At 42.3% G+C, this 61,597-nt stretch overlaps 4 protein-coding genes and 1 pseudogene across 6 annotated transcripts; 3 read left to right on the top strand and 2 right to left on the bottom strand.

Moving 5' to 3' along the window:
• The first annotated feature begins 2,556 nt into the window (after nt 1-2,556).
• Nucleotides 2,557-7,865, top strand: LOC129821235 (chemerin-like receptor 2). Of its 2 annotated transcripts, XM_055878658.1 has the most exons (3): nt 2,557-2,765; nt 3,375-3,491; nt 3,724-7,865. In XM_055878658.1, exon 3 carries the CDS (start codon nt 3,758-3,760, stop codon nt 4,844-4,846), a length of 1,089 nt encoding a protein of 362 aa, XP_055734633.1. In that variant the 5' UTR covers nt 2,557-2,765; nt 3,375-3,491; nt 3,724-3,757; the 3' UTR covers nt 4,847-7,865. The 2 variants fall into 2 exon arrangements, with proteins under 2 accessions (XP_055734633.1, XP_055734634.1); XM_055878659.1 differs by lacking the exon at nt 3,375-3,491.
• A 1,918-nt stretch (nt 7,866-9,783) lies between these two features.
• LOC129821234 (NADH-ubiquinone oxidoreductase 75 kDa subunit, mitochondrial-like) lies at nt 9,784-17,378 on the top strand. The gene is made up of 19 exons (XM_055878657.1): nt 9,784-9,888; nt 10,443-10,519; nt 10,897-10,991; nt 11,115-11,222; nt 11,333-11,409; nt 11,510-11,591; nt 11,749-11,879; nt 11,987-12,172; nt 12,285-12,419; nt 12,510-12,624; nt 12,986-13,131; nt 13,230-13,358; nt 13,549-13,678; nt 13,776-13,936; nt 14,048-14,202; nt 14,336-14,511; nt 14,599-14,733; nt 16,581-16,653; nt 16,731-17,378. The coding sequence occupies exons 1-19, from the start codon at nt 9,875-9,877 to the stop codon at nt 16,820-16,822; spliced, it is 2,217 nt and encodes a 738-aa protein (XP_055734632.1). The 5' UTR covers nt 9,784-9,874; the 3' UTR covers nt 16,823-17,378.
• Nucleotides 17,379-17,529: 151 nt separating this feature from the next.
• On the top strand, nt 17,530-30,683 carry LOC129821233 (INO80 complex subunit D-like). Of its 2 annotated transcripts, none has more exons than XM_055878655.1 (10): nt 17,530-18,382; nt 19,900-20,146; nt 20,262-21,073; nt 21,556-21,661; nt 21,750-21,974; nt 22,285-22,388; nt 22,590-22,723; nt 22,829-23,049; nt 26,307-26,464; nt 26,772-30,683. In XM_055878655.1, the coding sequence occupies exons 2-10, from the start codon at nt 19,929-19,931 to the stop codon at nt 27,776-27,778; spliced, it is 2,985 nt and encodes a 994-aa protein (XP_055734630.1). In that variant the 5' UTR covers nt 17,530-18,382; nt 19,900-19,928; the 3' UTR covers nt 27,779-30,683. The 2 variants fall into 2 exon arrangements, with proteins under 2 accessions (XP_055734630.1, XP_055734631.1); XM_055878656.1 differs by lacking the exon at nt 17,530-18,382 and adding an exon at nt 18,391-18,486.
• A 229-nt stretch (nt 30,684-30,912) lies between these two features.
• LOC129821232 (serine/threonine-protein kinase 24-like) lies at nt 30,913-48,584 on the bottom strand. Its single transcript, XM_055878654.1, has 11 exons — nt 48,057-48,584; nt 40,406-40,636; nt 37,916-37,972; nt 37,393-37,501; nt 37,124-37,281; nt 36,273-36,458; nt 35,977-36,122; nt 35,637-35,769; nt 35,245-35,313; nt 33,991-34,130; nt 30,913-33,820 (listed from the first exon to the last, which is right to left on the bottom strand). The coding sequence occupies exons 1-11, from the start codon at nt 48,096-48,098 to the stop codon at nt 33,787-33,789; spliced, it is 1,305 nt and encodes a 434-aa protein (XP_055734629.1). The 5' UTR covers nt 48,099-48,584; the 3' UTR covers nt 30,913-33,786.
• Nucleotides 48,585-51,703: 3,119 nt separating this feature from the next.
• On the bottom strand, nt 51,704-57,507 carry LOC129821489 (solute carrier family 15 member 1-like; annotated as a pseudogene).
• Between the last annotated feature and the right edge of the window lie 4,090 nt (nt 57,508-61,597).

The following is a 61,597-nucleotide window of genomic DNA, read 5'->3' as shown; positions in this document are numbered from 1 at the left end:
TTTGTTTTTTGCCCTAACACTACACAGTTGGTTCAAATGATCAAAGCTTGATGATTAGTTGATTATTTGAATCAGCTGTGTAGTGATCGGGCAAAAACCAAAATGTCCATACCTTGGGGTCCATCGGGCCTAGTTTTGGAAACCCTGCTATAGACTAACCTAAATGGGGTACACTGTAATAAATGACTCTTTGGATCAACCTAAAAATAACTACATCAACTGGTCGCAAGTAAATGAGTTAGGCGTTCTCAATTTTTTTAAATGACATTAGTTGAAACTAGATATATGATTCAATGCCTGTTCAACTGTTATATTTGATTATTAACTAACCTATATTTCAAGTTGCAACCTATGTCAACTTACTTTGGTTAAACCTAATAAATAGCATACATACAATATACTGTACAATATATTGTATACAACCAGTTATACAGTAGTTAATTTTACACTTCAGAATTACCCATCCACATTTCTTAAATTAGGTTACAAGTAATTAAATACATTTCCTGTTAATCAAGATATTATGTTGGTTCCATAACATGAAATATTGACTCCAAACACTTTCTTTACATTATATTTCCACATTAACTTGTTACAATACTGTAACCAAATGGTGACCATCTCATCAATAGTAACCTTTCCATGATCTTTAGTATTACAATACACAAATGTAAACTGAACTTATAAACAAGAATAAAACCGAGCACATTTTCTGGAATGACATTCATTCTCACGGGTGGCCAAAAATAACAAACTTAAAGCCCGCCCCCAATAGACCACGCCTCCAACTCTTATGATAGGTTGCCATCGCTAAATTGCACCCACCATATGCACCCACCATATGCGAATGCAGATGAGGCGTTTCATTCAATTCAAAAAATAACATTGATCTTTCAAATTCTTTATTTGATTTCAGACAAATAGAATAAAATAGGTTGACCTGAGCAAAGCTTAATTTTGGATCATACCAATCAGACAAATTACTTCAGATGAAAAAGTGCCAACCCAACTAGGATCAGTCTTGGGCAATTCTGTGTGATACAGATAGGATCTATATCACATAAAGATCACACAAAATTGCCCAAGACAGATCCTAGTTACTATCGGAGCTAGTGGGAGAGTATGTCTGCTTCACTAAGGCTGCGTTGCTGTCTTTTAAATATTTGATAAAGCTTTGCGTATCCTTTGCATAACACATGGCACCTCCAGATTTCATGTCCATCACGCTCTTTTAAGCAGTAAATAAAATCCACACAGAGAGCTGCACTTCAATCATGATTTTAATGTAGTGCCCAGTATGTCCAGTTCAAATAATGTATCCAACCGTGTGTAATTACATAGGGTGAGAAATAATTAAATGGTCACATTCATTGCTTTACTTTATCCCTATGAGGGGTTGCTCTTACAACTAGTGTATGAAGGTAGGCCCTACCCTCTTTTTACAAATACCCTTAAATGCAGGCATTTTAGAGGGCACCATCTCTGCATTTTGCTGCCATAGGCTATTGCTGTCCATCCTTCCAGTAAGACCCTCCTTAGCACTTAGTATCCTCCAGGAGGATTGTTTGTCAGGACTACTCATGTGTGCCTGGCACGACCGGCAGGCCTCTTGATCAAATCTATGATTGTTGCGCAACCGTGCGCACACACACACAAACACAAACAGACACACTCTTAGTATTTTACACACACACACACACACACACACACACACACACACACACACACACACACACACACACACACACACACACACACACACACACACACACACACACACACACACACACACACACACACACACACACACACACACACACACACACACACACACTGTCCCCCTATCGGTCCTGCAGGATCTGACAGCTCCTCCCTCTGGGTTAAATGGGCCGCAGTAGGATGGCCAGCTAGGGTCGCTTGGCAGAGATAAAAAGAAAAGCCTGTTTTGTTATTTTAAGAGGCAAAGAGTGGTAAAAGTAAGCCGTTTTTCACATTAATTACTTCTTTGGGGGATTTCATTTGCAGGGTTTTTTTGGTATGCGGAGGATTTAAATTTCCTAACTTATACTTGACATCAAATCTAGTATCTGCACAAGATGATAATCATATATGCTCAGAGATTGTAAAAACAATAAATGAATGCAATATAATGGATTCCAGAAGACCAGGGTTACTCTAAACCTGACGTTTTTGTGTTATTGATTTCGACTTGCTCTGTATATTTTCCTGATGTTCTTTTTAAATACCATACACTGCAGTAAATCATGCGTACTATAGGCTTACTGGTGCTTGGAACTTCTGAGATTGAATTGCTAGTGGTCAGCCAGTCGGAAAATCTGTCCTCACCTATTCTATAAGTAATGGAATGTTTAATATAAGTAATTTAGCGATTATTCTCTTAAACAAGGCATTCCTTTCCTCCCCATGCCAGGACCCCGTTTTCCTCATTCCTATACAGTGCAAGTGATGCGTCAGTGGACGCGCCCACTTGGACAACGACCCAACTCTCCAGTATTTATACGGTGTAACGGGTTTACGCACAGACTCTAACGAGGATACTCGAAGATAAACGATACTCCAACCCCAGTAATAACATAGGGATGGAGTTTGGAATTTCAATTAAACTTATCACTCAGTGAGACAAATTGTAAAATAGTGAGAGTTAGTGAGAGCCTAACTATTTTGGCTGCTTTAACTCTGAAAGTTTTCGTTTGGGTGATTTCGACTCCGAGACGGTTCGCGGTACATAGAGAAGCAACTGAGAGGTATGCATACAGTATGTAGACTAGGAGGCTTTCATGGGTGTTGGATAACGCATAAGAAAATGAATAGCAAAATCGCAAAATATCAGATGCAGTTTTTTCTGATCATTCAGACTGACCTTAACATTACTTATTAAATAGTTATATGTATATAGAACATACATCACGAACGCATATGTTAATAATAGATTCATAACTCAAGTACTGTATCATGTGGCAAATTATTTTAAAACAAAACATATTTGAATTATGCCTACAGTTAAATTCTGTTGTCATTGTGTTTTAGCTTTTGAGTTTTACTACTGTTGCCTTCAGTTTATCTGACCATAGACCTTTAAGGCCAAAGTTAGACTGAAGAGACTGTGTTGTGTGCAATTTTGTGGGTTGGAGGTCCGTTTGTACTGAAGATTTATTGTGTTTACGGTCACATAAGTTCATGTTGAGGCCCGGAAGAAACAGATAAGCAGGATGTAGTCATGATTTAACAATGTGTGACACTGTGTGTGTGCGTGTTGTGGGTGTGTGTGTGCACGCGTGTGTGTGTGTGAAGGGTGTGGGCACTCCACCTACCCTCTTTTTCATGTCAGCTCACTAATGATGACACTCTTCCAGGATAAGGACCCAGCTGTAATTAAATTTCAGTTTTCAAACAACTGGAGGAACTGTGACCAGGACACTAACAAAAGCAAATTTAGTGTAAAAGAAGTGCAGGGACATTTGCAGTACCAGGTGAGAATCCATGATGTAAAAACATAATGGGCTATTAATGACAACAAAATCTCTTTTGCGGAACATCTGCATGTTGTATTGTACACGGCAATTAAAGATATTGTGTTAACACGTTATCAACATGAGTAATTACAGGGTGACTACAGAAGTACAAGAGCAACTTACATTTTAACTGACAAAACAAATGACACATATTGAAGGACTGCGTCTTATTGCTTTTTCTTTCTTACAGGACCTCTGCTTACAAAGGTAGTAGCGCTGCAGTAATGGAAGAATCCTCGCAAGACTATGACAATTACACCTACGATTATCTGGAGTATGGAGACTTGGAAGAAGAAAAGGTCAAAGGTGGATACTCTCAGAAGGAGGCTATGCACATCATATCAGTTATCATATATAGTATTTCCTTCGTGCTCGGTGTCACTGGAAATGGAATAGTCATATGGGTGACGGCATTTAAAAGCAAACGGACAGTGAACAGTATATGGTTGCTGAACATGGCTATAGCAGATTTTGTGTTTGTGCTCTTTTTGCCCTTCTCCATCGACTACGTTCTTCGAGACTTCCACTGGTCCTTTGGGCTGGTCATGTGTAAACTCAACTCGTTTGTGTCTGTGATGAACATGTACGCCAGTGTGCTCTTCCTCATGATTCTCAGTCTAGACAGGTATGTCTCATTGGTCCACCTTAGCTGGTCTCAGAGGAGTCGCACTATACGGCGAGCCTGGATCGTATGTGGCTGTGTGTGGGGGGTGTCTGCTCTACTGAGCCTCCCTACCCTGATATTCCGTGACACTATGCACATACATGGCAGGGTGGTGTGCTTCAACAACTTCAATGTCCAGGATGGACATACAGCTGCTATGATACATATCACGCTGGTGGCCGTTCGTACAGCAGTGGGCTTCTTACTGCCCTTCAGTGCCATCTGCGTGACTGGAATTCTCCTGGCAATCAAAGTCCACCAGTCTGAAGATTCTGTGCGCCTATCCAGCTTCTCTAAAACAGTTTCCGCTGTCATTCTGGCCTTCTTTTTTTGCTGGGCACCGTTCCATACCTTTAGTTTAATGGAGCTTTCGATGCACTCTTCAATGTTTCTACATACTATTCTGAAGACAGGCTTTCCTCTTGCTACTAGCTTAGCCTTTTTCAACAGCTGTGTTAACCCTCTCCTCTACATGTTGGTGGGCAAGAAGGTTCGCCAGCTCCTGAAGCGCTCGTGTCTGGACATCACAAAGAGTTATCTGCGGGAGCTCAGCCAGTCCATCTCTGCAACTGAATCGGTGACTGTAGCAGACATCAGTCCTTCAGACATCCCTCCACCAGAGGAGCCCACAGAATCATCAACTGTATGATTATAATGCAGTACTTCCTAAACCCACAGTTACCTGTAAAGCAGAAATCAACAAGAACTGCTATTTTACCTTTGAGAGCCAGCCTGACCATTATTTTACCAGATGTGACTTATTTTATATTCTACTTCAGTGTAACATTTCTGCTAGTTGTTTTAGTTGGATATTTCCAAGCAGCAATTACTCAGAGTGCCAACTTCTGTTGACTGTAAATTGCCCTCAGTGGAAAACCTGAGTAAAGTCGTGCACTAAAAGTATTACTTGCACAGGGAAAAAGAGGTAACTTTAATGATTTGAAAGAATAATCTGATCCTAATTACCCCAAAAACAAATAGGAAAGTGGGCCAACCATCCCCACAGCCTCTGGAACAGGAATTAGTAGAAGCAGATCTACCATTTTCATAAACACTTTGTATTTAGATTTCGATCTTTAAACAAATCCAAGTTTAACCCTGATGGAAATGTGCAAATCTCAGTAGGCCTTCTCTTTCCCTTAGGAATATATTACATTGAAAAGGTATGTTTTCCTTTCTAAGCTAATTTCCTGTTATAGTGTTCTCTGTTATTATACACTATAAAAAATGCTGGGTTAAAAACAAAACAAACATTTGGGTAAATATTGGACAGAACACATGTTGGGTTATTTTGACCCAGCAAGTTGGGTCACAAACAACCCATTGTTTTATTTAAAAGAGAAAGGTTGGGTTGTTGATGCTCGGTTATTGAGCTATGATCCTCCGGGTCAGACCAGAAGACTGGAGGCTTGACTTAGTAGGGGTGTGGTTTTTAGATAGTTATTTTTGGCCACATGTGAGGGCAAATGTCATTCCGGTTAATCTGTTCTGTTTTCTTGTCATCACCTGTTAAGGTTGAGCACTAACACTTTTCAAATCAAGTCAAATTTTATGAGTCACATGCACAGAATACAACAGGTTAACGTGAAAGGCTTACTTACAAGCCCTTAACTGACAGTGCAGTTCAAGAAATAGAGTTGAGAAAATATTTACTAAATTAAATTAAATAAAAAAATGAAAAGTAACACAATAAAATAACAATAACAAGGCTATATACAAGGGGTACCGGTACCGAGTCAATGTGCAGGGGTACAGGTTAGTCGAGGTAATTTGAACATGTAGGTAGGGGTAAAGTGGCTATGCATAGATAATAAACAGCGAGTAGCAGCAGTGTAAAACAAAGGGGGGTCAATGTAAATAGTCCGGGTGGCCATTTGATTAATTGTTCAGCAGTCTTATGGCTTGGAGGTAGAAGCTGTTAAGGATGGCAGGAAGCTTGGCCCCAGTCATGTACAGGGCCATACGCACTACCCTCTATAGCACCTTACGGTTGGATGTCGAACAGTTACCATACTAGCCGGTGATGCCACCGGTCAGGATGCTCTCGATGGTGCAGCTGTAGAAATTTTTGAGGATCTGGGGACCCATGCCAAATCTTTTCAGTCTCCTGCAGGGGAAAAAGTGTTGTCGTGCCCTCTTCACGACTGTCTTGGTGTGTTTGGACCATGATAGTTTGCTTGTGATGTGGACCCCAAGAAGCTTGAAACTCTCGACCTGCTCCACCACAGCCCCGTTGATGTGAATGGGGGCGTGTTCTGCCCTCATTTTCCTGTAGTCCACGATCAGCTCCTTTGTCTTGCACACGTTGAGGGAGAGGTTGTTGTCCTGGCACTACACTGCTAGGTCTCTGACATCCTCCCTATAGGCTGTTCCATTGTTGTCTATGATCAGGCCTACCACTGTTGTGTCGTCCGCAAACTTAATGATGGTGTTAGAGCCACCCAGCCGTGCTTGGCCACACAGTCGTTGGTGAACAGGGAGTACAGGAGGGGACTAAGCACGCACTCCAGAGGGGCCCCAGTGTTGAGGATCAGAGTGGCAGATGTGTTGTTGCCTACCCTTATCATCTGGGGGTGGCCCGTCAGGACATCCAGGATCCATCTACAGAGGGAGGTGTTTAGTCCCATGGTCCTTAGTTTAGTGATGAGATTTGTGGGCACTATGGTGTTGATTGCTGAGATGTAGTCAATGAACAGCATTCTCACATAGGTGTTATTTTTGTCCAGGTGGGAAAGGGCAGTGTGGAGTGCAATTGAGATTGCGCCATCTGTAGATCTGTTGGGGCAGTATGTGAATTGGAGTGGGTCTAGGGTTTCCGGGGTGATGTGGTTGATGTGAGCCATGACCAGCATTTCAAATCACTTCATGGCTACCGACGTGAGTGCTATGGGGCGGTAGTCAATTAGGCAGGTTACCTTCGCCTTCTTGGACACAGGGACTATTCACTTCCATGCTGGGTTGACTCAGCAGATGTCTTTTTAATGTAATCCATAGGTTATTTTCAAGAGGCATGGCTTTCATGAGAGTAAATGTCATTCCTGTTCATCATGTTATGTTTGGTACACTTATAATAAAGACATTCCTTTAATATTTTTGTACATTACATATTTGAATATGAAATTAATAACATTATTTAACTATCCAAACATTGGGATATGCATCAGCACTTGAACAACTTAATTTATTAAGCTACAAAAGTGTCACTACTCAACCTGAAGGTATACACACAATACAACAGAACAGATTAACCGGAATTATTATTATTTTTAAAAACTTTATTTAACCAGGTAGGCTAGTTGAGAACAAGTTCTCCTTTACAACATTTACCCTCGTGGGTGGCCAAAAATATCTATATAAAATCTACGCCGCTACTAGGCCACGCCTCCAGTTTTCTGATCTGACCCGGTGTTTTTAACCCAGCATTTTTTCGAGTGTATGGCTGGTGTACACAAGAGCCAAATTCTATTTGGCCTTTATTTCCTTCTCAAATTATAATACATCTATAAATGAATCACTTATGTTTACAGTACATTTTCAAATAGTTTTCACATTGCTTTCACTGTGTGGGAATTTGCAATCTATGAGGGAAATTTGAAATGCAATTTATTTGTTAATTCTAATATATTTGAGTCAAAGGAATACAAAATAAATCCAATCCCTTATCTTTATTGGTAGTGTGTTTAAATATTTATTGCATCTGTTATAGGGAAGCAGTGCCAGGAGTGCTGCTATATAAAGTGGTGCTCAATCTCCAGGGAACTAACAGGATATTGCCTGTAACCTCATTAAGGTTAGAGTACACTGAGGATGGAATATACATACCACATGCGTAGTTGATCAAAGAAGAATACACAAGAAGACGTGAACATCTAATACGCATTCAATTATAGCTAGAGAGTGTGTTGCCACTCTCCACTCTCAAATATGTGGATTTCCAATATATCACTTAATCCTAACTGCTGTCTTCCTGAAGTTCAGTCCCGTTGTTGTCAATGTAAATGTTATTGGTAAACAAACCCAGATGAGTTGAGATTGGTTGGGTAATGTGGTCCACATCTGGAACCATGGCCTGAGGAAACATCAACTGTATCATTGTTGTATTAATCACCCCATTTCTTCTGCCAATACCTTGACACAACACTTGGAATAGAGGGCTATAGACATTTGATTCAGATTAATTTATTAGGCAAATGAGGGGTGTTGTTGAAAAATAATCTGGAATGAATGAAACCAGATTGGGATTTTTGGACACCTAATTGGGGATTTAAACTGAATAGAGATAGGAATGAAAAGCCATTTTATAGTCAATTGCATCTCAGGGAAGCAAATCCAGTTGCATGTCGTGGATGGAAATGAATTGCTCAGCTAGGGAGAATGTCTGAAGTTCTCACATGCAAAGAAATCAGTAGACTAGTTTACTTCTAATTACAGATTTATAAAAGACTAGTAGTTCAGCTACTACTAATTTACAGATTGGAAAATACTCATATCATTTATTTGTATTTATTTATTTTTATTGAACCTTTATTTAACTCTGCAAGTCAGTTAAGAACAAATTCTTATTTACAATGATTTTTTTATTTTATTTTACCGTTATTTTACCAGGTAAGTTGACTGAGAACACGTTCTCATTTGCAGCAACGACCTGGGGAATAGTTACAGGGGAGAGGAGGAGGATGAATGAGCCAATTGTAAACTGGGGATTATTAGTTGACCATGATGGTTTGAGGGCCAAATTGGGAATTTAGCCAGGACACCGGGGTTAACACCACTACTCTTACGATAAGTGACATGGGATCTTTAATGACCTCAGAGAGTCAGGACACCCGTTTAACGTCCCATCTGAAAGATGGCACCCTACACAGGGAAGTGTCCCCAATCACTGCCCTGGGGCATTGTGATATTTTTTTAGACCAGAGGAAAGAGTGCCTCCTACTGGCCCTCCAACACCACTTCCCAGCAGCATCTGGTCTCCCACCCAGGGACTGACCAGGACCAACCCTGCTTAGCTTCAGAAGCAAGCCAGCAGTGGTATGCAGGGTGGTATGGCCTACCACAAGGCAAAAGGCCTGTGGGGACAGGGGCTGGGATTAAAAATACATTTTATTAAAATATAGGACAAAACACACATCACGACAAGAGAGACAACAATACATATTGAGAGACCTAAAACAACAACATAGCATGGTAGCAACACATGACAACACAGCATGGTAGCAGCACAACATGACAACAACATGGTAGCAACAATGTTTATTGTTGAGAGTCTGTCTTCACTTTTTAGGTACTGAATGCATCCCCATAGAGATATGGTAATGTATTGACCAAATGGCAACATTTTAGGCTACATTAGGATGATGCTTTCAAGACAACTGGGAATTTGGAAAAGAACGAGGTCAAAGCCTGACGTCGGTTTTTTTCAGGTTGGAAAATCGGAGCTCTAGAAAGATGCCCGAGTTTCCAACTTGGAATTCCTAGTTGGATGACCCGTTCAAAACGATTTTTCCCAGTCGGAGCACTTTTTTTCCGAGTTCCCAGTTGTCTTGAACGCACTGAAGTCGGAGAATTCCGAGTTCCCAGTTGTTTTGAACGCGGCATATTTTACGGGAATTACCAAATCGTGTCGCATTTGAATAGGGAAAGTGCGCAGTCAGTGGTGTCCATTGGGGTACTGCCGATGCTAGTGGCAAGGTAAGGACTTGCAATGACTGCTCTCGTGTTTACATTTTAAAAGTATAAGAGGAATGTGATATTTGAATGTGTTTTGAAATCCATCATGACTAGTTTAGGACAAAGCACCACGAAGTACGACGGTTGTAAAAATAGATAGCTAACGTTAGCGGTTTAGTATAGATGGGTCATGGCCATAGTAAAATAAAGGATCAGTGTTGTCAGGGATAGCAGTTATGCATTCGCAAGCTGTTGTTTTCTTATCATAAATACGCAACTGCTATGTAGCTTTACAAATAAATATGCGAATGATTACCTTATAGCTAACGATTGCTAGCCATTTACACAGCTAACGTTAATCTTTTTATTCCTGTCTAATCTGAGAGACGGGTTAATGCCAAATGCATCACTTGCGTACTTAGCGTATGTCTGAATACACAAGCAATCTTTATACACAAATATCAGGTGATGCTGCTTGCTAATATGGAAGTGATTGCACTTTCTAAATGGCAAGTAAAGTTGATGAAATGACCTTTTTAGTTGGCTATTTTACCTGTACATATTTTCGTTTTCAGCATGTTGCGTCTACCTGGGATGAGTCGGGCTCTCGGAGTCGCTCACTCTACAGGGAGCGTGGCAATCACAAAAAATGGTAGGCCTCATAAATTTACCAACAGTATTAATAATATCATGATATGTTATTATACATGAAGGAATAAGATGTGAACAATTCGTATGGCACATGTGCCCATGTTGTCCTTGTTACTTTATTCTTGTAACGGATTATCTGCAGGATAACAGAATTGCCAGCGTTTGGCTGGAATGGTGATATCCGATCTGCTCAATTTAGTGCAGGTGGTTTGTTAAAAGGGCCTTTTATTGTGATGGCGCACTACATAATTCATTAGTTCAATTTGAAATTGGGATAATAAAGTCTATGTCATTGTGTGAAATACAAAGAGTAAGATGGAGGGTGGTTTTTGATACAAGGATGTAGACTGTGTTTTTAAAAAATGTATGTGTTTATAGTTCACAACGCAGCTACAGCAGCAGCCAGTAACCTGGTGGAGGTATTTGTGGATGGGAAGCCACTCATGGTGGAACCAGGAACCACAGTGCTGCAGGTAGTGGGGGCTCTAATCACTAATATTTGACAAATTCGTGACTATAGAATATAATGTCTTGTCAGATGTTTATACAGAGTAACTGCTTTGGCAATTACGCTAGACTTTGATATCTTGTTTTAGGCATGTGAAAAGGTGGGAGTGCAGATTCCTCGCTTCTGTTACCATGAGCGCCTGTCAGTTGCAGGGAACTGTCGGATGTGTCTCGTGGAGATCGAGAAAGCTCCAAAGGTATGTTCTTATGGGTTATTGAAGCTTTTCAATTGGCTGGCATGTACTTGTACCTTTGTTTATGATGTACACTCTTATTCTAATATTAACACATGCACATCTCTTTACAGCCAGTGGCAGCATGTGCCATGCCAGTCATGAAGGGTTGGAACATTTTAACTGACTCTGACAAAACAAGGAAAGCTAGGTAGGAAGAATCACCTGCAAACACATTCCTTTTTCATTACCTTCTTATTTGGTAATCATCACCAGTACTATAGCATTTTTTTTTTACCCTCTTCTGGTAGAGAGGGTGTGATGGAGTTCCTGTTGGCCAATCACCCTTTAGACTGCCCAATCTGTGACCAGGGGGGAGAATGTGACCTTCAGGTAAAAATATGTCATCGTTGTTTCCTAGAACTTCTAAATCTCCTCTTGAAGAGGATAGTAATGATGAGGATTCATCAAGTGAAAGGAACTGGTAATGAGGTTTTTGGCATTGGACTTGTAAAAGTAACATGTTTTTGCCATTGTGTGCTGACTGCAGGACCAGTCCATGCAGTTTGGCAGTGACCGGAGCCGCTTCTTGGAGAGCAAGAGAGCTGTGGAGGACAAGAACATTGGTCCTCTCATCAAGACCATCATGACCCGCTGTATCCAGTGCACCCGATGTGTCCGGTGAGTCAGACTAGTAATCATGGTCCACCTTGGAAGGATTAATTATACTAATCATTTCAAAAGGGGACCGATATCTATGTGCTAAATAATGTTTTCCATCTTTGCAGCTTTGCCAGTGAGATTGCAGGTGTGGAGGATCTGGGAACCACTGGAAGGGGCAATGACTTGCAAATTGGCACTTATGTGGAGAAGATGTTCATGTCGGAGCTGTCTGGGAATGTAATTGACATATGCCCTGTGGGAGCACTGACTTCCAAGCCGTATGCCTTCACTTCCCGTCCCTGGGAGACCAGGTATGTGCATTACAGTATGTTGTTTTGAATACAATATAAGCCAGCTCTTGAAATGGAATCCAAGTAGTATATAGACCTTGTTGGTTATCAACTAACCTTTCTCTCCTCACAGAAAGACTGAATCCATTGACGTGCTGGATGCGGTGGGCAGCAACATCGTGGTAAGCACCCGGGGTGGTGAGGTCATGAGGATTCTGCCCCGTCTCCACGAGGACATCAATGAGGAGTGGATCTCAGATAAGACCAGGTAAGCTGAGGACCAGCTCATGTCAAAACCACACTGCTTTCCCTTGTCTGTCTGAATTAACAGTGAACTCATTCTCTCCCTCGATGGCAGGTTTGCCTACGATGGGCTGAAGCGGCAGCGCCTCACTCAGCCCATGGTGAAGGATGCGTCTGGACAGCTGGTGGCCACTTCCTGGGAGGATGTGTTGACTAGAGTGGCTGGGGTGGTATGTGATATTTGTGGCATATTGAACGTTTCTGTTTACAGTCGGACCTTCCTCCATGTAATGTGGGTGGTGCACAATTGGCCCAGCGTCGTCTGGTTTTGGCCAGTGTAGGCCGTCATTGTAAATAAGAATTTGTTCTTAACTGACATGCCTAGTTAAATAAAAGTTCAATTAAAAACAATTTTTAAAAAGTTTATCAGCAATGAGAGAACAGTTTATCCACAGTGTTTCATGACCTGAGATGTAGTTTGATCTGTTGTGATTCATGCATTTACATGTTGATGTTCTTGTGTTTGTGTGCAAGTCTTTTAAATGGTGTGTAGACACGAGTAGCCTATTACATCAGTGTTTACTTTTGCAGTTGCAAGGAGCCCAAGGCACCAGTGTAGCGGCCGTTGTAGGAGGGATGGTGGATGCAGAGGCTCTAATCGCCCTGAAAGACATGCTGAACCGCTTGAATAGTGACAGCGTATGTACTGAGGAGATCTTCCCCGTGGCTGGGGCTGGGTAAGGCAAGGCTGAGCCTGAGGGGAATACAGTGGTACAGAGCTAGTTAAGATAAGATCTCAGTGGAACATTCCTGATTTGGGTTCTATTTACTATAGTTCTGACCTGCGCTCAAACTACCTACTGAATTCCCGCATCGCTGGCATTGAAGAGGCTGATTTGCTGCTCCTAGTTGGCACCAACCCACGCTATGAGGCACCACTTTTCAACGCACGCATCAGGAAGAGGTATAGTTGGGATGGGATTTAAGTGCTGACAAAAATCACTGGCATCTCAATTAGCATGTAAACTGTCAGAGCTGTGTGCAGCATCCAGCTCCTGATTTATGCACTCTCTTTAAGTGGAAACTATAAATCTGAAACATGTTTACACCATTGAGATGACTGGTATGCATGCTTCATGTTGTACCCTGGGTAGTTGGCTTCATAACGAGCTGCAGGTAGCCTTGGTGGGGCAGGAGGTGGACTTGACCTACACATACGATCATCTTGGGGAGTCTGCTAAGGTCCTGCAGGAAATAGCTGCTGGGACTCACCCCTTCTCTAAGGTAGTCATGTATTATTTACAGATCTCTCATGGTCGGCCACTTAGTGCTGTCATTGAGAATTTGCTACATCAACAGTTATTTAAAATCTCGTTCCCAGGTTCTTGCCAAGGCAAAGCGTCCTGTAGTGGTGTTGGGCAGTGGTTCCCTGCAGAGAGAGGATGGGGGTGCAATACACGCAGCAGTGTCTACCATTGCTCAGAATGCCCGTGTCAGCAGTGGAGTGGAGGAAAGCTGGAAGGTTCTCAATGTGCTTCACAGGTAATAACTACTACTGTACTTGATCTCACATTTAGATTGATGTAGAATTTGTTTTTATTAGTTTTCACAGCAAATCTGTATTTTTTTGTTGTTGTCTGTTTCTTACTACAGGGTGGCCAGTCAAGTAGCTGCGTTGGATCTTGGGTACAAGCCAGGCGTGGAGGCCATCAGGAAGAATCCTCCCAAAGTCCTGTTCCTCCTTGGGGCCGATGCTGGCTGCATCACCCGCCAAGACCTGGCAAAGGACAGCTTCATCATTTATCAGGGTCAGCAAAGCTCCTCCACAACAGAGACATAACACTATTCTTTGGTGTGCAGAATTTCAACAATAATATCCATGATCTTTAAGTGAGTCTTGCGCCAGACTGAATGTCGTTTTTGTTTCATAACTGTACACAGGGCACCATGGAGACGCTGGGGCGACGATGGCTGACATCATTCTCCCTGGAGCAGCGTACACAGAGAAATGTAGCACCTATGTGAACACTGAGGGGCGTGCCCAACAGACTAGGCTGGCTGTGACTGCTCCAGGCATGGCCAGGGAGGACTGGAAGATCATCCGTGCCATATCTGAGGTAAACTACTGGTTCACCGCACTTATCAGTCAGTGAATGTGTTCAGTAGCAATTTCATGACTTAACTGTGTTGGCGTTTTTCTATAGCTTGCTGGACTGACACTGCCCTATGAGACCATGGATGAGGTGCGTGACAGATTGGCGGAGGTTTCACCCAACCTGGTGCGCTATGATGACGTGGAGGAGGCTAACTATTTTAAGCAGGCAAATGAACTGGCCAAGGTCAGTTGTAACACTATATATATATATAGTACACTGCTCAAAAAAATAAAGGGAACACTTAAACAACACAATGTAACTCCAAGTCAATCACACTTCTGTGAAATCAAACTGTCCACTTAGGAAGCAACACTGATTGACAATAAATTTCACATGCTGTTGTGCAAATGGAATAGACAAAAGGTGGAAATTATAGGCAATTAGCAAGACACCCCCAAAAAAGGAGTGATTCTGCAGGTGGTGACCACAGACCACTTCTCAGTTCCTATGCTTCCTGGCTGATTTTTTGGTCACTTTTGAATGCTGGCGGTGCTCTCACTCTAATGGTAGCATGAGACGGAGTCTACAACCCACACAAGTGGCTCAGGTAGTGCAGTTCATCCAGGATGGCACATCAATGCGGGCTGTGGCAAAAAGGTTTGCTGTGTCTGTCAGCATAGTGTCCAGAGCATGGAGGCGCTACCAGGAGACAGGCCAGTACATCAGGAGACGTGGAGGAGGCCATAGGAGGGCAACAACCCAGCAGCAGGACCGCTACCTCCGCCCTTGTGCAAGGAGGTGCACTGCCAGAGCCCTGCAAAATGACCTCCAGCAGGCCACAAATGTGCATGTGTCAGCATATGGTCTCACAAGGGGTCTGAGGATCTCATCTCGGTACCTAATGGCAGTCAGGCTACCTCTGGCGAGCACATGGAGGGCTGTGCGGGCCCACAAAGAAATGCCACCCCACACCATGACTGACCCATCGCCAAACCGGTCATGCTGGAGGATGTTGCAGGCAGCAGAACGTTCTCCACGGCGTCTCCAGACTCTGTCACGTCTGTCACATGTGCTCATGTGCTCAGTGTGAACCTGCTTTCATCTGTGAAGAGCACAGGGCGCCAGTGGCGAATTTGCCAATCTTGGTGTTCTCTGGCAAATGCCAAATGTCCTGCACGGTGTTGGGCTGTAAGCACAACCCCCACCTGTGGACGTCGGGCCCTCATACCACCCTCATGGAGTCTGTTTCTGACCGTTTGAGCAGACACATGCACATTTGTGGCCTGCTGGAGGTCATTTTGCAGGGCGCTGGCAGTGCACCTCCTTGCACAAAGGCGGAGGTAGCGGTCCTGCTGCTGGGTTGTTGCCCTCCTTCGGCCTCCTCCATGTCTCCTGATGTACTGGCCTGTCTCCTGGAAGCGCCTCCATGCTCTGGACACTACTGGACACTACGCTGACAGACACAGCAAACCTTTTTGCCACAGCTCGCATTGATGTGCCATCCTGGATGAGCTGCACTACCTGAGCCACTTGTGTGGGTTGTAGACTCCGTCTCATGCTACCACTAGAGTGAAAGCACCGCCAGCATTCAAAAGTGACCAAAACATCAGCCAGGAAGCATAGGAACTGAGAAGTGGTGTGTGGTCACCACCTGCAGAACCATTCCTTTTTTGGGGGTGTCTTACTAATTGCCTATAATTTCCACCTTTTGTCTATTCCATTTGCACAACAGCATGTGAAATTTATTGTCAATCAGTGTTGCTTCCTAAGTGGACAGTTTGATTTCACAGAAGTGTGATTGACTTGGAGTTACATTGTGTTGTTTAAGTGTTCCCTTTATTTTTTTGAGCAGTGTATATACAGTATACAATAATATTATATACACCCACACAAAAGCCTCTGTCTTCCCTGGAACTCCCTAAAGAATATTGTTATTGTTCTTCTTAGGAAGTAGGAAAAATAGTTGGCCTGAGGAAAACCTATCCTATGAACATGTTATTTTTTACATTTTTAAACACACTCTCGTGCCTCGTGTCGGCTCCATATGGTTAATTAGGTTGTAAACTAATGGTCTCTGTCTTCTCCCTCAGGCTGTGAATCAGACCATCCTCACAGAGCCTCTGGTTCCTCCACAGCTCACTGTTCGAGACTTTTACATGACAGGTGAGGCAGGCCTACTGACTCTGTCTTTTCTTTACTACTGTATGTGAATGTTGTGTTAATCTCTCACTTCTCCACAGATCCTATCAGCAGAGCCTCTCAGACAATGGCTAAGTGTGTGAAGGCTGTAACAGAAGGAGCCCAAGCTATAGAGGAACCATCCATATGCTAAAGCTCTGTTTTCAGGGTCATTCCTCTAAATGTAACATGTCTATCCAACTCTCACATACTTGCAGAAATAACCAACCACCTACATATATCCATAGACATGCCGTACAGTGTCATTGTAATAGATGCCTGTTCAACTCTCACACACCTATAGAAATAATTTGCACACCTACAATAATATATTAATGTATGTCGTAAAGTCAATGCAATAGATGCAGTACCTAATACAATTCTCACTTTAACAACAGCTGTGGCACATCCATAGAAACATTTATTATGCAGTAAAGTTATTGTAATAGATGCCTATTCCATTCCTAACTATACGCACAACTTCCTATGCTATAGTATACACACAACTTCCTCATACCCTTAATGACCAAATGCAGTACAAGCACCTTTCAGTCTTCCAGCTGACAACGGCATAGATCATTTATTTCCTCTATGTATATTACCGTACCACTGTGAATTGTGTATAGATTGTATTTTCCCCAATGATTGAGAATACGCTGCTTTGTAGATAATGTATACAAGAATAAATGTAATAAATCTATTTTTCTTCATTAGGAGTCAATGGTAAAGCACAAACTCTTCTTAATTTTTGGAGATAGAGCCTGAATAGAGCCATTGGTCAGCACAATCTAAACTGTAGCACAGTTTATATCGGTGATCACAAATATTTTTATTACACTGTTGAAATAGATTAAATGTACATATTTGTAACCTTCATGAAATACTTCTTTATAATCACACACCCACAAATGCATGTATTGTAATGGCCAAATTGCACTGGTGAGAATGTCACAAGTGCATTGCGAACCAAATAAGGCAGGCTTATCAGAAATGTTAATTTCTACAGCAGAGAAATTAACAAAAAAATAAAACTTTGACTTATTTTCCTAAGGAAAGAAGAATACTTTCATGTGGAGTATTACATTAAAGCTGTGTTCCCCTATAACTTTGTATAGTTACAAGCTGTTAGTAGGAATAGACGTGATGGGTACTAGCTGCATCAGCATTGGGCAACAGTGTTGCAGCTAGGGTAGAGAGAACTCATTCATAAAGAATGCTGTGATATCAGCCGTTGCCAGATAGAACCGTGACGTGTTATAATAAGGTTGATATAAGTAGGGAAATGTAACTTGTTTCAAAGCGCATAACTATAGCTACTCTACACTCCAATTAGCATTGCCATGCATGTACTCGGCAATGCATAAAATTGCATTTCTTCACTCCTGTAGCTAATACAAAGTTGAATTTCCAATATGGTAGAGAGGTTGTTGTTGTACAGTGGACTGTTGTCATGTCTCCGCAGTGCCTGTAGTGGTGCTGTGAGGAGTCTACTGTGGACTGAGCTAAAATCCTCAGCAGCTCCCAACTGCTAATATTTGCTGTGGATAAACCTAATTTACATGCATCAGTATTTTCAATTATATTGTATTCGAATAGGAGCATTATTAGTATCCTAAAATATTGATCATTGATGCACAAATAGGCAAGCTGATTCTTCTGGCACTTCTACAGTCTTTCCGGAGTGAATACCCTACATAGCCTATACCAATTGAAGGTAAGCGAAGCCTCTTCACAGCCTCGACTTCGATTTTTGGGGAGCCCGGTTATGGCGTAGGACTAGAAGGACGACTTTGCTACTCGAGGCCCTAGGATTATTAGGTCTGGTAGGCCTTATTGTTTAATGTTGAAACGTTTGATTTGTTATCTGTATCACACAACATATGATAATTATAGCTGGTTAATGAGCTGTAAAACAACATACATACGTTCACAACGTTTCATTAATCACCTAAATGTATTTTTCTAAACAGAAAATGATCAGATGACTTGCATGCAATGTTTTGTTTTGAAGGCCTTTTTGACCGGGCCTCTGTGCCTCCCCTTGCCGTATGTTTGGTTCTCGTGAAATCCTAGTCTGAAGATGTTTTTATACTATCAAATATATTTCAGTTTACTGGAAATGGAGCACAATATTTCATAGACATTTTCTGGTGTATATTGATGTTTCCGTTTCCTGGCTACCGCAACTTTTGTGTTTTTAGCGTAGTTGGCTAATGTTAACTAATGTGCTAACGTTAGCTAACAACATATCGCTAGACAGTAGGCTACAGTGGCAATTGTATAAGGTAACTAGTTAGCTAGTTTTGTATGATGTTAAAGTATGTCGTTAACATATACATTTGTAATTGCTGTCCAGTGCCAATACTTTTCGGAGGTGTGTAAATTGGCCAGAATGTAGCTAGTTAACTAGCTACTAACGTTAAGAAATGTAGCTAGCTAGATAGCGAACCGAGCTAGCTAGCTAACGTTAGCTAACGTAAGATAGGTAGCAAGTAGGTAAATATGGTATCTAACTATTTGTTTTGATAACTAACTAGTATTTGTCGGGCTGTTTAGTAGATAATTAGACACGTAGTTTACTTAACGTTATTTAATTCAATTTGCTAAAGGAAGTGTGCATGTATTAGCTAGCTAGCTATTCATTCAGTTTTAATTATAACGTTAGTTAGGTAATAGTTATATTTTTATGAGAGCCTCGTTTAATTCAAGGTTAACTAGCTAATGGAATAACTGGTGACATTCTGAAAGTGACAATACAGGACAGCGTTTCCACATCCTGTATTTATTTGCATGTAACGGGCAACTTCAGTCTGACTGCATCCTCGTGCGCATGAATGTACTGTGGCCACAGGTATGGGGAAGCATTACAGTACTTTCTACAACTGATTTCCCTAAGCCAAAAATGTCCCTTTACAGCATTGGTTAAAAAAACAAATTAAACAATCATGAAGTCATATGCCACAGATCCTCCGATTATCTCGGTCATGTGTGCATGTTTTACGCTAGTAGACTATTTGGCGTACCTCATGAACAAATTATTTATTTGATTCCTGAATTGTGCACGGTGATGATGCTAACAAGTCAAACTATAGAGTCAGGGGAGCTGTAAATGTTTATTTCTGTACCTCCAGTCTGTTTGTGTTGTCTTGTTTGCATATTCAGGGCAGTCTCTGCATTACTGTGCATGATGTAAGACTTATGGTTTCCCCTGGCATCTTCCTCTCCCATCAGCTGATGTTCTCAAGGACAAGAGTCACGTGATGTATGAGGGCAAACACATCCACTTCTCGGAGGTGGACAATAAGCCATTGTGCTCATACAGCCCAAAGCTCTGCAAGCAGCGCAGGCTCAATGGCTATGCCTTCTGTATCCGTCATGTTCTGGAGGACAAGACTGCCCCCTTCAAGCAATGTGAATATGTGGCCAAGTACAACAGCCAACAGTGCACCAACCCCATCCCCAAGTCTGAGGACCGCAGGTAGGTGTGACAATACAATAGAAAGTTGTCCTCTGCACTGAGGACGGTAGGTTTTTGTCATTGACCCATCTGTCATAGTTGTGAACAGCTTGTTAAACGTTTGTGTGTTCCACAGATACTGTAACAGCCACCTCCAAGTTCTTGGGTTTATCCCCAAGAAGGAGCGGAAGAAGAAGCATGATACATTGGAGGAGATGCGCTCACGACCTCACCTGGAGTCAGTGGCTCTTAACATAACTGTGCCCTCGCTGGCCCTGAAGGCCTCCAACGGCCTGGATGAGCTGCCACCCTCTCCACCCTGTACCCGTCTCCTACCCCTCCCAGACGGGGAGATCCTGGACCCTTTTGCCTTTTATGAGGACGACACAAACGGGGAAGAGTGCGCTGCTCGGAAGGGCTCCGCCGTCAGGAAGAAACTACACAGTCGGCTGGTGCTCAGCCAGAAACTCCAGCTCCACCATCACGACACTGACTTTCTCCAACCACCTCTGGAGCACTTTAGCCCCTCTCCTCTTCCCCGTGTGCACCCCTCCTCACCCCTCCACCCTCACCTCCCCCGTAAACAGCAGACAGGACTCCTCCAGCCCCCCCAGCACTCCACCATGCCCTCGTTTGTCCTCCCAGGACAGCAGCAGGGTTTTTTATGCAAGCCAGCTCCACCTCAGACTCCCGCCTTTCTGCCTGTCGGGCTGCCCCCCAACACGGCTCCCAGTCAGGTGCAGTCCTCTGGTCCCCCCATCAGCAGGAAAGCTCTGTTCACTGCCACGCCCTTGCCATCCAGTAGCTGGGACAGCACTCAGCGGCATATGGTGGCCATGCACCCAGCTGCCTTCTCACCTCCCCCTGCCTGCCTGGCCAGGTTACAGCATCTGGTACAGCTCTGCGCCCAAAGACATCAGGAGCACGGAGACCTTTTCCCTCATCTAGGTACCTCTTCTTCCTATCCATGTTAAATAGAGTTTACACAGGCAGCACAATTCTGATACATTTTTTTCACTATGTAATTGTTCTTTTGATCTGATGTGAAAATATCTGATTTGATTGGTCAGTAGACCAATTCATGGGGGGGGGAAATATATTTGAGTAATTTAGAAGATGCTCTTATCCAGAGCGACTTGCAGCTGGTGCATTCATCTTAAGATACCTAGGTGGAACAACCACTTATCTCAGTCATAGTAAGTACATTTTTACCTCAAAGTAGGTATCAGCATAGTCAGTGCTAAGTAGGAAAAGACAAGTGTAAGTGTTAGTTTACAAAAGGCATTTATTACGTGTTAGTTTACAAAAGGCATTTATAACTTTACATTTTTTTTAGGCTTATTAGTTGTGGGACATGGGGTCTGTGTAATATAGATGATCTGACACTATGCTGCTGAGGCCAGCTGGTCTAACAGGCTATCTTCTTTCAGGGTTGGACTGGTCTGAAGACAGTGCAGAGGATGATGACGTGGAGGCCGAGAGAGTTCCACCATATCACAACGCATGGAGACTACAGGAAGGACACACACAGGACGTGTATGTTGCTTTCTCACATGCTCATAGTTAGGCTCTCATTGAAGTCAGACATGGATAGGCTATGACTGTTTATTTTTTCCCATCACAGCTCTGATGAAGATGCTGGTAGCTCTCGGAGAACACGTCTGGCGCGGCTGTGCTCGTACCTCCAGGATAAATACAAGCACTTGTGCAGGCAGGAGAGGGCAACTATGCGCCAGAAGAGATACCGCTATGCCTTCCGCAAAGCCCTGCTGCATGCCGCCAGTAAAGACCCTGACTGTGCTGGCCAATTGATCCAGGAGCTGCGCAAGGTTTCCCAGACCTCGTCAAGGTACCCACACTCAACACTGGACTCAAAACTCCCTAGGGCCTGGTTAGTCTCCTTCAATATCATCTGTCAATGGATAATCTACCAAAATTTGTGACGTAAGTTATAACTAGTGCCCAGGCCCTAGATACTCGAGTCTTTCCTGGTCAGTTGGTCACATGATCAGGAGAAGCACCTGTCCCCAGTAATGATAATTCTGTTCTGAAGAGCTAAGGGAGTTCTGAGGGAGTGTTGATATGCTAGATGTGTTGTGAATAGCTGAGGAAGTGTTGATGTGGTTGTGTCCTGAGCGTGGGTCTGTCTCTCTGCTCAGTGCGATGGGGCAGCAGGAGACAGAGGCGGGAATCTGCACTGGAAGCACCAAGGGCCGGCCCTGCAGTAGCCAAGCTCTACCCTTCACCCGACACTGCTTCCAGCGTATCCTTTTCACCAACCCCTTACATCAGTTACATGGCACACTGGACTCTTATAGCTAAACTGTAATTTATTGGGGAATATGGCTTTTTAACTTGTTTTATTGCAACTTAGCGAACAGATTCAAATAATATGTTCTGTTTTTGACACATGACTGTGTGCTATCTTTTCCATTGGAGTGTTTCCTTCACGGTTTCTCTGCAGACGTTCTGTTGAATCGCTCCCAGCAGCTCTTCTCCAGTTGTACAGCCAAATTTGCAGATGGACAGCAATGCTCCATCCCTGTGTTTGACATCACGCATCAGACACCGCTCTGTGAGGAGCATGCCAAAAAGATGGTGAGTTCCCCTTCAGTCAGTTAATTGGAGCATTGCCATTGTAATACCTATGGCACAGTATCTGCTCTGTATTACTATACTTGTGAACATGTGTTTTTCCTATAGGACAATTTCTTGCGTGGGGATGGTAACAGAAGAGTGCAGCAACAGCAGCAGCGGAAGCCGCGGAAGAAGAGCAAACCGCCGGCGCTCACCAAGAAACACAAAAAGAAGAGGAGGAGAGGGCCATGGCGGCCCCAAAAGCCCATCCCACCGGCTTTGCCCCAGGGGAACTTGGGAATGCCTTCCTCCTCCAGCCTGACCATGCACACCCAGGCTGGCATCAGGTCTGTCCCACTCACTTAATCTCTCTCTCATCCTCTCTCAGCTCTAGTATTAACTAGGAATGTAATGATACGCATTTGTCCCCGATTCAAATGTTTAAGATAAGGTATGACTGCCTCGGTCCACGGACACCAATCCATGGATCGGTCAGAAAATAGATTCAAATGTTACGAATCTCCGATGAATCATTTTGTTTTGTTGCTCATATTACTTTCTTCTACGTAGTCGTTTGTGACAACTGACGCGTCCTCTCCTTCATTGTCGAACTAAGCATGTAACTGTTGACAGGCATATCAGTAGCCTAGTCAAACTGCGCACTGTGCCAAGCTTGGCGTGCTGACCAGCTCTCATCTGGCTATACCTGCTGAACTGGGCTTACAGTATATTTTATTTTGATTGTTCAGGTTTACGATCAGCAATAGATTTGCTTTAAAGGTACAATATGCATAAATTGCTCCGCCATTTCCTGGTTGCTAAAATTCTAATATTTTGCCTAATTGCAGTTTGTGACAAAACAAGTTTAGAGGATCATTGTGCCATCTAAACCGTTGTGAAATATCTTTTCAATAACCAAAAATATTGTATTTTAAGCTGTTTGAATCATGCTGTACAAAACCGAAAGTAAAAGATGCAAAAACAAACCTTAAGAACAGGAAGCATAGAAATAGCGCACATAGAACAGATCTACCTACAACTTCTTAGACTTGCTTTCAATGAGAATGACAGATCTATAACTCACATTTCTATGTGAATTTGGTCGGGTCGCCCAAAAAGTGCCATATTGCAGCTTTAAACAATCCGTGTATATCAGGGCTGCCCAACCCTCTTCCTGGAGATCTACTGTCCTGTAGGTTTTCAGTCCAACCCTAATTTAGCATATCTACATATGTGAGTATGCAGACCAGTGAGCCACTGCGGCCCCCCATGATTAGATATTTTTGTGGCCCCCACCCTCATCTAAGTTGCCCATCCCTGACATACATAATTTAAACACACACACATATGTTATATGTTTTACTCTCCTTGTGGGGAACTAACATTTTATTTCCATTCAAAATCCTATTTCCCCACAATCTTAGCCTAATTCTAACCCTAAACCTAACCCAAGTTTAAAATAGCCTTTGTCCTCATGGGGATGTGGGAAATGTCCACATGGGGATCATTTTCCTTGTTTTACTATCCTTGTGGGAACTTTTAGGGATTTCCGGTACCCACAAGGATACTAATACAAGCACGCACGCATGCTCAGAGAGACGCATGCTCAGAGAGACGCATGCTCAGAGAGACGCATGCTCAGAGAGACGCATGCTCAGAGAGACGCATGCTCAGAGAGACGCATGCTCAGAGAGACGCATGCTCAGAGAGACGCATGCTCAGAGAGACGCATGCTCAGAGAGACGCATGCTCAGAGAGACGCATGCTCAGAGAGACGCATGCTCAGAGAGACGCATGCTCAGAGAGACGCATGCTCAGAGAGACGCATGCTCAGAGAGACGCATGCTCAGAGAGACGCATGCTCAGAGAGACGCATGCTCAGAGAGACGCAGCTCAGAGAGACGCAGCTCAGAGAGACGCAGCTCAGAGAGACGCAGCTCAGAGAGACGCAGCTCAGAGAGACGCAGCTCAGAGAGACGCAGCTCAGAGAGACGCAGCTCAGAGAGACGCAGCTCATGAATTCCATTATCAGCAGATTTTAATTTAGAATGGATAATGAATGTTTTTATGCAACCAATGTTAGTGCATCGAACCGAATCGCATCGATTTGTTCTCAAGTCAAACAGAATTGCACTGAATCGTTTCAAACTAAGACTTGTGGTTCCTGTATAAATGGGAGCCCATCTATCTAGATACGTATCGAATCGTCTTGAAAGGGAAAGATGTACATAAGTAGTATCAATATTAGAGGTCGACCGATTATGATTGTTCAACGCCGATACCGATTATTGGAGGGCCAAAAAAAGCTGATACCGATTAATCGGCCGATTTAAAATAAAATAAAAAATAATAATAATAAAAAATAAAAAAAATAAAAAATTGTGATAATGACAATTACAACAATATTGAAGGAACACTTATTTTAACTTAATATGATACATCAATAAAATCAATTTAGCCTCAAATAAATAATGAAACATGTTCAATTTGGTTTAAATAATGCAAAAACAAAGTGTTGGAGAAGAAAGTAAAAGTGCAATATGTGCCATGTAAGAAAGCTAACGTTTAAGTTCCTTGCTCAGAACATGAAAACATATGAAAGCTGGTGGTTCCTTTTAACATGAGTCTTCAATATTCCCAGGTAAGAAGTTTTAGGTTGTAGTTATTATAGGAATTATAGGACTATTTCTCTCTATACGATTTGTATTTCATATACCTTTGACTATTGGATGTTCTTATAGGCACTTTAGTATTGCCAGTGTAACAGTATAGCTTCCATCCCTCTCCTCGCCGCTACCTGGGCTCAAACCAGGAACACATCGACAACAGCCACCCTTGATGCAGCGTTTCCCACGCAGGGGGAACAACTACTCCAAGTCTCAGAGCGAGTGACGTTGCATATACCCTGACTCTGCGTGCAATGAACGCAAGAGAAGTGACACAATTTCACCTGGTTAATATTGCCTGCTAACCTGGATTTCTTTTAGCCTAATATGCAGGTTTAAAAATATATACTTCTGTGTATTGATTTTAAGAAAGGCATTGATGTTTATGGTTAGGTACATGTTGGAGCAACGACAGTCCTTTTTTGCGAATGCGCACTGCATCGATTATATGCAATGCAGGACATGCTAGATAAACTAGTAATATCATCAACCATGTGTAGTTATAACTAGTGATTATGATTGATTGATTGTTTTTTATAAGATAAGTTTAATGCTAGCTAGCAACTTACCTTGGCTTCTTACTGCATTCGCGTAAAAGGCAGGCTCCTCGTTAGACTAGTTAACCGTAAGGTTGCAAGATTGAATCCCTGAGCTGACAAGGTAAAATTCTGTCGTTCTGCCCCTGAACAAGACAGGTAACCCACCGTTCCTAGGCCGTCATTGAAAATAAGAATGTGTTCTTAACTGACTTGCCTAGTTAAATAAAGGTGTAAAAAAATACAACATTTCCGATTGTTATGAAAACTTGAAATCGGCCCTAATTAATCGGCCATTCCGATTAATCGGTCGACCTCTAATCAATATATTGTCACAAACGACTGCACAGTCCTATCAGTGTACACTGAGAATTGTATTTTATGAAGCTGTCTTGGTGGCAGGAGTCCTTCGACGCCCGAACTGAGCACTGATGAGCTTCCTGATGACATCACCAATGACATGGCAGACATTCCAAACGACCTCGAACTTAACCAGGAAGACTTCTCGGACGTATTACCCAGGCTCCCCGACGACCTGCAGGACTTTGATTTGTTTGAAGGTACACTTCATTTGCTTATTGTCATGGATTTCACTGCTCAAGGTCCTAATCATCAATGTTAGTTTATACTTTTAGATTTGACCTGCTATATAACCTCCGTTAGATTAAGACTTTCCCATTGGGGGTATTTTTAGCATGTCAGCCTTTTTATAGTTTATTTTTCAAAAATTGTTGTATTTGATCAGGTTTGTCTGCTGAATAAACTGAAGTCTCAACTATTTACTCCCATTTCTTCTTGATCTCTTGAGAAAGGGAGCTTGTTGGTAGATTCCTAGGGTGTGGGTAAGAAAGTTGTGTATATCCTCAGGTAAAAATGGGGAGCTGCTACCCACCACGGAGGAGGCTGAGGAGCTGGTGCGAGCACTGCAGGCTGGGCTGATGGGATCCTACCCAGACTCCCTGGTGTGCCTGACCTCCATGGCGGAGCTGGCACAGGCAGACGGAGTGGACCATCGGGTCATGGCAGCAGTGTTTCCTGGGCCAGGGGTCCAGCCGGGTGGGATTGGGGACCTGCTCAACGGCCGCATCCCCCCAGAGAACTTCTCCAGCCTGGAGCTGGAGGACAACCTGCTGCACTCTGCTGGGGGCCACTTCTCCTCTGCGGTGTCACCTCAGCAGCCCCCTGCCCAGGGCCAGGCCCCCCCCCCAGGGCCTAGCCTCACCACCCCCACAGTCGCACAGAGCCCCCTCTCAGAGCGAACGTTCCCCCGGACACACCAGCCTAACATCCTGGCCAAGCCTGAGGTGCCCACCTCGTCTCCACAGGGCAGCCATTACAGCAGCGAGCATGTGCCATCCCCCTACAGTGACCACATGTCCTCCCCCCATGCCACCTCCTTCCAGACAGAGACTCCTCTCCTTCTGGAGGTCCCTCTGAGCGGGGTACCAGGCCCCCCGCAGTCCTCCTGGAACAACCTCCACCTGCCCCTCACTGACCCCACACAGTTTGGCAACCTCATCAGACCTGAGGGCCACCTCATATCCACCTCTCTTTCCACTCCCCCCTCCTCCACCTCCCACTCTGTGACCCTGCAGCCCATGGCTGCCCTCTCAGCGATCCCCCAGAGTGGCCTAACAGGCTTGACTGCTTCCCCCGACCCCTCACCACGCGACCTCCTGACCTCCACCCAGTCCAAGCAGCAGCTCCCTCAGTTCAGCGCTGCCTTTGGCCACCAGCTGGCCTCCCACAGTGGCATCCCCAAGGACGTGCAGCCCAGTCACAGCTCCACGGCGCCCCCCACTGGCTTCTCCATAGCTAGTGCCACCGCTGCAAGTGCCAACAGTGCAACACCCCCTTTTCCACACAGTGACTGAGAGCAAGTCGGTCAAACCATGGACTCTAGACACTCATTCACCCACAGTCGATGCATTTTCCATCTACTTCAAGTGTGAAATGTGGTAACGGTGCACTATACTATCTGAATTTCCACAACTTCAGATATTCCTTAACTGTAATGATTTGGGTGATGTTATAGCCATTTGGCCATATGAAAGGGTATGCAAAGAGTCCAGTGGTTTGATGTGAATGCCGCTCGAGGGTTTCACCAGCAGGGGGAGATGTTGGGCAGCGTTTGTGTGGAGGGAGGTCGCTCAGTAGAAACATGGACTGACGTGGAGGAACATTGGAGGAAGTACCTTAGGAGCGATTATTCCTATCATAGTGACCGCAACAGTGCTAGAGAATTCTGTGACAAAGCCTCAATCAGTGGTCTTGTTTTTTTTTTGTTTTTTTGTATCGCCAGTTTAGTCCTGTCTAACAGTCTTCAACTATAACCTGCCTTGTTGATCATTGCATCGCCTCATCTGTTCCTCATTCCATTCACCTTTGAAAGAGATTCTAGGGTAGATCCTTTGTAGGCATCTATGTGTGTGACCCATTATGAAGCAACAGAGGAAATTGCTCTGTCGAATATCATGAAGTAGACTCATCTCCTCCTACGACTTAACAGACACAGAATTTGGCCGAACCACTTTTAAACAGCATTTTTTATATTTTGTATATATTTGGTATTTTATCGGTTTACTCAAATGTAAAAGGTCTTTTGACCTCACCATTGTTTGGGGAACTCCTTACGGGTGGCCTATTAGACACTTGAAGGTAAATCTTGTTACTTTAAGCAATAAACACATTGCCATACTTGGTCACAGTCGTGTAATGTATTGTATTAGTCTTCACTTTATGTATCTTCATTATGTAATCCATACCAATGTGGACCAGAAATATTTTGGGGCCTGTATAACTATGTGTCATAAACAGTTTGTTCTAAATCAAGGCTAAACTGTTTGAGTAGAGATATAGAGTGTCTGTAACAGAACACTAAACAGGAGCCAGCTTGCCAAAAGCATCTTAAGTTCATTGTTAGGATCTTATAGTTCTAACGATGAACTTAGCCTTAAGATGCTTTTGGGAAACCGGGCCCAGGTCAGGTAGCTTCTCTTGGGTCATACTTAGTTTCACATAGCGAAGGAAAAAAGGGTCAATGTTATTGCAAGGGTAATGGCCATATCCAGGGGCTTTATTGTTTGCAACTCTCCATGGTGCTCTCTGGTCTTGCTAAATAATGGTGTTTTTATAGGGACATGCATGCATGTGGTCCCTCCTAAGAGAGATACTCTCTACTTCAGGAACCCAGTGGGGGGGGGGATGGTTCTCTTCAATATCAGAACTCATCCAGTAAAGGACCAGAACGTTGTCTTTCACTAGTCTAGCAGTGTATATGGATACAGTGGATGTGTATATGGATGTGGAATTATGGCCCCCTTGTTTAACCCTGTTAGCTGTCTGTGTGGTAGTGACACCATTGATGTAAACTGGTGCAAAGAGCATTTCTGAGGTATAGCACTGTCTGTTGTCCTACAAAATTATTATCAGGTGAATTAAGGTCAATGAAGCATGGGTCTCTGTTAACTGTTTGGTTAGGGAATGAGGATGGACTCTACCTGACAACTCTGTCCTATCTGCTTTTAATAACTCTTATTACAGCAGTAAACCATGAGGTTCGGTATATATTTTTTTAACTGAAAGATACTCAGTGTTAAGTATTAGATATATTTGTAGGGTAGAAATCTCTACAGTGGGTTTTATTGGTGAGTTAACGAGTTGCAATGGATTGAAAATGAAGTAAAACAAAAAATAAAAATAATCTTGCCATTTGCAAAGTGCTTGATGGAAACTTTTGTGGAAACCTTTCTCTTGTTTTAATGGCTATCAGAACTCTTCATTTATCTTAAGTGGAATGATCGATGTTTCTGTACACTGTCAATTATAGACAATGTCTATAATTATGTAAGACAGTAATTTTGATAGCTATTACATTCTGGCAAGCATTTGCTGCTGAAAGACTGGGATTGCATGGAGAGACAATCTGACAGCTGAGTGCAAAGCCACATTTCTCCCTCATTTACTACTGGATCACTCTAGGTAGCAGTAAATCCAACCATAGCGTTGCATACCATTTAACTTTTTTTTTTTTTTTTGCAAGTACTAGGGATATACATCACAGCACCTGTAATCAGTTTGGATTTGGAGCACATCACTGACCTGCTCTAAACAGGACTGAGAGAGGCCAGAGATTCGCCTAGTAGGCATCTTGCATTTTGTCAGGATACGGATTACTAACAGCTGTCAACTGCACACACACATTTTTAAGACCTGAGCAGGTCCCAATTCCAACTGAAGGCCTAGTTCTTTCTCCCAGTTCCAAAGAGACACATTACCAGAGCAGACTCAAGTTTGTTTCTTTTGCTTGACCACCCCATTGTTGTTCCTAGATGTATAGCCCCTGGGAATTAGGTGGGCTGGAAAGTGGTCTTGAATTTGCGCAAGCAAGGCGATACTGCTGTATTCACAAAGCATGAGATTAGAGACCTTGCACAGCTAGACTCCCCACCAACGATATAGATCAAACTCCACGGGGCTCTGTAGGCGCTTGAAATCTGAGAGATGGCTGACAAATTCCTATACTCATTGAATGTACTGTATTACTGTTTTTAAACATGATAGGATGAGCTAATAATCTAGTCACCTTTTATTGGTCCTTGTTTAATTTGTCTAAGGTATTTTTTTGTATACAAAGGTTTACATTTTTATGTATATTTTTCTTGTGTACAAATGATGTAATATGTGTATAAACACTGTATGTAATATCTGTATATAGTGTGATAATTTGATCTGTTTTTGGATGTATAAATAAAACTTGCTGTGAGGTATTCGCTGACAGGGGTTGTGCAGTGTTTTTATTTCTAGATGGACAATTCGGATATGTCTAGCCACCTTAGATTAGTCATCAAACTTCAGGGCCTTTTGTCCTACGCATTTACACACCTGTGTGATGTTCTACAGACCAAGGAACTAATGAAATTAGAAGAGAACGGAATGTGCCATTGTAACCTGTGTCCTATTGTAGTTATCCGGTGCTATGAAAGCAATATTGCTCCACACAAAGACATCCATTTATATTTGCATTAGATTTTTATTTTTCTTAATCACTTGAAAGCTTATAAAGAGTCCAATACCTTGGTGTTTGAGTGACATAAGCAAGGATTATAAACAGGACTATAAACGGTCAGCAATGTTACAGAAAATGAAATGTGAACTTTGTGATAACTATCATTAATAACAGGACAATATTGGTTTTATTCTATACTATAATACTGCTCTTTAGTTAGAAAAATATTCTTGTTCCATAGAATATACCTGCGCTGAGAATTGTGACCTGATGACCTCTGCTTTATTGCCATACTCAAAAAGGTACAGTAGTAATCATTTAACAAATGACAACGAAAAAAAGAACCGGCCTCAAGTACCATTTCTTTTCTTGAATTCTGAAGAAACGCTTACAAAGTGCAACAGATAATCAAACTGGACAGTCTCCACAAGGTGCAAATTACAACAAAAAAGGTGTGTGTACATACATGTGACAAAAGGGGGGAAATGGAAATAGATTCAGGGGTCCAGTCAAATGTTGGCAAACAGTTCAATAGAATAAAAATGGGGTAAATGGCAACTATTTGGAATATGTTCATGTGGGAATATTTTTTATAGTCCAAAATGAAAATGCATGATGTACATCCTTTATTAACGACATGCTGTCTAGTCCATTCCTACAAATCCTACTAGCAGGAGACATGTCAGAGGAAAAATTTGATCGTGAAGGGGGGGTTACATTAAATAATTTTTATAATAGGCTACTTACTACTTAGATGGATGTGATTGCAAGTTAAATTTGGACTAATAAAGCAAGATAATTCCAACCCCAAAAGCCAAAACTCAGAGGGAAGGTGGACAGCTAAAATTGGTCTGAACATTAATATAAAGGTTCCCAGTAGCTGTTGAAATCCCATAGGAGACCCACTGTACATACTTCTGAATTGGTGTGCTTTATAGGATCTGACCCCATTTAAAATATGCAACTAAATCTATTCCATTTTTTTTTTAAAGCACACGTAGGTCAATCGTTAATTTGGCCATGCTGCGATAGAATGGGATTAAAAGTTGAACGCCTTGCCACGATTTGTTTATTTGAAACACTGCTGCATACATGTCTTGATAGCTGCAGGATTTCTACCAATTACAAAAAGGCCAAAATCGACCAAAAAAAAAAACACTTGGCTCAAATCTTTTTAAAGCTGTGACTGCACTCCTCTCGCCAAAGATGCTAAGGCTTTTAACACTCAAGGTCCAGTACATCATGTTCAGAGTCCTGTAGTATGCTACAACACATACTGTGCGGTTCAATTCACAGGAGCTATTTTTCCATGCACATTCATTTCAAACTACACGGAGTCTGTAGCAGCAGGGAAGTGCAGTATGTTTCCTAATGGCTGCTGGCTTTCTGCAACTTTTTAGATCTATGAGCAGCGACGTCAACTAGTATGAATATACTAAACGCACTTCTGCAATCCGTTTAAACTATACCCCGTGTGTGTAAATCCAATTTACAGGAGATCGTATCGGTTCTTCTGCTCTCAAAGCTGTGCTGCTTCAAATGGACAGTCCTTACGTAGCATGACACATACCTATACAAGAATTCTCATGCTACCGTCTTATGGCTACTTTGTCTACAATAAAAAGGCATTTATTTTCCAAGTGCAATTCAAGCGGTTGGTACACTGAGGGAATCAATTGCAGCTCCCAGGAAGACTTGTCTGTTGAGGATTAAGTAGTTGAAGTTACTGCTATGTTAAAAGAGAGGGCAGGTGAACCTTCCATATAACTAAACTAAAGCACTCATCTAACACATGTGACGGACAGAGGAACAATCCAACAACCATCGTCATAAAACCATGTGGCCTCATGAAGATGGAGCTGGGAAAATAGCATCCAGTGTGTAGACTGGAGAGGATTAGATGGAGAGGATTAGATGTGATCCAGCTAGAAAGGTTTTGTTTCTATGGTCTCCACCGCATTGCAATGACAGCCATAACATAGTGTGAATTCAAAAGGTCAAAGAGCATTTAAGTAACATAGGTACCCAAAGTGTCAATCAACATAAACAGGACAGGGGGCAGCCATTGAAATGATGAGTGTCCTTGAAAAATGTATTAAAACAAGAGGGAATCAAAGATTGAAATACAAAAGAACAAGTAATAAAGGCAAGGCAATCTCAGTTATGGCCATTTATGTCTCTTTAAATATTTACCTTTTCTAACAGAATATATCTACAGAAGCATTTGGCCATTTGTACACAGTGATTCCTTTGCGTACACGCCATTATTTCTCAATATCTGTAAAAATGTGCCTATATACAAGTTTGTACAGCCACCCAACAGAGCTCTCTCCATCTCCCAGAGAACCACATCCACTTAAAGCAGGACACCTGAGTTTTCAAAACGAATGCTTCAAATCTCCACCGCACATTTCACAGGATATCAAGGGAGATGCTCACATGCGCTCGCACACACTGACTCGCACACAACCACGCAAACTAAAGAAAGTTACATCCTCCCCCAAAGGCTGCAGATAGACATTTCAGAATAAGCCACACCAACTTTTTTAAATCAATGGTTCTTTTAGAAGAATTGTGAATGAAACCCCCCCCCCCCCCCCTAAATTAAACTGCACTCATGTTGGAGTTAATGAGACTAAGATGTCTTACAGCAGGTGGAAGTCAAGGTGGCAGATTATCAACTAGCCACTGACTGTCCCCAATGTGACAATATGTTGGCGTGGACAAGTAGAGATAAAGTGGGTCGAGGTTTTGCTTTAGGCGAATGAGTGATGAGAACGTCCTGGGAGACTTCATCTTGGCTGTTGATGTCAGAGGCCATGGACTGACTGCTGCTATGGGTGGGAGGTGGATGGTTGCTGGACACAGCAGGTCTTACTGAGAGGAGGCGGCCCCGGGTAGAGAGAACCTGCAGAAGCAAAGGAGGAATTAAAAATGGGAAGACGTAGCTTGGAATGGAGGTGTGAGAAACAACAGGTCTGCACCCTAATGTTGGAATAAAATGAAAATGTATGAGCAAAAAAACTTGAAGCTATAACCTAAATCAAATCATGGAGGCAATGATGGTATTGCCATTACCTCTGTAGTCTCTGCACTAGTTCAGACACCAGGGAGTCAGAGATGCCAGGATATGACTCTTCTGCCAGGAAAATGGCCTCCCTCAACTCATCTACAGCCTCTGGCTTGCCATTGGTCGCCTCAACCTGCTTCTCTTTTAACTGCAAGGGAAGGAGAGAACGTTTACTGCAGGGTTGTCAAACTCATTCCATGTAGGGCCTAGTGTCTGTGGATTTGTTTTTTTCTTTCAATTAACACCTAGACAAGCAGCTGAGGGGAGTTCTTTACTAATTAGTCACCTTCAATCAAGTGAGGAGCGAAAACCCTAAGACACTTGGCCCTCTGTGGAATGAGTTTGACACGTGGTTTACTGGATCATCCTAATAGAGTACCACAGTATAAAAGTCATAATACCCATAAAACCTAGCGGTCAAACAGGGAAATTGTTCCAATTGTATTTCCACCTTACGGAACAACGGCACTTCAAATAAATGCTGTTTTACGTGTAGGCTTATCCTGGCGTGATGTTTTTATAACCATGTAAATCTCTCTAGGACAAGCTGACTTTTATCAATATATTCACATGTATTTAACCCCCGACAATGAAATGCTAATTAGCTGCTAATGTGGCTATCATAAAGAACTACAAATGTCATGATTATGTGGACAGACTGCAGAATCGAGGCAAAGGTAATAACCTCTGGATTAACTATCTTATGTTAGCTAAATGTAGTAATGAATAAATTGGCAACATTTCTTTAAAAATTAACAATTCTGTGAACTGTCTTGTGCAAGTTTTAAATTGACACAATAACTATCAGCGAAGGTTTCAGGTTGAGATGACGTGCAGGAGCTTGCAAGGATTTGTAGTTTTGCAATAGGTCTACTTCGATGGTAATTAGCATTTCCAAATCAGAGTAAACAGAGCCCAATATATTGAAAAACGTCACCTTGTCCAAGAGAGATTTACATGGTTATCAAAACGTCTCGCCAGGGTACACCTACACAAAACACAGCCCTTATTTCAAGTGTGATTTGAACTATTTCCTCGTTTGACCGCTAGGTTTTATGGATATTATGACACCTCCACGGTGGGGCTCTATGCATGGTGTGCAGCTGAAGCCTCAATAGCTTCAACACAGATCTCAGAACAGTTTGACACTGAATAATTTAACTTGAGATTCTCTCATACCTTTCAGTGAAATAATAAAAATAGAAAAGGGATCACCACAAGGGGTCAGAAGATACCCTACATTTGCATAAATATATTCTTACCTCAGAAAACAAAGGGGAAATTATAGTGGACAAGCTCTGTGACAAAGGCCTCTTTGGACTTTCTTGCACCTGAAAAAGGAAGTATAATCACAAATTTTACAACAACGGCTCCGAGAAAGAGCTAAATAAAAAAAAGCAGAAGAATAAGGTCAGAGACACCACATGAGATTGAAAACGCCCAGAAACCACTTCCTGAACTACTGTAGTTTGAACATGTATATAAAAACACTGAAACGAGAAAGCTTGAGGTATGAATATACACTATGCTTAAAATCAGCATTTTAGGTGAGAATAACCATGTGAATCAAACTCCAAAACTAAGTAGCATTTTTCTCTTGAAACCCCTTTCATATGACTTGTTATATTGCCATTTCAACCAGGTTCCATCTTACCTTGTTCCTCTCCAGCTCATCAGGCTGGGCGGCTCCGTTCTGGAACTTCTTGGGGTCCTTCTCCCTGATGGTGTTGAAGATCCAGTCATCGTTCCCAGAGTCGTTCCCTCCAGATGCCTGGCCATCCTGCTCCCTGACAAGACAAGGCAACAACCTTTAGACAACCTCACATGGAGACGCCGTCTGAAGCATGCACCTTTAAAAAGAGCATATCAGTGAACTGTTCCAAAACACAATCTGCTAAACCAGCCCTTCTGTGTGAATTGCAGAGAAAAGAGTGACCACGATCTGCTGAACAACACTAGAGGACAGACGAAGGGATCAAATGAGAATGACTTACGAGTCCGACTCATCGTCGCTGGATTCCTCCCGAGACTGCTCTGCTTTCCACCTCTTGTACTTGTCCACCAGCTCTGAAAGGTAGGATGTCTTCTTGGCGTGCCGGACGATCAGCTTGTGTTTCAGCAGCTCTTTGGCAGTTGGCCTCTGAGGAGGCGCAGAGCGTCAAGCAAGTGTAAATATTGGATGTTCTCAACATTAGCATCTTTGCATAACGTACAGAGGGTCGACTTTCTAGAAAGAAGACCATTATCAGAATGGCAATTTGAGCTCAATTTCTCCCCAAACACCACTTACAAAGCTGGGCTCTTTGTTCAAACAGGCTTCAATGAATTCTTTGAGGGGTTTGCAGTAGTTTCCTTCCAGCGTGGGCGGGTTGTTCTTTGGGATGAGGAATAAGACCTTCATAGGGTGGAGCTCTGAGTGGGGCGGCTCTCCTTTGGCTAGCTCTATGGCCGTTATGCCTAGCGACCAGATATCCGCCTGAGACATAACAGTAAAAAAGGGAGTACAAATTCGTCACACTCCCACTACACACTTCAAAAACGTCATAGGAAAATAGCAACAGGGCCGGTTTGGTGATGCAACTGATATACAGCTGGCATGATTCACTGGATGAAAGTGATAAATAACACTTCGAGACGTGACTAGAGATTTGTACTCAAAAGATGGAGGGTGGCATTTTATAGTCACACATTAACACTCTAGCTAGTAACAACATTCACACCCACTAGAAAGGCCCAATTTAGTAGGCCTGTATCAACGGAGGCTGTAATAGTCCATTTAAGGAACTACAGTCAACCCAGGATGAGACAGTGTGGTGTTTCTGGTTATCTGCATGTTGTGGCCTTTCCTAATGTGTCTGGTGATATTTCCATCTGTGTGCAGTGCTATGCACGGACTTCCAGTGTGATCAAAGCAGGTCACAGAGCTGAAGCTACCTCTGCAATGTCTCTACACAGCACATTTCAGTACCAGGGGAAAAAAAACATCTTCATTAGACAATTATGGAAAACAGAGTTAGTATTCAAAACTGTGATGACATTTCCATAACGTTACCTATGACCCATTATAACACGTGGATGAACCTATGAACTGCCGTTTCATCTTAACCTGGAACCTGAAAGAGAGCTTGTGGTATTTCGGACCTTTGAGTCGTACGCAGACTGTTTTATGACTTCAGGTGCCATCCAGAACGGAGTGCCCACGAACGTGTTCCTCTTTATCTGAGTGTCCGTTAACTGCCCCGCCACTCCAAAGTCTGCCAGCTTCACATCTCCTTGCTCCGACAGCAGCACGTTGGCAGCTGGGGGGAAAACACAGTTAAATAAGACAGTTGTCCAGACATCTAAACTTAGACAATACTACGTTAAGATGTAATGTTGCTAAAGGGTTGCTAAAGTGTTTTGAACAGTACCTTTAATATCTCGGTGGATTTTCTTTTCAGAGTGCAGGTACTCAAGCCCCTTCAGGATCTCTCTGACAATTGTGGCTATCTGGGTTTCGTCCAAGGCACCCGGCTCCAACTGAAACAGAAAGAAGGCTTGTGTCGAGGGTCTTCCTGAACCAATATTTGGTTAGGCTACTTGCATGACTGAAATTTGATTATAAACTGGGTGGTTCCAGCCCTGAATGCTGATTGGCTGTCAACCGTGGAATGAGACTGTATACCATGGGTATGACAAAACATTTATTTTTACCGCTTTAAATTACATTGGTAACCAGTTTATAATAGCAATAAGGCACATCGGGGGTTTGTGGTTTATGGCTAATTAACCACTGCTAATGGTTGTATCCAGGAACTCCGCGATGCGTTGTGCCTAAGAACAGCAGTTAGCTGTGGTATATTGGCCATATACCACACCTCCTCATGCCTGATTGCTTAATTATAGCCTTTGGATTGTGTAGGCCTACATCACCTCAATCTTAGGGAAACTTACCAAATCCAGAGCTGATCCTCCTCCTAAATATTCCATAATAATCCATAATTTTGCATCCTGAAAATGAGAATGATTTTAGAAATCACGCAGTCTCCATTAAAACAGATCAACCTGTACAGTTATAATTTAGCATCATACTGGAATAGAGTGGAAAGGGAAATTAAATCTCAAAATCAAGACAGCGCTAATCTCCTTCCTTCACTTTCATAAAAATTCAACCATTTTCATACATATTAAAAGGCAGCTTAAGCTAAGCACTTCAGCCATCCCTTCCCCCAGTGAGTCTAGGGGAGCCAATCACAGCACATCTGGCCGCATCAGGGATCATATTAGATAACGGACAATTATGTCATTTAAGGTATGAAGCCATAACAGCCTAGTAATGCCTGGACCAAGTGCAGTTCAATAAAGCAGCACATTAACAATGTGCTTTGGAGGAGGAAGTACTGCTGAAGCCCCTTTGCTTTCATTAGGTGTAGTGGCCTAAAGCCTGGCGTCCTATAGGACAATTTAGGCCTACACGTTATTATAGCAGACTTTGATAACCTTGAGATAGCATTATACACCATTTCTAAAAGGGAGGCTAGCATTAGGTCAAAGAAATACTAACGGAGGTTCTAGATATACCAGTCCAGTGTGTAGGCCAAAATGTCAAAACACAAGACCATACAGACTTTATGATCCATAAATCAGTCAGTCTCCCTGGGAGGAACCTCTTCAGTCTGAGATGCAGCCTGTTTTGAGAGTGCATCAGCAGCAGCTTGACATACTAACTCACCAGAAAGTATCCTCAGTATGGGAGCAGACAGAGCATTTCATATGTAAACCATAACCAAACAGTAGGTGAAGTAATGGGCCCTGCACTGAGCCAATCACATGGTAGAAGAACCCCGTCGTCTTAGGGAGGGAGCAAGCCTACGGTGAGAGCAGACATGAGAGTTACACACACTCAATAGCCTCCATCAGACAGAGCACGTCGCCTGGGGTCTTGAGAAGTGTCTTCTCACTAGTAGCAGTGTGGAAGAGTGCATGTTTTAGATGCTGGTGGCTGATCCTTACACAATACTAGATATACAGTCATGCACTGACCCAAACCGAAGCCCTCACAGCTAACAATACCCGAGAGATTAGGAAGTAGCCCATGCACTCATACGGCCCATAAGGAAGAGCAATGATCCAGCACAAATATGACCAACTCTGCAGAAAACTTCTATACCAAAAGGTTGGAAGTCAGGGGGGAAATATCTGAATAATATATAAAATGAACCAAATTGAAACCTCTGGCAGGTTGCAATATGGTTTATTTATAATATAACTTCTATGTCATTAAGGGCATTCTGCCCGAGTGGCCATTTTTGTTTCTAAATGGCTGTGCATGCTGCGGAAGTGATTTCCCCCTTATAGACAGGTAATGTAGGCCGTGTGGTTATACTTCCTAGTCGTCAAAATGTGGCGATTATTAGCGAGCTGGACACAGTAAAGAAACGTAGGTTCATTGTCATTTCCACAACTCAAAACCACCCTCGAGCTAGACTGGATCCCCTCACGGGACAGACCGTATGTTTGACACCCCTGTTCGACATGATTGGCCTACCTTTTCAGAGACTGCATAAGATCAGTATGCATAGACGCCCGTGGAAGGCCTGATAGCCTGTAGCACTAATTGTCTGTCTGAACAGGGTATGGGCAGAATGAGCCCGGCTGTTGCTAGCTGCCTGGCTTCTCCAGAGCAGAGCTGGAAGGCTGTCAGGCGGCTCTCTCTCTCTGAGCAGATGTTGGGGTCTGAGCCGTATGATCCAGCGCGCCGAGGGCTGGAGTAGCACCTGCTGCCTGCCCCACTGTTAGTCACGCACGCAACGCTAGCCTCCCTCCCTCCCTCTTCATGCATCCATCAGCGCAACTGGACCCGACAGCCCACTGGCCTTAAGTAAACCACTAACACACAACATGCTCTGTGAGCCACTTAAGCCAGATCACATGTAAGTCTACTAGTACTCTGTCTACTCCACATTCACTTCAAACTTATGGTTGACAGCAACCGAGGCCAGGAAATGATGCAATCTCTCACAATCAAGTCAACACAGGATGCTCAATGTCTCTTGGTTTTTCATAATGTTCCTGTCTTTGCATGACATACATTGAAGGTAATATAGGCCAATGTGAAGGGAAGTGTGATGTATGCCTGTGTGTTCTGTTCGCCAGCACCAGTGCCAATCCATGCCATAGGCCTAATGCTCAGGCACAATTCATGGGAGCCTTGTCCCATTGCCCGTATGAATGATTTATTGACCCACATACAGTTGTCTGCAATTGTTACACATCCCACCACTGACAACTATACTTAAATCTACACCAAATCTGTAACACAAATAGAGCACAGCATCTCAAATGTGTGTAGAAAAAGAACATTGAAAAAATAAAAATAAGGACCATCTAGCCTAAATCCTTTCTCACAGCATTCTGAGATTACATTTGGTTTAGTCAACTTACCTTCAGATATGATCCATAATACTTGGTAACGAAGGGACTGTCACACTGGCTAAGGACTGTTATTTCCTGTTGAATGTCTTCGATTTCATCCTCTGCCTCCTCAAGGTCAATTATCTTAATGGCCACTACTTTCTGAGTCCGATTGTCAATGCCTTTGAACACCTCTCCAAAAGAGCCTTTCCCTATCCTCTCCAGCTTAGTGAACAGCTCCTCCGGATCAGCTTTAAAGTTCTGAGGAAGGAGAGAAACAAAGTGGGTTGGAGTAAAAACAGCAGAGCGGGCATTGTTTTAATTACAGGTAAATAAGGACCATGCAATCAAGAGATTTAGCATAGGTTTTTAGTTTATGGTTATAGCCTGTTTGGGTTTAGATCATAGGCCTAAAAGTATATTTGCCAATATATCGTATCCTTTTGACAATATTGCAATATTATTTTTCTACCTTCACCAACATTTAAAAAAAATAATAGGGAGCCAAATTGTTTTCAGCACTTATTTCCATGACTGATCAAAACTTGTTTTCTCATGGATCCCTCTTTCTTGTCCCTCGTCTCGCAATACATATCACATCGGCACCTATGTATCATGATAACATTGTATCGTGAGGTCCCTGGCAATTCTCAGCCCTACCTAAAAAAAAAAAGTTTCATATCTGGGTTAAAAAGGTCAACAAAATGTGTATGGTGCATTTCAAACCAGCTAGGCCTTTTAGAGCAAATGGCAAGACGCAGGCTGTAGACGTGAAACAAAACTTAGAAACATTGACAATGCAGAGGAGCACGCCGTGGTACATTTCAATTAGCCTAGTGTGGTCATGTCTATTTATGATTTGCTGTGTTACTAGGCCTTATGACAGGGGTGGCTAAAATAAATTGTTACCAAATATTACCCAGGCTGACTATTCAATGCAAAGCGTGCCTGTCCAGCACTAGCGGGTTCACTCTTCAAGATAATGATTTCATTCAAGACTCTAAAGCTATGAGTTGCATTTATGAACCCGTAGCGCGTGAACGCAAGGGCACATAATAGCTATATAGGCTTTGCACAACGTACTCTGCTAATAAATGACTAGAATGCAAATGTATTAGGGCTGCGTAGCCTGCGTTCAGTTCTTCATGCTTCATTAGGCCGATCACGAAATGCTATAATACAAATTAACCTGGGGGAGTCACAGCTTTGCAGTCCCAAAAGCAGGAACCAATAACATCTTTATACTTCCTGCAGTGCAACAATTAACTGCCTGAAGCAGAAGCATTTTTGTTGCAGCATAAAATAACTTGCATGACAAAAATAGTGTGAAGGAACATTTTCCAGTCACAATAACGCTTTAAAAATCGAGGGACAATGTTCAATTAATTTCAATAGAGGCATAAAGATTTCATATTCCTACACACTAACAACATTTTAATACCCATTAAGGGACATTCTGGAGATTGACTTGATTTGCTTGCACCAGAATTATAGTTTAATTTACCAGATAAGCAATGCCTGTGCAGCCATTGCTCAAGCCATCCCCTAGAGAATGTTGTAAATCTGCCACAAAGGGAAAGAGAGGACTCATTAACTTGAGTTTCCAAGAGAGCCTTAAGTCAAGAGACTGAAAGGGGCGGGGGTGAAGAAAAATGAAGCAAGGCAAATAAAAGGCCAAAACGGCAGTGGTCATCCAGGTGAAAATCATCCTGTTGAGTCTGACTTTGGTGGTCACAATGGGGAAAAACAACACTGGGCACTGTTACTACAGATTCCACATGCTGGAAAAACACTGTGCTGTTCCCACAGTCAGCAGGTTTATCACGACTGCTAAAGCTACCCGAAACCTCCCTCTAAAAGCATGCGTTTGATCCTCTACCAGCTACACCACCCGATTGTGTGGTCCACTGCAGTCAGTCCGCGACCTGAGGGCTGAAGCTCATCGGCTCCCCCCCAACCCCATATACAAATGACATATCGCCCTCTCTGGACCTGCTCTCCAAGCCCATGCTGGACACAGCATGAACCAGGTTGCCACTATTCAGGAGAGGACAGTATGGAGGTGAAACATGGCTCTATTCATGCAGCTCAAGGCTAGGGCTGGCACAATTAGCGTATAATCGTGTAACCGACAATTAGGGACGAAGTCCGTCATGAAACTTAAAAAAGTGGGTGAAACGAACAGCTGACTGACGACTGGACAGCCGGGCATTTGCGCAATTGAGCCGTTTTCCGCAGTTACCTGGACCCTTTACAACATGATGAAACCTTTGGTCCTTGCTGAGACAAGCAAACGAGTGTTTGCCCTCCCACCTGCAGCAGCAGCACATGAAGTCAGGAGCGGCGGCGAAGAGAAAATGTGACTCAAATGTAAAGTTACATTTAAAAAAAAAAAACTTGTAACAGTGACCATGGTCATTTGGCTGACCAATAACTGTCATCCAAAATTGCATGACTGTCACAGCCCTACTCAAGGCTATGCCACGGTGCCCCATGAGAATGTCAGTCATATGTCCATTGTCGGAATGGGGAAAGACCAAGTGATCTAGTTTACGAGATAAGTCGTGTACTTGCAGTTCTTGTTAAAAAGTAAAGACTTAATTTCCACTGCCTCATAAAATGGCAGACACCTCAATAACGTGTGGGTGATTCCTCACGAAACTAGAACAAAACCATGATATTGGGGAATTTCACAAAACGTAATCAACAGAAGATCCTTTGGAGGATTGTTGACATTTGTATATTTGACATTAAAGCATAATGGAGAAATAATTGACTTTGGAGCATGTGTGACCTTATGGCCTTACCCAGGCCTCCTTTAAGATACCATGTTGTTTCATCTGTAAGTGCTACAAAGCAAAAACAAGCTTTACCACTTGCTCTGTAATGAGTAGTATTTACATTTTAATAATTTGCTTATATTCATTTATGAAGATTGGAAAATATTAGGGATGCACCGATATGCCATTTTTGGCGGATTACGATATTTTCCTTGCCAAAAACACCCATTACAGATATCCGATATTAAAAATTTTAGCTGGATTTTAAGCATTCTAGTACAGTTAAATAGTTAGCAAAAACACACACGGACGCAGCGGTCTAAGGAACTGCATCTCAGTAAAAGAGGCGTTATTGCAGTCCCTGGTTTGAATCCAGGCTGTATCACATCCGGACGTGATTGATAGTCCCATAGGGCGGCGCACAATTGGCCAGCGTCGTCCGGGTTTGGCGGGGGTAGGCCGTCATTGTAAATAATAATTTGTTCTTAACTTACTTGCCTAGTTAAATAAAGGTTACACACACACCACAAAAAGTAGTTGGCATTTATGCATGTCCCCATTACCAGTAAAACAATCAAAATCTATTTTTTTCACTTACTTGCTGTGCTGTTTCGTTGTTCATTTGATCAGTAATTTCATTCTCAACCAGGATTTCATCATACATGTCAAGCAGTGAAGTTTCAGCTCTGTCTGTCCGTGGCCTCTCCCTCTGTGCGCATTGTCACTGTGTCCGTTTCCATCTTGTCCAGCTGTGTATGTAACATTTCACGTAAACCCTGTTTCTTGTCTGCATCGAAGTAGCGGTCTTTGTACCCAGCATCGAGCATGGTGGCGACACAGTAAAGAGGCTCAGAAAGAATGCCACCGAATCGCTTGTTTACAGCCTTGAGTACTTTTGTACGTTTCTTTGAGCAGGCGTTTCAATGCCATGACAGATGGTATCACGTCTGCCGCAGACGCAGCTGATTAGCTTATTTCTCAAATCAGTTGTTCGAATGGAGCTAGGAGTGTGTTCATGTTTCCAAGTTTCAAACATGTTCTCAAATGCCATTGAAATGGCAGCAGCGGTATGAGAACAAACATATTCTTGAGCATGCAATAGGGCTTTCCTCAGTACGAAATCCTCATCGACCCACTGTGCTGTCAGACTCAGTATGCTCATGGGGCTGACATCGCTGGTCCAAATGTCAGTCGTGAAGCTAATAGCAGTGACACCCATAGCAAGTAGCTCACGGATGTGCGTTTCAACAATACTGTGTACCTCCGGTAGGGCAACATCTGAAAACTAGCGCCTACTTGGTAGTGTGTACTGGTGCTCGACCAGTCGGCAAAAGACATCAGCATCCACGACAGAGAATGGTTGATTGTCAAGGGCAATGAATTCCATTAGTCTGGGATTAATGGATTTTGCCTTTGAGTTGTCTCGCTGAAATGTTCTTACTCTTTCAAATGACTGCTCGACTTGAACTTGTTCAGTTGATGGAAGTGCACTTAGTATTTTTCTGCTTTTGTTGTGTAGCACTGTATTTTTTTGTGGCATCATGACATCATCTACCTACGTTATATAGGTATGCACGTCAGCTTTGTGCAAAACCGATGTCGTCGGCATTAAACTTGACATCGGACCGATCCTGGCATTTTTAGCTAATATCGGACGATTCCGATAGGCACACCTATATATCGTGCATCGCAACAAAATAAACATGAATATGGAAAATACGATTTTTGATTTGTCAAATGTGTCAATATATTGTTGAACATAATATACTCTAGGGGCATAGCAAAGTTCCAGTGGGATTTCTGTTAGTTTTAAAGTTAAGATCCAAATGTAAAATATAAAAGTCAACAATCCTTCCTCTAGAAGGACCCTTCTATGGATTACATTTAGTGAAAAACACCATAGTGCCCACAAAGCTCATCCCTAAGCTAATGACCCTGGGACTAAACCCCTCCCTCTGCAACTGGATCCTGCACTTCCTGATGGTAAGGATCAGTAACACCACGCTGATCCTCAACACAGGGGCCCCTCAGGGGTACGTGCTCAGTCCCCTCCTGTACTCCCTGTTCACTCATTACTGCATGGCCAGGCACGAGTCCAACACCTTCAAGTTTGCCGATGACAACAGCGGTAGGCCTGATCACCAACAACGATGAGACAGCCTATAGGGAGGAGCTCAGAGACCTGGAAATGTGGTGCCAGGAAAACAACCTCTCCCTCAACGTGATCAAAACAAAGGAGATGATAGTGGACTACAGGAAAAGGACGGCAGAGCACACCCGCATTCTCATCGACGGGGCTGTAGTGGAGCAGGTTGAGCGCTTCAAGTTCCTTGGTGTCCACATCAACAAACTATCATGGTCCAAACACGCCAAGACAGTTGTGAAGAGGGCACGACAACACCTATTCCCCCTCAGGAGACTGAAAAGATTTGGCATAGGTCCTCGGATCCTCAAACTTCTACAGCTGCACCATCGAGAGCATCCTAACTGGTTTCATCACCGCCTGGTATGGCAACTGCTCAGCCTCCGACTGCAAGGCGCTACAGAGGGTAGTGCCTATGGCCCAGTACATCACTGGGGCCAAGCTTCCTGCCACCCAGGACCTCTATACCAGGCGTGTCAGAGGAAGGCCCTAAAAATTGCCATATACTCCAGCCACCCTAGTCATAGACTGTTCTCTCTGCACCCGCACGGCAAGCGGTACCGGAGTGCCACGTCTAGGTCCAAAAGGCTTCTACCACCAAGCCATAAGACTGCTTAACAGCTAATCAAATGGCTACCTGGACATTTTCTTTTACACTGCTGCTACTCGCTGTTTATTATCTATGCATAGTCATTTTACCCCTACCTACATATTACCTCGACTAACCTGTACCCCCGCACATTGACTCGGTACCGGCACCCCCTGTATTTTTTTATTTAACTACGCAAGTCAGTTAAGAACATATTCGTATTTACAATGACGGCCTAGGAACAGTGGGTTAACTGCCTTGTTCAGGGGAAGAACGACAGATTTTTACCTTGTCAGCTCGGGGGATTCGATCCAGCAACCTTTCGGTTACTGGCCCAACGCTCCAACCACTAGGCTACCTGCCACCCCTGTATATTGCCTCATTGTTATTTTATTGTTGCTCTTTTATTTTTTACTTCAGTTTATTTAGTAAATATTTTTCTTAACTCTTATTTTTATTAAAACTGCATTGTTGGTTAAGGGCTTGTAAGTAAGCATTTCACAGTAAGGGGCTGTAGTGGATGTGACATTTGATTTGAATTTGAGCCTAACCAATATCCAAACGGAGATTCATTGAAAACAATCTGACATGGATTGATTTATCAAGATGAGTCCCCACGCTTGTCTTAAGCAGTGCGATGGAGCTGTCCCAATCAAAACAGTTCTGAAATTATCATCTAACTGACCACACACGGGTATATAGCCTATTGCTTCAAATGTATTACAAGGATTGGATGAGTTTGGGAGTTTCAGTAAGAAACAATTTGATACATGCCTTATTTTAATTAGCCTACTTTTTCCCCAATGTTTTCTTTATTCAGTTTTATTTTTCCCACAGTAATTCTTTATGGAGCCATCCAGTTGTAGTTAAGAAAACAGTGCACGTGTAGTAGCAGTGGTGGGAAAAGTACCCAATTGTCAAACTTGATTAAAAGTAAAGATACTTGAGTCATACTCGAGTCATTTTCACCCAGTAAAATACTACATAAGTATAAACATATTTGGTTTAAAATATACTTAAGTATCAAAAGTAAAAATAATTTCAAAATCTTTATATTAAGTAGATGGCACCATTTCCTTGTTTTTATTTATTCACGGATAGCACTCCAACAGTGACAATTTACAAACAAAGCATTTGTGTTTAGTGAGTATGCCAGATCAGAGGCAATAGGGATGACCAGGGATGCTCTTGATAAGTGTGTGAATTAAACAATTTTCCTGTCCTGCTGAGTATTCAAAATGTAACAAGTACTTTTGTTTGTCAGGGAAAATGTATGGTGTAAAAAGTACATGTTATTTAGGAATGTAGTGAAGTAAAAGTTGTCAAATTGAAATAGTAAAGTCCAGATATCACAAAAAAACGACTTAAGTAGAACTTTAAATATTTTTACACCACTGCTTAGTGTTGGGCTATGCAAAGCGATGGGCGAAGTGACATGCCTTGCAAAGTTTAGAACTGCCAGGAGGATGGTAACGAGGCGCTGCCTAGCAACCAATAGTTTAAGAGTTTAGTGTATGGCAAATGCAGCCTCAGCATTGCGGCTACGTTTCTTACTTTACCGTTATTTAACTAGGCAAGTCAGTTAAGAACAAATTCTTATTTTCAATGACGGCCTAGGGACAGAACGACAGCTGTTTAACTTGTCAGCTCGGGAATACTAAAGCCTGCAGGTAGAACTTCACTGAAATAATTACTTGGTGGTTTGGCAGAAATAAAAGTTTTGAATTTGATATCGGTAATACCTTTCAGATATAAAGAAATGGCGTTAGCGGTTTGGTAAAATTGTCCGAAAAATGTCTTAGTATTAAAGGTATATTTAAGTCTTCTACTCTTGGATTCTGAAGGACTTACAGCAGCACTGCCAGAGACATGCTGCAACACATGGGGCATATATAGCCACATCTCTGCTCAACACTCATGACTAAATAGATCGGCCTCATCAGTGGGCCAATACCTTATGTCTTGCCATAGTGGACTAACTTGTAAAAAAAACAACGAGTTAACACAACTAGCTAGTGTGGGTGTGACAATATCAATAATAAAGTCGACTTCCTTGAGTCAGTAACGACGTTACAGTAGCTAGGGAGTATGCTAAACTTTTAAAGTATTGCAAAGAAATTTAAGGAGACCGACCACTTGATGAGCTGAAAGGAGGCCGAAATAACTTACCTGCATCCCTGGAATGCCACTCTGAACCGGGGAGTGAGCCATGTCGTCAGTAAAAAAAAAAATCCTCACTCAGTTGACGCTAGCTAGATAGCGAACTCGATTAGCTAGTTTATCTATCTAGCAAGCCCAAATCGGAGAACGCAACGCTGTTTATGCCAACCTAACGTTACCTTGCGTTATAGGTATTATAATCGGTGACCGAATTTACAAAAGTCTACCACGCAATCAGCTCAAAAACAGTACTTGTTTTTTGGCTGCAACGTGCCTCTTCTTCCGCAGATAACGTTAGCAGCTGGCTAGCTAAATCTTTAACATAAGCGCAAACTAGGTTATGCGCTCCTTCCACACAAGTCTGATTAATTCGCAACGTTTCTGCAAATATCCGGTGAACAGTGAGGATAGTAATAAGATATTGAATGTCTAAATTGAGGCTAGTTGTATCATTTGTTGTCCTGTCCTCATCACTTTTCTCTATTGCCGTCCGCCATCTTGATTGCTGTCATTCACATATAAGGGGAACCAATCACACTCCAGAAAAACTACAGCTGTGCTATAACGTCATAGAACGAAGGGATGACGGTTGTCACTAGTTATCACATCCACAAAGTCATAGTCATGGCTAAACCACGCCTATTTAAACATTTATCTTCTTAAAATCTGATTTTAAACATAACCATAACCACATTGCTAACCGTATGTCTAACCTTACATTAAGACGAAAAAGCAAATGTTTGTTTAAATTTATTGACTTTGTGGCTGTGGTAACTACTGACAATCAGGTATGCCCTGTATCCCTTCAGTAAAATCTATACACCTTATCTAGCTATACATCTAGTTTTCATGTGTGTCGGGTGTATATTTTTCTTCAAATAGCAGAAGCCAGTAGCCCTATTTAGGAAGTAGTTACATTGGAGCTTTCGTGGAGCAAGCACACTGGTCCAACACATGGGACAAATGGAAATGTACCAACTTGAACAGGTGGGGAGGTCAATATTGTCAAATTATGTCCCTAAATATCACTGTTATAATTTACTGGCTTATGCAAACCCAGTCCTTCTTTCAACATTTTTGTATGGTCTAAGGCCAATCACAAGGACAGGATGTTATTATCCCCAGACAGATTAGATTAATGTAAGTGACCTTAAATAACAGCCATGACAAAAATTGTCTTTCCATGTTTTTTAAAGCAATGACAAGGAAAAAAATTGTTCCAGTTATTTAAACAAATCAAGAAAAAAATGTGTTTTTTAATACACACTAACTTCGATATAAAAATAATGCAACATATACAAGTGTACAAAATGAATCCTGATCTAGGGACATTGGGATGTTTTACAGTTATTTTTAATAACCCCCTAGAGCCGATTGATGCACCGGTGGGCAGTGGTGTAAAGTACTTAAGTAAAAATACTTTAAAGTACTACTTTGAAATGATTTATACTTTTACTTTTGATACTTAAGTATATTTTAAACCAAATACTTTTAGACTTTTACTCAAGTAGTATTTTACTGGGTAATTTTCACTTTTACTTGAGTAATTTTCCATTAGGTATCTTTACTTTTACTCAAGTATAAGAATTTGGTACTTTTTCCACTACTGCCTGTGGGTCAATGTAAGTAACATAATAAAACAATCCTCATCAAAATCCATCAGGTTAAGCTAGAGATATGTTTTTTTGCATTGGATGTGTCTCAATCCACCCCATCCCGAAAATCGGTCTTCTCACGAAAACGTCTGTAGCGTCCGAAAGGGGACACTATCAAAATGGAGACTATTCATTTTTTAAAATATATATTTATTGTATACCTAAAGGGGTCCCCACCCCCATTGGCTTAGACTTTTAAGAAATAACAGATGGTTCCGTTTGTAATGTTTTGTTATTTTCTTTCACAGCTGAAAGCTTAAAAAAGTCTGGACTTTAAATGTATCTTAAATATAGTACCAATGTCCTTTTCCCTCTCTGCACCATACTTGGAGCAGTTATTTTGTGCATATCAAAACTACAATATAATAGCATTGGTATTCAACAGTTCAACAATTTACTTTCTGTGACGTACTAGATGCCTTGTTAAAGATTGATGTAAAATAAATCCACTGGGGCTGATATGTTTGATCCATTTTTCTGCCCCCTTGATTGCTGAATAAATAACCCATATTTTTTACCTGATGATTATATCTCGTCCTATCCCCAAGGTTTGGAAGACTGCCCATGTACTGCCCCTTCACAAAGGTGGTGACCCTTGCCTTTCTTGCCTAGCTAAAATCTTAGAATCCTTGATTAATTCTCAGCTAATATCTTTTTTTTTTTTATCTTTGAAAGCTATTCTAAATGTACATCAGTCAGGTTTTAGACCAGGTCACGGCACTATCTCTGCTGCATCCCTAGTTATAAATGATGTGGTTAACTATATGGATAAAAGTTAACATCGTGCTGCCCTCTTCATTGACCTGTCAGAAGGCTTCCAATATGTTGACCACTCACGGCTAGTTCAGAGGCTTTCCTCAATTGGCCTAGATCAGGATGCATGTAACTGGTAAAAAATTAATTGACATAGAACTCAACGCATATCTACTGATGGTGTTAGATCAGGTTTCCTGGATATTACGAAAGGTGTCCCGTAGGGGTCGATTCTGGGTCCTGTACTATCTACTGTTTACATGAACAATATTGACTTGTCTGTAAAAAAAATTGTAACCTGCAATTTAATACCGATGATACTATTGTGTATGCCATTGCCCCTATGGTTGACCATGCTCTATCTGAACGACAGTCTGCCTTCATTGTATTACAGAAAAACTTTATTGACCTGAAATTAGTATTGAATGCAGGTTAAACTAAGTACTGTATCTGTTGTTCTCAATGATTTAAGCATATGTACTTTGAATGGTGTCCATATTGATTGTGTCCCTACTTACAAATATCTGGGCATCTGGATAGATGAAAAGCTGTCTTGTACAAAGTATATTGACGAGTTAGTTAAGAAGCTGAGAATAAAAATGGGCTTCATCTATCTTCTTGCTAATAGTAGAAATCTGATTATTCAGTTGTCATTCTTATCGGTCCTAGACTATAATGACATCATCTATATGAATGCAGCTGCCACTTCATTAAAGCCTTTAGATGGAGTTTATCACAGTACTCATCACTTTATTACAGGCAACAATTTTTGTACTCACTGCATTCTCTACCAGAAAGTTGGTTGGTCCTCTTTGATGTCACGTAGGTTGATACATTGCTATGTTTTAAAAAGCCCTTTTACAAAAAGTCCTACTGTACCTAACATCTTTACTAAACTTTAGACATACAGTACGAGTTACCACACAGGGTGTCAGGGATGGCTAACTCTGGAAATTCCTTTGGTCTCTACTGAGTTAGATAAATCAGATTTTAGTGCACCTTATCTTGCACCTTATTTGTGGAACAATCTTCAAAATGTTTTGGTGCCTAGGGCAATTCAGAAAGCTGTTTGAGGACCTTATTACTCATGTGTTTGTTTTTTATGACCATGTTTTCCTTTCTGCTTGCATTTGATGTGTGTATTTTCTCTAATTCATGTAATTCTCGCTTTCTCTAATCCCCTCTCGCACGCACGCACGCACACACTTATGCAAATTGACAGAGATGAATTGAGAAATGCTCAGCTGTTTACATTTTAGTTTGTTTGGCTTCATCATCTTGATTGTGATGGGCTACGGAATCTTTCTTCTGCATTTTAAGCTCCTCTTTGTCTGATTCTTTCTTACCACCTTCGTCCCTGAACTGGGCCTCGATCTCTGCAGGGTCCATGTAGGTATAGAAATAGGCCATGATGGAGAAGATGACACACTGCCACTAGGAGGGAGGCGAAGAGGACAAACTCTGCCCACTGCAGGAGGAAACAACACAAAGATTTGAACAGATCTGGCCCTTGAGGTATCCTTCATGGGCACTGAATACTTCAGCTCTTTCACCCATAGAGTCAGGGCTGACTCGCCCTATACACGGACCACATGCTGCAGGAGTGCTATGAGTGTTATGAGAGAGTTATCTTTAGAGTGTAGTGTAGTGTCACTGTACCTGTTCTTCGATCTGTGCAATCTCAGCCACAATAAGGACAATAAAGTTGCCAATAGCTACAGTGAACAGCCAGCCTTCTTGTAGCACTGCCTTCATATTGCTCGGTGCCTTTGAAGAAAGAAATATAGCTTGGTAAATTAGGATGCAAATTGGAGTACAGCCACCCATTATTTTACAACTGAAAATTCAAGAGATTACTTTATACTTTCCCCTGTTGTTGGGCAGATCAAAATGATTCAAGTTCAGCACAGGGCCTAAAAGATGACTACATGTAGACTAGAATTGAATCAAGGGAAACCGGTTGCTGAGATTTACTGGGATTTACTGCCCAAAACCAATCCCTTTTTCATGATAACTGCTAGAAACTGGTAAATTATGATAAATTATTTATATGAACAGCATGGAGTGAAATGGAACTGTTAAATTATATGTGATGTCTAAATCTGGCTTCTCTACGGCCTCTGCATGATGAATCATCAATGCTCATGGTGGGGACAGACAGCCCATCTCAGTATGGAGCGCAGTTCACAATGAATGTAGACCTATCATCTATCTCATCATGGTAACTTTTATTCTTGTGACAGGTAGGTCTGCATTTGCTGCAGCATAGTCTATGCTACAGTAATATAAAGACGGAATGCCCGTCAAATTTATCCATCTCCATCTGGATTTAGGGGGTCACCTTATTTTTCTATTGTAAAGAGTTTTAAAACAGCCTATCACTTGAATATCGTTGCTTTAAATCAGTGCACGTGCGAGCACTCTCTCACAGTCTTTCTCTCCATCAACTTTTTCTCTCCATGATTCAAATTGCATCCAAAATAGATCATCCTGTTCTGGATTGATATATAGGCCTATATAAAGATGTTCTAGCCTACCACTTTCAGGTAGTACATTAAATTCACTATTCACCTTATATTTATCTAATTAATGATGGGTTATGCATGATAAGCTTCTAATTTATAGCCGTCTCTTGTGCAATATGCACACACCTGTGCTCTAAAACAGCTTGCTGGACATTATGTATTTTTTGCATTTCTTATACCAATAGACTATTCGAAGAGGGAGGCAATCTCTTGTTTGCTGAATGTTAAATACAGCAGACAATATAACTCACAGGATGGTTTGAAAGAAGAGCAAACGCACGACGGCGCTACGCTATAGCAGTTATTCCTTCTGACCCATAACCATTCCATCTTCAAAAAGAGAAGGCCTTCTGCATCTTTATTCTGACCCATAACCATTCCATCTTCAAAAAGAGAAGGCCTTCTGCATCTAATTCTGACCAATAACCATTCCATCTTCAAAAAGAGAAGGCCTTCTGCATCTAATTCTGACCCATAACCATTCCATCTTCAAAAAGAGAAGGCCTTCTGCATCTAATTCTAGTCCTATATTATTCAAGGATGTCATTAGAATGATGAAGATAAGGACATCGAAACGTATTTAATTTAACTGTTGAAAGCCAGGAAGGAATGAAGTAACGATAGAGCGAGAAAGAGGAGGTAGGCTAATAACATTAGGGAAAATAGTATGAAAGGTATACAGTATCAGTTACAAGTTTGGACACACCTACTCATTTAAGGGTTTTTCTTTATTTGTAATATTTTCTACATTGTAGAATAATAGTGAAGACATCAAAACTGTGAAATAACACATATGGAATCATATAGTAACCAAAAAAGTGTATTTTATATTTGAGAAGTATCAAAGTAGCCACTCTTCGCCTTGAAGACAGCTTTGCACACTCTTGGCATTCCGTCACCCAGCTTCATGAGGTAGTCGGAATGCATTTCATTTAACAGGTGTGCCTTGTTAAAAGTTAATTTGTAGAATTTCTTTCCTTCTTAATGCATTTGAGCCAATCAGTTGTGTTGTGACAAGGTAGTGGTGGTATACAGAAGATAGCTCCATTTGGTAAAGACCAAGTCCAGAACAGCTCAAATAAGCAAAGAGAAACGACAGTCCATCATTACTTTAAGACTTTAAGGTCAGTCAATACGGAAAATTTCAAGAACTTTGAACGTTTCTTTAAGTGCAGTCGCAAAAACCATCATGGTCGAATTGCAGCAAAGGAACCACTACTGAAGGACACCAATAATAAGAAGAGACTTGCTTGTGCCAAGAAACACGAACAACGGACATTAGACTGGTGGAAATCTGTCCTTTGGTCTGATGAGTCCAAATTTGACATTTTTGGTTTCAACCTACTCTGTGTTTTTGTGAAACGCAGAGTAGGTGAAAGGATGATCTCTGGATGTGTGGTTTCCACCGTGAAGCATGGAGTAGGTGGTGTGATGGTGTGGGGTGCTTTGCTGGTGACACTGTCTGTGATTTATTTAGAATTCAAGGCACACTTAACCAGCATGGCTGCAGGAATACGCCATCCCATCTGGTTTGCACTTAGTGGGACTGTCATTTGTTTTTCAACAGGACAATGACACAACACACCTCCAGGTTGTGTAAGGGCTATTTGACCAAGAAGGAGAGTGGTGGAGTGCGGCATCAGATGACCTGGCCTCCACAATCACCCGACCTCAACCCAATTGAGATGGTTTGGGATGAGTTGGACCGCAGAGTGAAGGAAAAGCAGCCAACAAGTGCTCTGCATATGTGGGAACTCCTTCAAGACTGTTGGAAAAGCATTCCTTGTGAAGCTGGTTCAGAGAATGCCAAGAGTGTGCAAAGCTGTCATCAAGGCTATTTGAAGAATCTCAAATATAAAATATATTTTGTTTTGGTTAACACTTTTTTGGTTACTACATTATTTCAAATGTGTTATTTCATAGTTTTGATGTCTTCACTAATATTCAACAATGTAAAAAATAGGAAGCCAAAGAAAAACCCTTGAATGAGTAGGTGTGTCCAACCTTTTGACTGGTACTGTAGGTCATACTGAACCAGACTTACACATTCAAGCACAACAGTTCAGTCGAGTAAAGTCTTAAGTGAATGACAATATATACAGAATACATTATGGAATTTTATTGAATAGTTTGGGGTAGGCCTCGTCTCCGAGGAATGCTCCTCAGAGCCAGATGCTGATGACAGGTTGCCCTGGACAGCTGGCATCGGAACCCAATGGGAGAACGGGGACCCTGATGAAGGGCCTTCAGTTGGTGGTGGTGGGGTGGTGGAAGGTCATTGGAAGACTTTTGCTGCAAAACATCAAGTGGGAGATGAGGTTTGAGATGACATATAAATACTCCCCTAGATTCACGCCCATTGGTTGAAAGAAAGGGAAGTGATTATTGCATGAGTTAGCCCATAGGTTAATCAGCAACCGTGGTGGAATTGCCTTAGTGTGCCATGCTTATAGGCCGAAGTTAAATAGGTGGATGACATTCCGAACACTTGCTAATAGTAAAGGAGGAGGAGAAACATGACGCTAAGCTGATGAGGTAACATTATAACGACCACCATAGAAATACCTGCTATGCTGATGAGTGAGAGAAAGTGATATGAGTTATGAGTTTACTTGATGAATGAAAAGTGACGATCCATTCAGACCAGCCTTACTGCTTGAACTTTCATAACTACATGATACCTTTCCATTCACAACCATAACAGTAGACCCTTGCATAGTAAAACAGTTTCCCACAATAGCCTCAGGCGTGTGTCCATCCATGGAGAGTGAGGCCATCACACAAGCCCTAGGGGAAACATTTGAAGGAGCGACAGGGGGGGAGAGAGAGGGAGAGAGAAAGAGATTACACATTTTTTAGTTATCTGAACTGGTTTTTGAAGCTTTGGATGGTCTGGACAGAGAGTGCATTTGGTATATGCAGGAAATAACTGTGTAGCATACTCAGTTGGTGTTTAAAAACGGATTACTTCTTCTGGGAGGTTGCCTGGAACTTTTTCCTCAGTGTATATATCGAACAATGCATTCCAAGTCATTGGTGAGCGGACAGATGACATCATTTTGGGGTTCTTGTGGGGAATCAGTCTGTCTCAAATAAGTGCAATTTTCCCATGTTTTTTTTGTGATGGCAGGACATGCCAAACAATGCCAATTGTTATTGTTTGTGTTGTAGGTCACTTTACCTCTGCCAAGCCGACTAAAATGCTTTATTACGTGCTCATGGATTGACAGACCGATCTGTTATGGGGATTCACCAAATTGGACCAAAACAGAAAATGGTACATGAGCTTTCTGGGGCAGCTTTTTGCCTCTTTAGGCAAGTTGCCTTTTTAGTTTCTCCCACAAATGTGCATGCAACCGATTCATTGAAAACTGTTGTTTCAAGAAATTCTTCAGACTGTGTGTGTTCACAGTAATCAAGTGAACGGACATGTTCACACTGACTGAAGGGCAGATTACTCCTTTGTGCAAAGAAACGATACTGTCGACACTCCTCTAACTCGCACCTGATGGAATGACTTTTGGGTGTATGGGTACTGAAAATCCTTTCAGTTTTATTTAAATGCTAATATCCTATTTGTAGCATCTACACAGATGCTTTTTAGATGGCTTGTGACTGTTAAAATCTTTGGAAGTGTCTGTATGTTTTCGGGTTATGTGGGTAGCAAAATTACTTTTAAAACCTCTTAGTTGTAAAGTCCCCTGTTTAGGGGACCTGCGTGGTTCTGGTATCAGTTCCAACCAAAATTTTTATTTACAATTAGATCTGTGGAAACCATGGATCAAAATGACTTGCATTGTTTCCCACGGACACAGACTATATTTTCTGACCCTTTATAACGTAGGATGTGAAATCTGAAATCACCTGAAGCTGGGATGTCCCTCCCTACACTTTAATTCGCTCTTCCGACTGTCCACCAACTCCTGGCTGAACCATATGTCACAGCCACTGACAAAGCATGTGCCTGCAATTGTTACATCAAAGGGCACCAGGAGAGAGTCGTTTCATCATGGTAGCACATTCAGAGATTGATTTATAGCCATTAATCTCAAATAATTCATAGATTAAAAAAAAACACTTTCTGTTTGTCATAGACAACCAAGCAGGCATGGAGGGCAGTGTAGATGACGTAACAAGAGAAGCCCCTTGAGACGACAGCAGGTGAATTGTCATGTTAATTCCCCTAATTTTTTCAGACTGGAGGCAGTGATAATGGCCATCTGTCCTACAGTAGCGGTGCATGGGTAAAATCACCAGAGAAGCCAAGTCAGGGGGAAAAATCCATATTACAACCTGTGTTGTGATAATTGCGTTGTTTGGTCTATAATATCTTGTTAGTTCATATGTCTTGACACCGTGGTATATATGGCTAAAGCTGAGACAATAAGGAGACAGCAGCAGAATAAATTCAACCACACCTTTGTTTCATCACAAAACCGGAAAGCAACATCTGTCCGGTGAAGTCCACAAAACATATTGCATGTAACAAACAGTTACATGACCTACAGCATGGTCAATAGAGTTCATGTTTTCGACATTTCTGACTACTAAACAACTACTGATTTAGAGCCACGGAGAGTTAACGCAAGTAGCAAAGAAAACAGGCACTACTGTCACTATTCGAGCACCATTTCAACTTCAACATCATCTAATCACCTATGCTTAGTCTAATAGTGACAACTAAAATATACCAAAAATGATTTAGTCCAATCAACGTAAACTAAATATGGCTGTCCATATGTACTGATTTCTGCTCGTAGCCTAACTTTATTTCATGGGCAGCGATGCGCAGGGTCTTCTAATTAACATTAGCCTACTACATCTAGCTTCCTGTTGAACTTCAATACTCTCAGGCCAGGGGCACAATGTATGAATTTATGGTTTGATCAGAACCGGCATTATAATCCTTGGCCAGCATTAAACCACAAGTCCAAATCCCTATCTCCATCTATGGCTAATTTAGGAAAGGGACAATTTTAGCTAGCTAGCCAGCCACCGGAGAACAACAACACAACGAGATGATGCAACAATTCAATTTTGTTCTGTCAATGGCTTCTGATGTGTTGTGATTGGTGTGAAGCCCTTCCCTTGACACTTTTTTGGGTACACCAGTACAATTCACAGCTGACCTCACTCAGTTTAGCTCAACGCTGATTGGCTATTATTTTATAATTTTTTTATCAAGGGAGGCCAAATACTCGCTGGCGTCCCTTGCATTCAATGCTACAGGCGGCAACAATGTCATACTCTTTTTGATCAGACAGCATCAGGTAGACGGGCTACACATACTGAGACAGATGGGCGCTGTTTCGTTTGCTCGGATGCTTTATCTGGTGAGATACAGTCAAGCCAATTGAAAGACATTTATGAAACACAGAGACGAAAGATACACTATTTTGTATGTTTTTGTATGTTTTTCCTTGTACATTTTGTGGGGGCTGTCCTGGCTTCCCTTAGCACCATGCCACTGCTGTCCTGCAGTCCAAATTGCATTTGCAAATATTTTTATCTAGATAAAAAGACAGAGAAATTAGTGAAACACCGCTTGACAAGAATGATAATACAATCTACAAGACTACATGATTAAAACATCAGCATACCAGACACTGCCTTTTTTGCACATATACACTGTGTAAAAAAACATTAGGAACACCATCCTAATATTGAGTTTTCCCCCCTTTTGCCCTCAGAACAGGCTCAGTGCGTCACGACATGAACTCTACAAGGTGTTGAAAGCATTCCACAAGAATGCTGGCCCATGTTGACGCCAATAATTCCCACAGTCGTGTCAAGTTGGCCGGATGTCCTTTGTGTGGTAGACTATTCTTGATACACAGGGGAAACTGTTGGCGTGAAAAACCCAGCAGCATTGCAGCTTTTGACACACTCAAACCAATGCACCTTGCACCTACTACCATACCCCGTTCAAAGACACTGAAATCTTTCATCTTGCCCATTCACCCTGAATGGCACACATACACAATCCATGTCTCAATTGTTTTAAAGCTTAAATATCATTATTTAACCCAGCTCCTCCCCTTCATCTACACTGATTGAAGTGGATTTAACAAGCGACATCAATAAGGGATTATTGGATTCACCTGGTCCGTCTATGTAATGGAAAGAGCAGGTGTCCTTAATTTAATGTTTTGTACACTCAGTGTATGGCTCAATAGATTGGCCTTATCAGCGGGCCTTTTTCTGGTGCAAATGATTCAATATCTTATGTCTTCCCATAGTTGGATAGCTAGTAATTGAATAAACTAGTTAACACAACTAGCTAGTGTGGATGTGCGTTGACTTCCTTGAGTCAGTAGCAATGTTACAGTAGCTAGCAGGTTGGCTTAAGTATTGCAAAGAAATTGAAGGCGACCCACCACTTGATGAACTGAAAGACAGTGAAATCTCTTAGTAGGGCTCTATTCAATCTGTATCTCTGAAACGTTACAGATTGCGCAATATAAATTGTCACACCCTGATCTGTTTCACCTGTCTTTTTGACCGTCTCCACCCCCCTCCATGTGTCAGGTGTCACCCATCTTCCCCATTATATTTATACCTGTGTTATCTGTTTGTCTGTTGCCAGTTCGTCTTGTTTGTCAAGCCAACCAGCGTTTTTGTGTCAGCTCCTGCTTTTCCCCAGTCTCTCTTTTCTCGTGCTCCTGGTTTTTGACCCTTGCCTGTCCTGACCCTGTACCCACCTGCCTGACCACTCTGCCTGAGCCTGCATGCCGTCCTGTACCTTTGCCCCACCTCTGTACTACTGACCTCTGCCTGACCTGACCCTGAGCCTGCCTGCCGTCCTGTACCGTTACCGCTGTCCTTGTAATAAACATTGTTACTTCGACACAGTCTGCATCTGGGTCTTACCTTGATACCTGATAATAAATGTTTAATTACTTTATGATTGAGCCAACATATGCCACGTTTACCGTGAATCCAGTCTTTTCTAACACAGGATCATTGTCTTTAAATTTCAATCACAGTAATGCTGAACTTCCTCGATCCCGATTGAAAAGAGCCCCTAGGCATACATTAGGCTATGACAAAAATGTTGACATTTTGTGAGCAATAAAATGCAAATTGTCTGCATAATCTTGTCATCCTGAAGTCTGCGACCTGCCAGCTCAGATTACATGAGTTTTCTCACATTGCAACCTGTCTGCTCGGCCCCTCACCTGTCCTGTGATTTCCAGACATATCGTGGCTAAGGCTATGGTAGTCATGAAATTTTGTCAGCCAGTTATTGTCATGCAAAAGTGAATGGTCAATATGACGTCTGCATTGGCCATGTAGCATTTACGGTAAAATGACCTCTGCAGAAGTCAGGGCATTCATACTTGAGCTTCAAGGAAGTTGCCAAGGAAGTGAGTTTTTGTTTATACAAGACCTCCCGCCCCCACCTACCATCAACCAATCATGTCAATGCGGAGCTATACAGAGCCTTCCGCATTGTTACAAAATTTGAGAAGCACACGGCGATGAGGTACGGAGCTCAGTTTAGCCTCTGCATGCCTCCGGAGGCTCCGCAATTGCATCACAACCTTCATACAAAGCCTCCGACCACATTTTCGGATCAAGCATACATTGTATTTTTTATTTTATTATGCTCGCTTTGAGGCAAGCAACACTAAAGCCTACATGAGAGCACCAGCTGTTCTGGATGGCTATGTGATCACGCTCTCCTTAGCCGATGTGGGCAAAACCTTTAAACAGGTCAACATTCACAAAGCCATGGGGCCAGATGGATTACCAGGACGTTTACTCAAAGCATGTGCAGACCAACTGGCAAGTGTCTTCAATGACATTTTCAACCTCTTCCTGGCAAAGTCTGTAATATCTACATGTTTCAAACAGACCACCATAGTCCCTGTGGCCAAGAGAGCGAAGGTAACCTGCCTAAATGATTACCGCCTTGTAGCACTCACGTCGGTAGCTATGAAGTGCTTTGAAAGGCTGGTCATGGATCACATCAACACCATCATGCCAGAAACCCTAGACCCACTCCAATTACCATACCGCCCCAACAGATCCACAGATGATGCAATTTCAATCGCACTCCAAACTGCCCTTTCCCACCTTGACTAAAGGAACACCTATGTGAGAATGCTTTTCATTGACTACAGCTCAGCATTCAACACCATAGTACCCACAAAGCTCATCACGAAGCTAAGGATATTGGGACTAAACACCTCCCTCTGCAACTGGATCCTGGACTTCCTGACGGACCGCCACCCGGTGGTAAGGTTAGGCAACAACACATCCGCCACACTGATCCTCAACACTGGTGCCCCTCAGGGGTGCGTGCTCAGTCCCCTCCTGTACTCCCTGTTCACCCACGACTGCGTGGCCAAGCACGACTCCAACACCATCATTAAGTTGGCTGACGACACAATCTGATCACCGTTAACGATGAGACAGCCTATAGGGAGGAGTTCAGAGACCTGGCAGTGTGGTGCCAGGACAACAACCTCTCTATCAAATTGAGCAAGACAAAGGAGCTGATCGTGGACTACAGGTAAAGGAGGGCAGAACACGCCCCCATTAACATTGACAGGACTGAAGTGGAGCAGGTCGAGAGTTAAGTTCCTTGGTTTCCACATCACCAACAAACTAT

The sequence above is a fragment of the Salvelinus fontinalis genome, chromosome 23 (assembly GCF_029448725.1).
Source record: "Salvelinus fontinalis isolate EN_2023a chromosome 23, ASM2944872v1, whole genome shotgun sequence".
NCBI lineage: Eukaryota > Metazoa > Chordata > Actinopteri > Salmoniformes > Salmonidae > Salvelinus > Salvelinus fontinalis.
This window is presented reverse-complemented; position numbering and strand designations above follow the sequence as displayed.

Coding starts and splice junctions, on each gene's coding strand:
- LOC129821233 (XM_055878655.1), top strand. CDS start 19,929: ATGTATGAGGGCAAACACATCCACTTCTCGGAGGTGGACAATAAGCCA. Junction 20,147..20,261: donor CCCAAGTCTGAGGACCGCAG/GTAGGTGTGACA, acceptor TGTGTTCCACAG/ATACTGTAACAGCCACCTCC. Junction 26,465..26,771: donor GGACTTTGATTTGTTTGAAG/GTACACTTCATT, acceptor GTATATCCTCAG/GTAAAAATGGGGAGCTGCTA.
- LOC129821235 (XM_055878659.1), top strand. CDS start 3,758: ATGGAAGAATCCTCGCAAGACTATGACAATTACACCTACGATTATCTG.
- LOC129821232 (XM_055878654.1), bottom strand. CDS start 48,098: ATGGCTCACTCCCCGGTTCAGAGTGGCATTCCAGGGATGCAG. Junction 37,973..40,405: donor ATTATGGATCATATCTGAAG/GTAAGTTGACTA, acceptor TCTCATTTTCAG/GATGCAAAATTATGGATTAT. Junction 36,459..37,123: donor AGTCTGCGTACGACTCAAAG/GTCCGAAATACC, acceptor GTTATGTCTCAG/GCGGATATCTGGTCGCTAGG.
- LOC129821234 (XM_055878657.1), top strand. Junction 13,937..14,047: donor GTTCTCAATGTGCTTCACAG/GTAATAACTACT, acceptor TTCTTACTACAG/GGTGGCCAGTCAAGTAGCTG. Junction 14,203..14,335: donor CAGCTTCATCATTTATCAGG/GTCAGCAAAGCT, acceptor AACTGTACACAG/GGCACCATGGAGACGCTGGG.